The sequence below is a fragment of the Natrix helvetica genome, assembly GCF_964273705.1.
Source record: "Natrix helvetica genome assembly, chromosome: 5".
Classification (NCBI taxonomy): domain Eukaryota; kingdom Metazoa; phylum Chordata; class Lepidosauria; order Squamata; family Natricidae; genus Natrix; species Natrix helvetica.
Genome location: NC_138551.1, coordinates 134,059,422 through 134,131,510, shown reverse-complemented (window position 1 = coordinate 134,131,510; position 72,089 = coordinate 134,059,422). Strand labels below are relative to the sequence as shown.

Genomic DNA, 72,089 nt, shown 5'->3' with positions numbered 1-72,089 from the left:
CAGCCCAGTCGTGTCTTCCTCCAGTACACCTATTCTCTGTTTATTTTGTGTTGCTTGTTGTTGCATTTCTCTGAGTTGATCATTTAAGTCTGCCAGTTGTTTTTTCAGTTCGTCTTGTCCCTTCATAATAGTTTGAAACATTTGGGCAACAGATAAATCCTTTGAACTCTCTTCAGTTGTTTTAGGTTGTAGAAATGAAGCAATTTGTGTCTGTTGAGTAATCGGGCTAGACATGGAAGATGTCAGGGCCGAGGACGCCTTGCCAGGCGGTAACATTTTAGGACCCATGTTAAGTTCAGAGATAGCTATAAGTCTTACACAGAAGAAATGGCGCCTGTGGAATGCACAGCTGGGAGAGATCGTGAGGCAAACAAGCCCAGAAGTGAAAGTTAGTCTTCCTATACAGCTCCAAGCCAAAACAAATAAGAATCAAATGTTCCAAATCCAAGGGGACCACATAAAAAGAGAGGCCCCAGGAGATCTCTAGGGTGATATAAAGCCAGAAATCCGTTGGCCATCTTGGCTCCGCCTTCACAGGGGATCAGAAAGCGACATATCCATAGTTTCCAAAAAGTAGTTTAAAAGAATCAACTCAGCAGTCATCTCTTGCAATTGTTGAAAAACTCATTCTCCCATTGCTTAGTGGAAGTGAAAGTTAACTTTTAACTTTCTCTCTCTCCTCCGAGAGGGAGAGATATTCTGAATGCCGCTTTTCTGAGGGGGGGGTGGAAAATCCCCCCCTCCAATTTTAACACTTCAAAGGATTGAATCCACAAATTAAGAAGGCTGCTGTTCATCAATTAGATAGATTTAAAAGAGATTGAGGGAAACCTCCCACCTCACCGCACTTCAGCTGTAGCATCTAGTTCATTGTTTCCTTCCAGGCTCCATTCGGCGAAGGCACACAGCGATAGGAACTTTTGCTACTTCTAAGTACTTCCAAGTCCAATAAGAAATTGATTATTTTTGAGCCTCTTTATGCAGGGACAAGTGCTGATAAACCCTTCAAAGAAATGGAAACAGTGTGTGTGTGTGTGTGTGTGTGTGTGTGTTTAGGGGGATGTTCTGTTGTGTAAGATTGGAATATAATTTATTGGCCCTGGATTTTGAGGATGGAGGGAAATGTGGTTGGGACAGACTGGGGAGTCCTGTTTTCTCTCTTTTACATTTTCAGAGATTATATACAATATAAAGAGTTAACAGTTGCACAGATTGTACTTTATGCTTGCGTACACAAAACAAAGAACAGGTAGTTCAGCACATGACAGCCTGTCAATCTGAAAATACTCTGAAACAAATAGGTATTGTTTCTGGTGCACATAATTCCAAGCCCAAGGTGTTAAGAGGGTGGCCAATCCAAGTAGTTTCCCCTCTACATGCACAGTACATTGTATATTATACTCTACAAAGTGGTTTAAACAACAAAGGCAAGTGTGAGAGAGCACACTGTTCTGCAAATAATCTTACCAGCCTTTTGTATGGTGCTTATGTGTAGTGGTGTTAGTAGTTGCACAAAAGAAATTATACTTACAGACTGCATTTTCCCGTAGATTGTGATATGAATTTATTTTTTTAAGCAACAGGCCAGAACCTGTTCATATTAATAAGTAGGAAATCTGTTGGACATCAAACTTATTTTAAAAGGCTAATTGTGTAGAACTCTTTTTAGTAGTCTGGATTATGGAAGAATTGCAGGAAAATATTAGATAAGACAGAAACAAGCTAAAATAGAGGTGGTGGTGATGAATCAAGTAGATGCTGTGGGCTTTACATTCCTATATATTCAAAAACAGTGCATAGCCCTAACAAACATTATTATTTAATGAATTTAAGTTGTTGCCACTGCTTTGAAGTTAAATGCAGATGTATGGATGCCTCTTTTCTGTGTAATTTATACCTCCATCTTGACTGGGAATGCTGACATTGTCTTGGCCACTCCCTCACGGTCACATGAACTGCCAAGCCACTCCCACCCGGTCACATGGCTGGCAAGCCAGTCCCACAAAGCAAGCCACACCTACAGAAGAGGTTCTAAAAGTTTTTGAAACCCACCACTGTTAGCAACCCAAAAGGAGGGGATACTTTCCTAAGAGCTCACAATTCGGGAATAATGGGGGGGGGGAGAAACGCTGAGCTTTCCACGCCCCATTTTGGCCCTGGAAAGCCTCCTGCACCAACCTGGAAGCAAATAAACCCCCCAAAACCCTGCAACTGTTTGAAGGCTGAAGGAAGCCTCCAACTGAGCCAGGAAGCACTGGGGGGGTGGGGGTGGCCATTCACACTCACTTCCAGCCCGCCGGAGTTTCCTGCACAGTGTGAGCTCCCCCCCCCCCCACTGCATACTCACGGGTCCCCTGCCCTGGCCCTCCGCAAAGGCCCGAAAACCAGCTGGCCGTCAGGAGGTGTGCCTGCAGGTGGATGCTATTGGAGCTGGGCTGGGGCGGCTGGTATGCCTTGAGAGGACGCTCTGCATGCCACAGGTTCCCCATCATGGCTCTCATCCTTTCAATTCCTTTTTCAGATCAAATGTGGAACAGCTTCAGCGGCTCTGAGTGATAAAAGTCGATTCCCCCTTTTCCACCAGATGCTCCCCAAAGAAGGATTCCAGTATCCAGCAATTGTCCCACTGCTCCTCCACTTCAGATGGACCCTGATTGGCCTCTTTGCTTCAGACACAGAAAAGGGAGAGAATTTCATGAGGACTTTTACTCCTGTGCTTGTCAGGAATGGAATTTGTGTGGTTATATCACAACTGTTCTCAAAGACTGGATATACTGCATACCTCAGGGATTCCCTCTCTAAGTGGAGACAAGTCAACGTCTTTGTTCACTTCATGGAATATGATTCCATTTGGGACAGAATTCTTCCTTTCCATTTAACACTTATGCGTCTGCCAGGACCCTTTGAGGGGAAAGTCTGGATCCTCACTAATTTTAGAGGTTATGAAATGGACAAGCGCAGACTTCTCAAATACATCCACAGTATTTGGAAATTTGGTTATCTGGGAAAAGAAAGGCCAAAAGATTCTGCCTTTCAACCCTATTTCTTTGTGGAAGTAAAGTTTCAAGATCATTATTTTCATTGTTCTCTTTCAAAGAATGTCTTTTCTGCCAAAGGCCGCAGAAGATGCACCCAGAAAGCCCCACTGGAGACCCAGTGGAAAAGGGACAGAGAATGGATCCAAAATTTCTACCAACATTACAGTCTCACAAAGACTCTGGCCCAGGCCCTGAATGCTGCATATTCCTCCAGATTGTGGAGGGGAAGGAAGGAGGATGAAAAGAGGTTGGGGTCTCCAAGGCTGCAGCCGTGGCAGGTATGGGGGTCCCGATATGGATCCATTAATCTTAGATCCTTTGGAGAAGGAATCCAGAGGAGAACCATCTCAACAGATCTGGCCAATTTAATTACTCTGGGAATTAATGATTCCAAAGAGTAGATACCATGGCATTTTTATATTTAGCACTGCTAATTGGAAAATGCTGTATTCTTTTCAAAATAAATTCCTGTATTTGTGGGTTTGTGATTAGCCTGGTGGAATTCCACCTTTCTTCTGTCCCCATTGCACGTGGGTCTGTTGGAAGACAAAGGTTTCCAGTCCGTTCCCAGCAGGGAGTCACCAACGATGCTAAAAGAAAATTTCGTGAAGACAGCTGCCTGGAAGTTATGAGTTTTATTGAAGAAAAATGAACGGGAAGGATGAGGCGCAGCTCTATCATTCCCGGGTCTGCAGCACACTATATACAGTTTGGTTTTCCCTTTTATACAATTTTTCTTGCCCCAGGCTATTGTGTAAAATTCAGTTTTTACAAAAGTTCTTTTATTCTGGATGATTGCTCTGATCTTGATTCTCTTGTCTTCGGATTTCATTCATCCGGTATCTCGTCCTTGGGCTAATCCTATCATAAAACTCGAGGAGGATGTTTTCCTGTTTGGGGTGCTTATACAAAGGTGTCTGCTCTATGTAAATGGTCATAATGTTTGTGTTATCTTGGAATTGGATTTTGTGCTTTTGTTATTCTGACCGGTCATTGCTAGATTTGGGGATTTCCTAACTGTTACACTTTTCCTAATCCTATTATCTTATATTCCTTTTGTGACCAAGTGTAACCTCTTCCTGGCTACGTGTGTGGTTTTCTCTGCTAATGGCTCCTGGCTACATGTTTATTAATTTTTTCCTATGCATGCCGTCTCAGTTATTTCCGTTACCTTACTACAGGTCTGTGTGCAGCTGGAGAGGCAGCTAAGCCCCCGTATTCTCCTCCAATGAAAGGGAGCCTGGCGTGGATCTGGATGCTTTATTGGGAGAAGAGGGCAGGTGAAACTGAGGAGATGCAAATGGTGGAAATCAAATAGAAAGACGAGATAGGCAGTATTAACTAACAGCCAACAAAGAAGCAGCTGGAACCTCTCCAGCGATGCTCCATGTGAGGGACGGAGGCGTCTCCGGATGACCAGGGTTCTTGGTCACAATGGCTGCTTCCGTCTTCTCCAAAGGATGACAGAAAATGGAGTCTGGCTTCAGACCTTATAGTGAGGCTTATCTGCCCCAGGCCACTAGGTGGGGCTAGAGCAACAACAGCACAGCAGTTACCGTATTTTTCAGAATATAAGACTCACCTTTTTCCCTCAAAAAAGAGGCTGAAAATCTGGGTGCGTCTTAAACATCGAATACAGCATTTTTTGCCTCCCGAAGCCCAGCGCCCTTCACCAAAATAGCCATGCATACCCTTATGGAGGCTTTCAGAGAGCTCCTGGGGGCTAGGGAGGGCAGTAATGAGCAAAAAATGGGCCATTTTTGCCCCCCCCCCAGCCCCCAGCAGCACTCTATAAGACTCCATAAGGATATGCATGCAATTTCTTTGATAAAAAACGGGCTTGTTTTTGAGAAAAATGGGCCATTGTTTGCGCATTTTTGCTCCCCACAGGAGCACTCTGCAAGCCCTCCCAAGGCTATTCATGACTTTTTTTTAAAAAGGGGGGGGGGGCGTTTTCACAAAAACGGGCTGTTTTGGGAAGGTTTGCAGAGTGTAATTTTTTTTCCACCTTTTGGAAAGCTCTTTAACTGGTTGATGAGAATTAGATTGATCAAGTGCTGTGCCAGCAGAAACAAAGCCTTAGGTGCTGCAGATTGTCAGTGACTTCCTTCTCCAGCACATGGATAAATACACCTGGAAAAACCTACCTACCTACCTACTCTCTCTCTCTCTCCCTACCTACCTACTGTATTTCTCTTTCTCTCCCTCTACCTACCTACCTACTTTTAAAAAAATTGCCTCTTCAAAACTTGGTGTGTCTTATACTCAGATGCATCTTATACTCCACAAAATACAGTACATGTTGTGACATGACAACCTTTATAAATTAGGAAGAGACCCTGAGACCATCTAGCCCAACCCCTCCTCTCTGCAGGAATCCCAGTTCAAGCTTTTCTGACTGATGGCTGCTCAGTCTTTGCTCTCAGACGATCCATGAAGAGACTGAACTTCTCTGCTTTACTGGCTCAGCTCTAAAACAGCTCATCCTCTTATCATATTTTTCTCTCTCATTCAGTTAAAATCTCCTTTCTTGTAACTGAATTCACTTTTTCAATGTCTGACACGTTGGAATAAGAGTGAGCAGATCTTACACTTGTGTGTAACAGGAATCAGTTATTGGAAGAGGGTTCTATCCAGTGGTGGGATTCAAATCTTTTTACTACTGGTTCTGTGGGCATGAATTGGTGGTCTTGTGATTGGATGGGTGTGGCTTGGTGGTCATGTAACTGGGTGGGTAAGGCTTGGTGGTCATGTGATTGGGTGGGCGTGGCCAACTTGACATCACTCACGTCAAGGGGTACCTTGCCTGGCCTCTCCTTGCGTCAACAAGATACAATTTCTCTGTCTATTTATTTACAACTAATGAACATCCAAAACACACAATTTAATCCTATTTATATATGCCATTTGTGTACATCCATATTACAAGGTATAGTATATATGCGCACAAAAAGATACATTATCTACTATATACACTGTATGTGTATGTACACACACACACACTCACACACACACACACACACACACACACACACAGCTCTTCTAAAACTATACACATTCAACCTCACTTACTGCATTTGGAAAAACACACCCAGAGTCCACTTTCTGCCACACGTTTAACTATAACTTCTGCACATTAGAACATTACACAGGCCTTCAGATGCTCTTCCCTAGCTTGCACATGACTGTTAGAGCCAGGAGATGTCATGGAGTGAGTAAAATGTGACAAAACTCACTTAACAACACTTTTGCTTGGCAACCAAAATGTTGGGCTCAATTGTCATAAGTCAAAGACTCTCTGCCTTCCTTTGCATGGTAGCCTTGTCCTACTAAAATCCTTCCCTTTTCTGGCAATTTTCCAGATTGGGCTCCCCAGAACTTCTTCTTTGGGAGAAGCGTCTCTGCTTTCCTGATGGCCCCATTGCCCCGGCAGACCGCTTTGGGGGGGAGTGTGTGTGGGGTGTCCGCTCAGGGCATTTAGCTGGAGGCATCTCAGGCCAGGGGGAAGCCTCTCCCCCTCCACACACACTGCCCAGTTATGGGCCCAGCCTGATGTATTCGGGTGGGGGGTTTCTCTGTTTGGGGGTAGAATTTGGCTGCAGAAATGCAAAGGGATGGGCAGCCTTGGAGGGCCTGCTCATCCTTCCCCTTTTCCTCTCAGCCCTTCAAAACCAGAAATCTCCCCCCACCCTCCAAGCAGCAACTGAGGTGGTGCAGTTTACTGTGCAGTAAAATTTTATTCTATTTAAGAAGGTAAAATATGAGTTTTGGAAAATAAAATTATTACAAAGACAAAACAAAACTGGACAAATTATTTTGTGGGGAAAGGGAAGGAAAGGAAAGGAAAAAGGAAAGGAAAAGAGATTGGAAAGAAGGAAAGGAAAGGAAAAGAAAAAGGAAAGGATAAAGGAAAGGAAAGAGGAAAAAGGTGAAGAGTGGCCAGAACACATTACTGTTCTACTGCTGGGGTGGTCGGGAGCAGCCTGAGGAGGCCATTCAGGAGCAGACCAAGACGAGCAGGAGGCCATGGCAACGGCAGGCAAACAGGCTGGGCTGCATGGACACGTGGTTGAGGCAAGGGAGCCAAAGAGCAGCTGCAGCTATGACTCCAAGGCACCAGCCAAGGCCTGCGAGGCAAGTAGTTTGTGGAGCAGGGCATGGCCACGCAGAATTTTTACTACCGGGGAGCCTGAACTTGCTGAATCCCACCACTGGCTGTATCCTCCCTTCTCCAACCAAGAGATTGTGTCAGTTGGAAAAGGAGCTCCCAGACTCCTCCTGGTCTTCAGCTCTTCTCCTTGTTGTATTTCCTCAAGGCTAAGAACAGCTCCTTTGATCTCTTCCTTGGCTTCATTGTCCTTCCCTGAAGTTCACGTAGATTTTGTACAAATTCTCCTCCAAGCTTGGTGCCTGCAAGGGGACCTGGTCCTTGAGTTGGAGTCTCCCCAAACTGGAACTTTCACTTCCTGAGATTCTTACGGCTGCATTTGCCTTCTTTCCATGAACATCTCCCGGCTGACTCAGATTCTGTTTCCAGTTAACTACGATTTTGAGGTCCTTTTCACGTATCAAGTTTGGTATCCCTCATCTTTTTTCAAGTCCTTCATGTTCTTATTTGAGACTCTATAGTTAGTCAAGTCCTAGTTGCTAAAAATCAGATATTTTCTACTGCTTTTTACTTATGCACCCTTCTCTGTGAGCTAATCATAAATATTGTTTCTGAAAACTTGATATTCCTCTTATAAAAATTTTTATTCAAAAAGGTAAAATAAAACTATTACAATGACAAAACAAAAGTAGACAACACATTTTTTAAAAAAAATGTGCATTAAAAACAGACAAAAACATGCATATTGTCCCCCCCAGTTGAATACAATACAGCTATAATAGTTTCTCCCCCTTGCAAAACAGGCCCACTATTATAAATTACGCATCTATTTGCAACTACTTGACTTGTCATCTATCTGCTGTATATAAAAAACATAGCTAACAGGCAATCCAACAATAAAGTTAAATTTCAAAACTTCAAACTTCTGTGTTATCTGCTGTTGTATTTAACTCACAGAATATTTATAGGGGCTTCGTATCTACTACAGACCACCACAATCATTACCTCTGATCCATCCAGAATCTGTCCAGGGTTAAACATCTTTGGTTGATTCTTAATAATAATACATTTCTTTAAAATTTTAATTAGAATCTTTCCCAACAACTGCTTTCCATTCCCCAAAGTTATAGGATGTCCTGTAAATGCAAACACAACTCTTAAGACTTGTTTTCCAGTTAAATATGGCAAGTCTATTCCCCAATCTCCCCCAATCTTCTTGAAGGAATCCATTTCATCAGTCCTCCATTCTGTCCACTTTGAGTCTTCAGGGTCCATGGCCTCTCCAGCCATCTCCAAGCAGCCTGCCTTCAAACCAGACTCCTCCTTCAGGGATGCCAGCAGCAAGTTAAGTTCCAGTCCATCCATCCAATCCATCCTATTCAACAATTGTTGCTTGTTTCTGATTATTGCCTTTAAGTTGATTTAAAACCATTATTATTTTATCAAACTTTTTAAATGAAATTTAAAATAAAGTTTCAAATAAAGCTTCTAAGTTGAAAGGTTTTATATTCTTTAAATCACATCAAATTAGCTTACTCTAAGATCATATTAATTACCATATTAATAACAGAAAAATTGATGACCAATGGCAAATTATAATCCATCACCTTCAGGTTTCATAGGAAAGATTAAAAATTGTTAAAAATTATTTGAGTAACATTTTGAAGACCATTTTTATCCATTTAGTTATCATACCACCCCTCAAGTTTCCACAAAATTCACAAACATTTTTGTGAGTCCTTTATTGAAATCCAGTTCTATCACCAGAGTTCCCATAATCCATTTAGAAAGTGTAATGATATGTGAGAATGACTTTTGGGATGAGGAGAAGAGAGGCTGCCTAGGGAAGGATCAGAGAAGAGGGGAGAATCCTGCAGCTGCATAATGGGAGAGAAAGACATTCAGAAAGGATCCTCCCTAACTTTTCAGGCTGAGAAAAGAGATTTGTTCTTTCAGATTTTAAATTTTTTGTTAAAGTCACATTACACTAAAGCAGAATTAGTACATCTGGAGGTGTTTTCCATCAGGATTACAAGGGAGAAGATTAGCCTGAAAGATTTCTCCTTAATCAACCCATGCTTTCAGGGAATCAACCTGTTGTTTTCAAAGAGTTTATGGATCATCTTTTTTTTTCTCTGTTCATTTTATTGAATGTTCCCTATAATTGACCAACTGTGTGGATTATATTTTCTTTATATTTTGTCAGTATGTGACTGACAAATTTTTCTCAAACTTTTTCATTCACTTATGAAGATATTGGCAGTATTTGTACCCTATTTAACCATATTTGGAGATTGGACAATTGTAGAAGAAAGTTTCAATGTGGGATTAGAAACAAAGTATTCTGTTTTTCAAATTCCTGGATGTTCCCATTCTAGTTTCATCCCTTTCTGGAGAAGAATGAATTTTGGAATATTTCTGATAAAAAACTGTACTTGGACCAAAATGGAGAGATAACAGCAGATGTTGGCATTGGTAGCTCCTTGGTTCTCCCCAATGAGCATCCCAGGAAAGAGATTCTGGCGTATTTTAAAGGACAGAGACTTTCTATCAAAGAAGATGCTCTTTCACAGCTAAAGTTGCTCAATAAGGTGAGAGAAATTTTGGTGTCTTTTCTCTGTTTCCCAAACCCTGAGGTCCCATTTCAAGTGGGCAAAGCCTAGAGTCTCCAGGGTGGTTGGCCTTCCATGCCAGTTGGTGTCATCTAATGGAAGTTCTTCAACAGACGGGACCTAAGTGGAGGGGCTTTGCCATGTTTTATGGAAATCTTTCAAGATTTTACTTGTCAGAGGTTTCTTTCCTCATCAGTTTTATTCTATATTAAAAAATCTAAAGGAATAAAAGTTTCCTAAATCTTTTACATATATCATCATAGTTAATTTTTTTCAGTTCAATCCGTTAATAAAGTTTAAAGTAGAAAAGTACTTTATTGTAATATTAAATACCAAAATCAAAAGGGAGGAAGTAAATGAAGAATCTTCCAGTTGTTATCCCTCCTGCATCTGTTTAGAAGTAGTCAGAGATTTCATATTTACCTCAGTGAAGCCCAGAGCCTACTTGTCTCCATCCATTTCTCCCTCCATTTTCCATGAACGGATAGTCCTAACATTTTTTCTTCGGCATTCCTTGTTTTTCTGCTCAGTCTCTGCCTCAGTCCAGATGTGTGGAAAGTTGTCGTCCTGGATTTGTCAAGAGGACTCGAGAAGGAGAGCCAGTTTGCTGCTATGACTGCGTTCCTTGTCCGGAGGGGACCTTCTCCACTCAGGAAGGTGGGTGAGACTGGAGGAAAGGAAGTGGAACTGATTCATTACATACATGAAATAATAAAGTTTGGTTCTGAACATCACACAGGATATTATTCAGGTCCAAATTCTTCTCTCACTTTCATAGACGATTAAACAAAAAATGATTTTTTAAAAAAGGTCTTATACTTCTTACTGTCACTCACTAGAGGTACTAATAAATGTGTTATAGAAAATATCTCCTGGTATCACTTGTTGTCCAAATAAGGTATTTCCTGAAAGGTAAAAGGAGAGAATAGTAAGGGAATATGGTTTATTTTCTCAGATGCAGGAAAATGCACCAAGTGTCCGGATGACAAATATCCAAATGAGGACAGAATCCAATGTATCCCCAAAGTTATAACCTTCCTGTCTTATGAAGAACATCTGGGCATCATCCTGGTCTCTTTTGCCCTACTCTTGTTCCTAACTACAGGCCGTGTTTTAATCATCTTCACTAAATACCGAGAAACTCCCATTGTCAAAGCCAACAACCGGGATCTCTCCTACATCCTCCTGGTCTCCCTCCTGCTTTGCTTCTTTTCTTCTACTCTCTTCATTGGTCAACCAAGGAAAGCCACCTGCCTTCTCCGACAAACAGTCTTCAGCATCATCTTCTCAGTTGCCATTTCTTCTCTCTTGGCCAAAACCATCACGGTGGTGCTGGCTTTCCTGGCCACTAAACCAGGAAACCGAATGAAGAGATGGTTGGGGAAGAGCTTGGCCAACTCCATCATCCTGTCTTCTTCTGCTCTCCAAATTATCATCTGCTCCATCTGGCTGGGAGTTTCTCCCCCCTTCCCTGACTCTGACCTCCACTCCCAGCCTGGAGAGATCATCCTGCAATGCAACGAAGGGGCTGTTGTCATGTTCTACGTCACCCTCAGCTACATGGGCTTCCTGGCTGCCATCTGCTTCACGGTGGCTTTCCTGGCCAGGAATCTGCCTGGGGCCTTCAACGAAGCCAAGCTGATCACCTTCAGCATGCTGGTCTTCTGCAGTGTCTGGGTGACTTTTGTGCCCACCTACCTGAGCACCAAAGGGAAATACATGGTGGCTGTGCAGGTCTTCTCCATCCTGGCCTCCAGTGCTGGGCTGCTGGGCTGCATCTTCATCCCCAAGTGCTACATTATCCTTCTGAGGCCAGACCTGAACACAAAGGAGCATCTCACAGCCAGAACAAATGTAAAAATATTAGAAAAAAAAAGAAATTTAAGAATGGTATAATGTCCATTTATTTGAACGAATACCTGAATTATTTCCACTTAGATAGTATGCAGGAATCAAAGAACATATCTACATGTTTCCAAATGGGAAATTGTTGAAGAATTTTAATTCTTATAACTGCCTTCCGTTTCACCTCAATAAATCTTGCTAAAGAGAACTCTGTGAAAGTCATTCAGAGGAATTTGTTGTTCACCAACTGCCAATGAATCTGACATCTTTTAAAAAATGTTTTTTTTTTAAAAATGATTCCTATGGACAGCACTAAAAGTGTATGTGTGGGAGAATGAATAGGAAAAGTGGTAAGATAGATTCTATGGGAGCCAAGCTCCAACTACCATGTTATTTGACAATCTCCATGAGAACCATTGGCCATCCCACCAAGCCAGAGAAGGTGGGGGCCTCCAGGTCCTCTTGCTTAGATGTTCTCACCCAAGGAGACCTACTTAGCTCACCTTTTCCATAGCTGCTCCTGCCCTGTGAAAGAGGCTTTTCCATGAGATCCACCATCCTGTCTCCATCCTGTTTTTTGGGTTATAAGGACATCACAAACAGCCAATTCCCCCCCCCCCCCCCAATGCATAGGCCAGGTTGAGACTGGAGTCCAGAAGATGTGGGTGGAGAAAACCCACAGGAGAGTCAGACTGCATCCTGAGGAGATTGGGCTCCTTGTAGCTGCACCAGGTGAATAGTTGCAAGCAGGAGACTTGGCTGTTTCTCAAACTCCATCAGAGGAAAGAAAGAGGGTCTCTCTCTCTCTCTCTCCAATGTGGGAAGCCCAGCAGTGCAACCCTTGAAGGCCTGATCTGGCGGGTTCCCGTCAATCATCTCAGGCTGCTTCCAGCCCCAGAAGCCCCAGAAATGAGCCCTTCAGAAGGACTTTGCTCCCAGGACTTTGCTCCCAGGACTTTGCTCAGGAGGACTTTGCTTCAGAAGGACTTTGCTCCCAGAAAGCGAGCAGAAGGGAGAAGAAAGGGAAAGTTCTAATTATGGGATCCTGAACGTCTCTGAATATAAATTAGAATGGACTATGGAGCAATAAAGGTAGTCCTCCACTTATGACCACAATTTCTGTTGCTAAGTAAGTTCTGTCTCATTTTACAACCTTTTAGCCACAGTTGCTAAGCAAATGAGTGCAGTCGTTAAGTAAATCAAGTGTCGTTAAGCAAATCTTATAATGATCCCATGGCCCTAAGGTACGGCAACTGTCATAAATACATGCCAGTTCCCAAGTGCCTACGTTTTGATCACGTGACCAGGGGGTGTTGCAGCGGTCGTAGGTGTGAAAATTGGTCCTGAGTCATTTTTCTCAGTGTTGTTGTAACTTCCGTCACTAAATAAATCACTGTAAGTTGAGCACGAGCTGTTGTCCTCAGGGCAGTTTTTGACAATGAGGCTCCTACCCTTAAGATTCAATCAGAATAGAGCTGGAAGGGACCTTGGAGGTCATCACCAGGACCGGATGGATTACACCCCAGAGTTCTGAAGGAACTAGCAGACGAGATCTCAGAACCACTGAATTATATCTTTCAGAGATCCTGGAACACCGGGGAACTACCAGAGGACTGGAAAAGAGCTGATGTGGTTCCCATCTTCAAAAAAGGGAAAAAATTAGATCCAGGAAACTACAGACCTATCAGCCTAACCTCAATACCAGGAAAGATTCTGGAAAAAATAATCAAGCAACGAATTTGCGAACACCTAGAAGCAAACAAAGTAATAGCCAAAAGCCAACATGGATTTGTCAAAAACAGATCATGCCAGACTAATCTTATTGCATTCTTTGATAATGTGACAAAATTAGTGGACCAGAGGAATGCCGTTGATATAGTTTACTTGGACTTCAGTAAGGCTTTTGATAAGGTAGACCATAACCTACTACTAGATAAAGTAGAAGAATGTGGGTTAGACAGCATCACCACCAGATGGATTGGTAACTGGCTGACCAACCGCACTCAACGTGTAGTTCTCAATGGAACTGCATCTACATGGAGGGAAGTATGCAGTGGAGTACCCCAAGGCTCTGTTTTAGGCCCAGTACTCTTCAACATCTTCATCAATGATTTGGATGAGGGAATAAATGGGGAACTCATCAAATTTGCAGATGATACCAAGCTGGCAGGAATAGCCAACACTCCAGAAGATAGGCTTAAGATACAGAAGGATCTTGACAAACTTGAACATTGGGCACTATCTAATAAAATGAAATTCAATGGTGAAAAGAGTAAGGTTCTACATTTAGGCAACAAAAACGGAATGCACAGGTACAGTATAGGTGATACCTTACTCAGCAGTAGTAACTGTGAGAGGGATCTTGGAGTTCTAGTGGACAACCATTTAAATATGAGCCAGCAGTGTGCAGCAGCTGCCAAAAAAGCCAACACAGTTCTAGGCTGCATCAACAGAGGGATAGAATCAAGATCACGTGAAGTGTTAATACCACTTTATAATGCCTTGGTAAGGCCACACTTGGAATACTGCATTCAGTTCTGGTCGCCACGATGTAAAAAAGATGTGGAGACTCTAGAAAGAGTGCAGAGAAGAGCAACAAAGATGATTAGGGGACTGGAGACTAAAACATATGAAGAACGGTTGCAGGAACTGGGTATGTTTAGCTTAAGAGAAAGAAGGACTAGGGGAGACATGATAGCATTATTCCAATATCTCAGAGGTTGCCACAAAGAAGAGGGAGTCAAACTATTCTCCAAAGCACCTGAGGGTAGAACAAGAAGCAATGGGTGGAAACTAATCAAGGAGAGAAGCAACTTAGAACTGAGGAGAAATTTCCTGACAGTGAGAACAATTAATCAGTGGAACAGCTTGCCTCCAGAAGTTGTGAATGCCCCAACACTGGAAGTCTTTAAGAAGATGTTGGATAGCTATTTGTCTGAAACGGTATAGGGTTTCCTGCCTAGGCAGGGGGTTGGACTAGAAGACCTCCAAGGTCCCTTCCAACTCTACTATTGTATTGTATTGTATTGTATTGTATTATTGTATCTAGTCCAACCCGCTGCTCAAGCAGGAGACCCCAGACCATTCCATCCAAAGGACTGTCCTTCAGTGAATCACAGCCAATTTTCCGACCTCTTGTGCCCCAGATAGTAAAGAAACCACTGCAGTTGCGGAAGGAACCCCGAGATCCTTAAGGGAAACCGGCTTCTCCATTTGTTGGGAGCCAGCTGGGAAAGTGGCCAATGGAGGCCACACGACCGAAAGATGGCAACCGTGGCAAATACATGCTGGCTGCCAAAGGCCCAAAGGTTGATCATGGGACTGTGAGAAGGTTGTGACGGCCGTAACTGTGAGGACCTTTTTCAGGTTGTGATGATGGTTGGGGGGGATCCGGTTCTAGCATCATCTGTTTTATTAATTGAAGACCTGCCATCTGGTCCTATTTTGGCATCGGAGATTTCTGCACACTCCGCCAAGGACCATGTCATCGCCCAAGTGCTCAACTGGGTGTGGAGGGGGTGGCCGAAGGGGTCAGTCAGCACAGAGATCCTTCCCTTCCACACCCAGCAACATGAGTGTCTGCTCAAGGGGGCTGCCTACTCTGGGGGAGACGTGTGGTGGTACCCCAGAGGCTGTGGGGGGCCAGTTTTGGCAGCTCTTCCTCTATGCCAGCCAGGCATCATGCGGATGAAGGCACTTGCCCGCAGTTATGCCTGGTGGCCCAACTTAGACAAGGGCATCACCAATTGGGTCGCATCTTGTCAGCCTTGCCAAGAGTCAAGCAACCAAGAAAGAAAACACTTAGCTCCATTTTTCAGAATGAAAAGTACTTTTACTGGTTATGGAAAGATAGCAGCAAAGTAAGGCGAGGTCTGAGGCAGAAGGGCGCCGAATCTTACATATCAATATTTCTTCAACCCCCTCCCCCCGACAACCCCCATCCCATTGCCCAATCTGCAAATCCCTCAGGTGTCCTCTCTGTGGTGATCTTCCCTGTCTTTCTCCAAACACCTGTTCTGCAGCTCTAATTCCTGGATGGCCATTCTGACAAGGATCAATCCTTCTCTGTTGTCCTCCAGAGTTTTCTGCAGGTTTTCTGCAGGTCTTCCATTCTATCCTGGTAAACACAGGTCTGCTGCTGCTGCAGATGGTTGAGGTGCTTCTTCTCAATTCCCCTCACATTCTGAGGAATGACTTTCTGCTTCAGTGGCTTTTCTCCACAAAGTGGAACTTTGGTCCATCTCAGCCAGTTCATGCTGCAGACTTTAGAGGTGCTTCCTGAGTTCTTAAGAAGGTTCCAGACCTCTTTGAGGAGCTTCTCAGAGGTTCTAAGGCAGCCTTCTCAAGTTTGAGGAAGGCCACTTGGCTAGGGACCTCAGACATTTCTTTCTGGAGTTCTTCAGTGTGTTTCACCAAAGATTCTTTCTCTAGCTCTAACTGGTGTGTCATCATGTTGGCATGGTCCAAGCTTCTTTTGTTGTCCAACCTGGTTTTCCTGCACCTCCCCAGGTGCTTTGGAAAATAGTTTGACTCCCTCTTCTTTGTGGCAACCCCTGAGATATTGGAACACTGCTATCATGTCTCCCATAGTCCTTCTTTCTATTAAACTAGACATGCCCAGTTCCTGCAACCGTTCTTCATATGTTTTACTCTCCAGTCCCCTAATCATCTTTCTTGCTCTTCTCTGCACTCTTTCTAGAGTCTCCACATCTTTTCTACATGGTGGCGACCAGAACTGAATGCAGTATTCCAAGTGCAGCCTTACCAAGCCATTATAAAGTGGTATTAACACTTCACGTGATCTTGATTCTATCCCTCTGTTGATGCAGCCTAGAACTGTGTTGGCTTTTTTGGCAGCTGCTGCACACTGCTGGCTCATATTTAAATGGTTGTCCACTAGGACTCCAAGATCCCTTTCACAGTTACTACTGTTGAGCAAGGTACCACCTATACTGTACCTGTGCATTTCGTGTTTGTTGCCTAAATGTAGAACCTTACTCTTTTCACCATTGAATTTCATTTTATTAGATAGTGCCCAATGTTCAAGTTTGTCAAGATATACATTCTCTAAGTATCCTACACATAGTCCTCAATTTACATGCATTCATTTAGCAACTGTTCCAAGTTCCACAGCCATTGAAAAAAGCACTTTATGATGGGTCCTCATACTTACGACGAGTGCAGCACATAGTCGCCACTTGGGTGCCTGGCAATCAACATGGGCTTAGAACAAGTAAAATCAGTGGGCGAAATGGTGTTTGTTTCATGACTGCAGGATTCACTCAAAAACTGCAGTGATTCGTTTAACAACGGTGGCAATAAACATTGTAAAATTCAACACAACTCACTTAATGACTGCCTAGCTTAGCGATGGCATTTTTGGTCCCAATTCTTGTTGTAAGTCGAGGACTACCCCTAGGATGCAGCAGCAGGCTGGTTTGGAGAAGCTTAAGAGGGGCTGTATTTAAGCAGGGTTGGGAGACCACCAGGAAATGCCAGGGGTAGGTTGAGAGGAAGGCGGTGGCCACCCTATCTTGCTATGTAGAAAAGTAGATGGGGCCCCTTGGTGACTTTGTCCCAATCAATAAGTGACTCTGAGTTCTAGTCCCGCCTTAGGCATCAAAGGCAGCTGGGGACTTTGAGCCAATCACCAGGAGACTCTGATTTGAATTCCCAGGGCTAAGCTAGGAATTCAGGGCCAGACTCTATGCTGCCCCCTACAGGCAGTGAGTTCCAGCTGAACACTAGCAAGAGGGAGGGGCTGTGACTGGGGGAGGGAGGGGCTCTCTGTGTCCAGGAGTTTCTCTCCTTTGCTCTTGGATGGGGCTGCTCTACCCCAGAAGGACCCAGGGGGAAACTTGGGGTCCTGCTGGACTCCCGGCTCCTGCTGGAAGACAAGGCGGCAGTGGTGATCAGCAGGGCCTTTGCCCAAAATCCACCTTGCTTTAACATTGACAAGCAGACTAGGAAGCAGGAGATCCTGAGTTCGAGTCCTGCCTTAGCCCTGAAAGCCTGTTTGCTGACCTCAGGACAGATGCTCTCTTTCAGACAAGCCCACCTCAAAGGGTGATTGTTGTGGGGAAAAGGGGAGGAAGTGGAAGACGAGTTGGACATGTTCACCTCCTTTAGTTAGTTGAAAAAATAATAAAACAGTGGGAAAAAGTCTAACAAAAATAAAAATGGACTTTCCTGCTTCTGTTTGCATGGAATCTGTCCTGGCCTTGTGCAGATCCAGGAATTTCTCTTCTCACCAGGGAGGTAGAGGTTTTTTTTAAAAAAATCATCCCTTCCATTTTCACTTCTTGTGGAGGCCCCAGTGAGGACCCTGGACCCCCTCCCAGCCCTGGAACACAGCCAGTTTCTCTGTTTCTTTGGGAAACGCTCCTTCCCCAAGCAGAGTCTGCCACAGGCCCATCATCCACGTCCCTCCCTGCCCAGGATCAGCTCAGGCAATTCCTCCATTCACACAATAGGAAAAGGGGGGTTTGGACAGAGTCTCTGGGTGAGTCTCCGTTCTTCCACATGGAAAGTTCACACTGATCCTGTCCCCAAAGCGAAATTCCCCCTCGGTTCCTGGACACCTCCGGCCGTTGCTCAGCTGAGATTGCAGCAGGGCCAGAGTGGCTGCGAATTGGGATGGAAGGGACCACAAACCCTCTTCAATCCTCCCCAGCCACAATGGACTCTGAGACACAGACTGTGGCCTCCCAGAAGCTCCTCAATGGGGCCTTTAAGGGGCATCAGGAAGGGTCATATGGGATCAATCTCACCACAGTCCCCCTATAGGGGTTTCCCATCTGCTGTCCCTGGTGGCAGATCTAAGACTGTGAATCCCACTGCTGACACCAGTTTCTGTGGAATCAAACGCAGGACCCAAAAACCCAATAATCCAAGCTCAGTGGATTTATTTATTCAGTCTCCAATGGAGGAATTCCCCTCCATAAAATAGTGAGAGGAAATCTTACAGACAATAGCATGCATACAAATTATACATTCCTGGAAAGGAGGAGAAAATGACAATCATACAGGTGCATAGTTTATTTAATAGATGTAAGCATGAATATTCATAATTAGTGAGAGTTCAAGTTACCTTCCCACCCTTGTATTGTTGCTACCCTCAAGAAAGAGTTATTGTGTAAATAAAAGCAGTTTGGGCAAAATGTCCTGAGAAATGAGGGCATCAACGTTGCTCCTTACATTCCTTCTATATTTCTATCTTGCCAACATGCCCCCATTTCTCCAAAAAAATTGTCTCCTCACAATCTTCCACGCACCCTTTCTTTATTTGAAGAAAAAGAGTTGGCCCACTCCTGCATGCAGAACAGCTTGGACCATTGTCTATGTTGAGACCAGTGGTTCCCAACGTGGGGCCCATGCTTCACAGGGGGGCAATTTGATTTTTAATGGGGGCAATTTGAACCTTGTTTAAACCAATTTAATGGCCTTTTAGGCTTCCTCCGCGTGAGTAGAGTTCACTCTTTGAGTAAAGTAAGAATTATATGTCACAGGAGGGGGGGGCACCAGGATTTTAAAGATGCTTAGGTAGGGCATGGACAAAAAAAAGATTGAGAATTACTGGTTTAGACTGTGGAACATGTTAAAAGTTGAAATTTCTCAGTCTCACATTTACACATTTGTTCTGGCTGTGAGATGCTCCTTTGTGTTCAGGTCTGGCCTCAGAAGGATAATGTAGCACTTGGGGATGAAGATGCAGCCCAGCAGACCAGCACTGGAGGCCAGGATGGAGAAGACCTGAACAGCCACCATGTATTTCCCTTTGGTGCTCAGGTAGGTGGGCACAAAAGTCACCCAGACGCTGCAGAAGACCAGCATGCTGAAGGTGATCAGCTTGGCTTCGTTGAAGGCCCCAGGCAGATTCCTGGCCAGGAAAGCCACCGTGAAGCAGATGGCAGCCAGGAAGCCCATGTAGCTGAGGGTGACGTAGAACATGACAACAGCCCCTTCGTTGCATTGCAGGATGATCTCTCCAGGCTGGGAGTGGAGGTCAGAGTCAGGAAAGGGGGGAGAAACTCCCAGCCAGATGGAGCAGATGATTATTTGGAGAGCAGAAGAAGAAAGGATGATGGAGTTGGCCAAGCTCTTCCCCAACCATCTCTTCACCCGGTTTCCTGGTTTTGTGGCCAGGAAAGCCAGCACCACCGTGATGGTTTTGGCCAAGAGAGAAGAAACGGCAACTGAGAAGATGATGCTGAAAACCGTTTGTCGGAGAAGGCAGGTGGTTTTCCTTGGTTGACCAATGAAGAGAGAAGGAGACAAGAAGCAAAGCAGGAGGGAGACCAGGAGGATGTAGGAGAGATCCCGGTTGTTGGCTTTGACAATGGGAGTTTCTCGGTATTTAGTGAAGATGATTAAAACAAGTCCTGTACTTAGGAACAAGAGTAGGGCAAAAGAGACCAGGATGATGCCCGGATGTTCTTCATAAGACAGGAAGGTTACAACTTTGGGGATACATTGGACTCTGTCCTCATTTGGATATTTATCATCTGGACAATTGGTGCATTTTTCTGCATCTGAGAAACCAAAAATTAATTTTCTTTAAAATTCTGTCCCTTTATTTTTTGTTAAAACTAGCATAAGAAGGATGTAATCTTTTTAAAAAGTAGCTAGGTATAAGAAGTTGAGGAAAGTCGTAGGGTGTTAATTATTTCTGGTGTAACGTGTAAAGTAACTCATAGGAAGCTACATTATTAGAGGTTAATAATGAATCATATAATCTTTTTAGCCAAACATGTTGTGTCCTGCCACATGGCAGTTAATATACTGGACTCAGAGGAAATCTACAGTATCTTGTAACATCTGGAAGTAAGCTGGAATTCAGGAGAAATTTCCTAACAGTGAGAACAAATAACCAGTGGAACAGCTGGCCTCCAGAAGCTGTGGATGCCTCCAGAACCTGGGGAGTGGTTGCATGCGCATGCAAGGGGGTCACCTGCAGATGCGCAGGGGTGGGAAATTGAGTGGGCACGCGGGTCCATGCAATAGCGCACATGCGTGCAATTCTGGCATGCCGTTAAAAAAAGGTTCGCCATCACTGTCCTAGGGTGTGAATTATTTCTGGTGTAATGTGTAATGTAATTCATAGGAAGCTACATTATTACAGATTAATAATGAATCATATAATCTTTTCATACAAATATTTAGAGTCCTGCCACATGGCAATTAATATACTGGACTTAGAGGATACCTACAGTATCTTTTAACATCTGGAAGCTATATGGAATTCAGGAGAAATTTCCTAACAGTGAGAACAATTAACCAGTGGAACAGCTGGCCTCCAGAAGTTGTGGGTGCTTCAACATTGGATGTTTTTAAGAAGAGACTGGACAGTCACTTGTCTGAAATGGTGTCAGGTCTCCTGCTTGAGCAGGGGGTAGCACTAGAAGACCTCCAAGGTCCTTTCCAGCTCTACTCTCATTGTGTAATGAGTTCCCCCCATAACTATCCACAGCACCACATTATGGACCAGTGACACCTTCTCAGTGATCCTCAAGGGGAGAATCCAATATACATTGAATTGCAAGGTCTTTCAGAAGGTGGACCTAAAACAATTCATCAAGTTTCAAAGAATTCAGATCTTCCTAGAAAGGTGAACTTAGCAGCACGTATCCAGACTAAAAAGCAGGGTGTAGGAATGGAGGAAAGGTTACGTACAGACATGCGCAGCACACTGCCATGATATCAGTAGCTGGTTACCTCAGATTCCTATGAGCTCACCTAATTAGCAGTGCCAGACATCATCTAGATATGTAAGACTCTATCCGGGCTGGGATGTTCTTAGAGATTGACAAGGAGAATGCACCAATAAGATGCTGAGGCTATATGCTCTTTGCTTTGCTTGTGAAAACTGTATAAAAAGAATAAACTCTGTAAGAGGCAGACAGAGAACTTGGAATGAACCCTGTGATGTCTGGACTCTGAATCCATCAGCAGGGGAGATGTTTCCTCTGTTGTTAGTAAAGCTTGCTCAGTCTGACACCCCCTCCTCCCATCTCCTCCGAGCCCCTCCTTCAAAGACTTTTTGATTTACTTCCTTTTAGATAAGAAATTGTGCAGGTTAAAAATAATAAAAAAAATCCAGGTGAGCTTCAATCTGTCCTTTAATTTGCACTTTCATGAAAATGTTCTGACCCACCTTCCTGAGTGGAGAAGGTCCCCTCCGGACAAGGAACGCAGTTATAGCAGCAAACTGGCTCTCCTTCTCGAGCCCTCTTGACAAATCCAGGATGACAATTTTTTGCACAGTTGGACTGAAGCAGGGACTGAGCAGAAAAACAAGGAACGCCAAAGAAAATGTGTTAGTAGTCAACATTTATGAAAATAGAGATAGACACTGACTTTAGCCAAATAGCCTCTGGTCTTCATGTAAGTAAATATGAAATATTTGACTTCTTCTAAGAAGATGCAGGAGGTATAACTAACTACTGGCAGATTCTTCATTTAGTTCCTCCCTTTTGCTTTTGGCATTTAACATTACAATAAAGTACTTTTCTACTAATAAAGTCTAGTAAAGTCAGGAGGGATGGAATTGAAAAATGATGTACATATGATGATATATTCATATTAAAACTGAGAATAAAATTTATTGTAAAAGATTTAGGAAACATTTATTCCATTAGATTTTTATTATGAAATTAATATGATGAAAAAAGAAACTTCTGACCAGTAAGATCTTGAAAGATTTCCATAAAACATGGCAAAGCCCCTCCACTTAGGTCCTGTCTGTTGAAGAACTTCCATTAGATGTCACCAACTGGCATGGGAGGCCAACCACCCTGGAGACTATAGGCTTTGCCCACTTGAAGTGGGACCTCAGGCTTTGGGAAACAGAGAAAGGACACCAATATTTCTCCCACCTTATTGAGCAACTTTAGCCGTGAGAGAGCATCTTGTCTGATAGAAAGTCTCTGTCTTATAAAATACGCCAAAATCTGTCTCCTGGGATCCTCCTTGGGGAGAACCAAGAAGCCAACAATATAAAGATCTGCTGTTTTCTCTCCATTTTGGTCCAAGTACAGTTTAAAGTGAGAAATATTCCAAAATTCATTCTTCTTCAGAAACGGATGAAACTAGATTAGGAAAATCCAGGAATTTGAAAAACAGAAAACTTTGTTTCTTATCCCACATTTAATCTTTCTTCTACAATTGTCTTATCTCCAAATATGGTTAAATAGGAAACAAATACTGCCATTATCTTAATTAGTTTGAAAAAGTTTGAGAAAAAAATGTCAATCACATACTGACAAAATATAGAGAAAATATAATTGACACAGTTGGTCAATTATAGGGAACATTCTAGAGCAGATGACAAATAAAATGAACATAGAAAAAAAGATGATCCATAAACCTTTTGAAAACAACAGGTAGATTCCCAGAAAGCATGGGTTGATCAAGAAGAAAGCTGTCAGGCTAATCTTCACCCTGGTCATCCTGATGGAAAACATCTCCAGATGTACTAATTCTAATTAATTGTGATGCGACATTAACAAAATTTTGACAATTTGAAAGAACAAATCTCCCACCAACACTTTTCTCAGCTTGAAAAGTTGGTGAGGATCCTTTCTGAGTTTCTTTCTCTCCCATTATGCAGCTGCAGGATTCTCCCCTCTTCTCTGATCTTTCCCTAGGCAGCCTCCCTTCCCCTCATCCCAAAAGTCATTCTCACATATCATCACACTTCCTACATAGATTATGGGAACTCTGGGGATAGAACTGGATTTCAGTAAAGGACTCACAAACAATTTTTGTGATGTGATTGGAAGCCTGAGGGGTGGTATGAAAGTGGATAAAAACTGTCTTCAAAATGAAACTCAAATAATGTTTAACCCTTTTTAATATTTCCATAAAACCTGAATGTGATGGATAACAATTTGCCATTGGTCATCAATTTTTCTATATTGTCATTAATATGGTCATTAATACTATCTTAAAGTAACGGATTTGATGTGATTTAAAGAATATAAAGTCTTTCAACCTAGGAGCCTTATTTGAAACTTCATTTAAAAAGTTTTCCAAAACTTGCATTTCACCTTTTGGAATAAAATAAAATTTTATAAAGGAATATCAAGTTTCCCGAAACAATATTTATGATTAGCACACAGTAGAAAAATATCTGATTTTTAGCTACTAGGACTTGACTAACAATAGAGTCTCATATAAGAAGATGAATGATGGACTAGAAGAAAGATGAGGGATACCAAATTGTATATGTATGTTTGTGAAAATGATCTCAAAATCGTAGTTAACTGGAGACAGAATCTGAGTCAGCTGGGAGATGTTCATGGAAAGAAGGCAAATGCAGCCATAAGAATCTCAGGAAGTGAACGTTCTAGTTTGGGGAGACCCCAACTCAAGGACCAGGTCCCCTTGCAGACAACAAGCTTGGAGGAGAATTTGTACAAAATCTACGTGAACTTCAGGGAAGGACAATGAAGCCAAGGAAGAGATCAAAGGAGCTGTTCTTAGCCTTGAGGAAAGACAACAAGGAGAAGAGCTGAAGATCAAGAGGAGTCTTGGAGCCCCCTTTCCAATTGAAACAATCTCTCCGCTGGAGAAGGGAAGATATAGCCAGTGGTGGGATTCAGCCGGTCTGGCACAGTTTGTGTGAACTGGTAATAAAAATTCTGCCTGGCCATGCCCTGCCCCACCACTACTTGCCTCGAAGGCCTTGGCTGGTGCCTTAGAGTCATAGCTGCAGCTGCTCTTTGGCTCCCTTGCCTCAACCACGTGCCCATGCAGCCCAGCCTGTTTGCCTGTCTTTGCCGTGGCCTTCTGCTCGTCTTGGCCTGCTCCTGAATGCCCATCTCAGGCTGCTCCCGAGCACTCCAGCAGCGGCCATTATTCAACTTTTCCCTCTTTCCTTTCCTTTCTCTTTTCCTTTTTCCTTCCCTTCCCATTCCCTCTGTTTTTCATCCTTTCCTTCTTTCCCATTTCCTTTCCCTTCCCTTCCCTTCCCTTCCCTTCCCCTTCCTTCCTTCCTTCCTTCCTTCCTTCCTTCCTTCCTTCCTTCCTTCCTTCCTTCCTTCCTTCCTTCCTTCCTTGGGGTCTGAGGGAGAGTCAGGGGACCCCTTTCCTCCTTGACCCCCTCCCCAACATCTGCTCTGATGGCAATTATGGCTAAAAGGCCTTTGGAAGCTGAGGCTACCCCCTCCCCCTCCCCCTCCCCATTGCAGAAACACATCTTGATGCAGAATTGGGATCTGTCAGATCTTCTTCTCCTGCCCCCCCCCTGCACAGTCTCAGTTGCTGCTTGGAGGGGGGGAGATTTCTGGTTTTGCAGGGCTGAGAGGAAAAGGGGAAGGGTGAACAGGCCCTCCAAGGCTGCCCACCCCTTTGCGTTTCTGCAGCCAAATTCTACACCCAAACAGAGGGAAACCCCCCCACCCGAATACTGCAGGGAAGAACAAGCTGGGCCCATAACTGGGCAGTGTGTTGTGGAAGAGGCTGCAGCAGCTCCACAGTGACCGGAGGGAGGGAGGACGGTTCGGCCAGGTCCAAACAGGGGGAGGGGGGGATTGACCAGCTCAGTCAACAGATTTCAATCGTCCCTCCTGGCTCACCCGAGCCACTCCAATTTCCCCCCTGGCCAGAGGCACCTCCACCTAAAAGCCCCTCAGTGGACACCCCACGCACACGCCCCCCCAACGCGGAGTTCAGAATGACGCTTCTCCCAAAGAAGTTCTGGGGACCCCCCCCCTGCTGCCCCTTCCAGAGCCCAGAAAACTCCCAGGCAAAGCAGCGCCGCCTTGCTCTCAGGAGAGGGGGAGAGAATGGATGGGAGGAAAGAAAAACTTGGGGAAGAGGGAGGAAGATGCAGAGGAAACGGGGAGAGGCCCTCGCCCTGTTTCCACCTCCTCCCAGGCGGCCCACAAGGTTGAAAAGGTTCTGATTCCTCACTCTCACTCTCTTTTTCTTTTATCTTCCCCCCCTCTCTCGCTTTTACACTCTCTCTCTCTCTCTCTCTCTCTCTCTCTCTCTCTCTCTCACACACACACACACACACACACACACACACACACACAAACTCACAATCTTATCCCTGCAAGTCCCCCTTCTCTGCCTGCTCCAGAGAGAGAAGCTTGCCTGCACAGAAGAGACACTGATCAAAGCGCGTCCCAGTAAGTTAATCAGCCGGGCTTTCCTGGGATGCGAGCGATGCTGCCGGGCGCTTGGAAAGGACTTCGGCCACCAGCCCACCACTAAAATCAAACAATGAGGCGAGGCGCAGAGCTGGTTGGAAGGGTGTGTACGTGTGTGTGTGTGTGTGTGTGTGTGTGTGTGTAAAATGGACGGTTTCATCCAAAGGAATTTTTGTTTCAGGTGGATCTCCTAGCTTTGGAAGGAGGAAAGGAAGGGGTAGAAAGAGAGAGAAAGAGAGAGACAAAAGAAAAGGAAGAAGAAAGGAAAGGAAAAGAAAGGAAAGGAGAGAGAGAAAGAAAGAGGGAGTTATGGAAGGAAGGGAAAGAAAGAGAGAGGGAGGGAGGAGGAAGTGAATGAGATATAGTTGGATGGATGGGTCAATAGATACATGGAGGGAGGGAAAGAGAGAAAATGAAAGGAAGGAAGGACACAAACCATGGCTTCAGAAGACTCTTTCAAACTGCACAACAATGTTTGAAAGGGCTGGAAGGGATCTTGGAGGTCATTTTCTAGTCCAACCCCTGCTCTAGTAGGGTCAGAAGGGACCTTGGAAGCCATTTAGTCCAAACCCTGCTCCAGCAGGAGACGTGATATCCTCTGGATTATTTTGGTGCCTCTAACAGAGAGGAAAATTGCCAGAAAAGGGAAGGAGTTTACTAGGACAAAGCTGCCATGCAGAGGAAGGCAGAGACAGTCCTTGACTTATGACAATTCAGCCCAACATTTTGGTTGTTAAGCAAGAGCGTTGTTAAGTGAGTTTGCCACATTCTACTCAATCCATGACATCTCCTGGCTCTAACAGTCATGTGCAGGCTAGGGAAGAACATCTGAAGGCCTGTGTAATGTTCTAATGTGCAGAAGTGATATTTAAATGTGTGCCAGAAAGTGGGCTCTGGGGGTGTTTTTTCTAAACGCAGTAAGTGAGTTTGAATGTGTACAGTTTAGAAGTTTTGCAGTTTTGCAAGGAGAGGCCAGGCAAGGTACCCCTTGACATGAGTGATGTCAAGTTGGCTATACCCACCCAATCATATGACCACCAAGCCACACCCACCCAGTCACAAGACCAAGCCATGCCCACAGAACCAGTAGTAAAAAGATTTGAATCCCACCACTGGATACAACCCTCTTCCAATAACTGACTCCTGCTACACACGTGTGTAAGATCCGCTCACTCTTATTCCAGAGTGTCAGACATGGAAAAAGTGAACTCAGTTACAAGAGAGGAGATTGTAACTGAATGAGAGAAAAAAATATATGATAAAAGGATGAGCTGTTTTAGAGCTGAGCCAGTAAAGCAGAGAAGTTCAGTCTCTTCATGGATCGTCTGAGAGCAAAGACTGAGTAGCCATCAGTCAGAGAAGCTTGAACTGGGATTCCTGCAGAGAGGAGGGGGTTGGGCTAGATGGTCTCAGGGTCTCCTCCAAATTTATAAAGGTTGTCATGCCACAACATGTACCGTATTTTTCGGAGTATAAGATGCACCGGAGTATAAGATGCACCAAGGTTTTGAAGAGGCAATTTTTTTAAAAAAGTAGGTAGGTAGGTAGAGGGAGAGAAAGAGGAAGAAATACAGTAGGTAGGGAGGGAGGTAGGGAGGTAGATAATGGGATAAAGAGAGAGAGAAATGGAGAGAGATATACAGATAGAGAAATACATTAGGTAGGTAGGGAGAGAGAGAGAGTAGGTAGATAGGTAGATGTTTCCAGGTGTATTTATCGATGTGCTGGAGAAGGAAATCGCTGATAATCTGCAGCACCTAAGACTTTGTTTCTGCTGGCAAAGCACTTGATCAATGTAATTCTCATCAACCAGTTAAAGAGCTTTCCAAGAGGGGAAAAAAAGTTTATACACTCTCCAAACCTCCCCAAAACAGCCCATTTTTGTAAAAACGCACCCCCTTTTTTAAAAAAGTCATGAATAGACTTGGGGGGGGGCTTGCAGAGAGGGGGGGCAAAAATGAGCAAAAAATGGCCCGTTTTTCGAAAAAACAAGCCCGTTTTTTGTCAAAAAATTGCATGCGTAGCCTTATGGAGGCTTATAGAGTGCTGCTGGGGGTTTGGGGGGGGGGCAAAATGGTCCATTTTTTGCTGATTACTACCCTGCCCAGCCCCCAGGAGCTCTCTGAAAGCCTCCATAAGGGTATGCACGGCCATTTTGGCAAAGGGGGCGGGGCTTCGGGAGGGAAAAATGTTGTATTAGATGTATAAGACTCACCCAGATTTTCAGCCTCTTTTTTGAGGGGAAAAGGTGCGTCTTATATTCTGAAAAATACGGTAACTGTTGTGCTGTTGTTGCTCTAGCCCCACCTAGTGGCCGGGGACAGATAAACCTCACTATAAGGTCTGAAGCCAGACTCTATTTTCTGTCAGTCTTTGGAGAAGACGGAAGCAGCTGTTGTGACCGAGACCCCTGGTCATCTGGAAACGCCTCCGTCCCTCACACGGAGCATCGCTGGAAAGGTTCCAGCTGCTTCTTTGCTGTCTGTTAGTTAATGCTGCCTATCTCATCTTTCTATTTGGTTTCCACTCTTTGCATCTCCTCAGTTTCACCTGTCCTCTTCTCCTAATGAAGCATCCAGATCCACGCCAGGCTCCCTTTCATTGGAGGAGAATAGGGGGGCTTAGCTGCCTGTCCAGCTGCACACAGACCCACCTGCAATGGGGACGGAAGAAAGGTGGAATTCCACCAGGCTAATCACAAAGCCACAAATACGGGGTTTTATTTTAAAAAGAAAACAGCATTTTCCAATTAGCAGTGCTAAATATTAAAATGCCATGGTATCTACTCTTTGGAACCATTAATTCCCTGAGTAATTAAATTGGTCAGATCTGTTGAGATGGTTCCCCTCCTTCTCCTCTGGATTCCTCCTCCAAAGGATCTAAGATTAATGGATCCATATCGGGACCCCCATACCTGCCATGGCTGCAGCCTTGGAGACCCCAAGATCTTTTCTCCCTCCTTCCTTCCCCTCCTCGATCTGGAGGAATATGCATCATTCATGGCCTTGGCCAGAGTCTTTATGAGACTGTAATGGTGGTAGTCACTTTGGGCCCTTAATCTGTCCCATTTCCCCTGAGTCTCCAGTGGGGCTTTCTGGGTGCATCTTCTGCGGCCTTTGATAGAAAAGACATTCTTTGAAAGAGAACAATGAAAATAATGATCTTGAAACTTTACTTCCACAAAGAAAAAGGGTTTAAAGGCAGAATCTTTTGGCCTTTCTTTGAACAGATAACCAAAGTTCCAAATACTATGGATGTATTTGAGAAGTCTGCGCTTGTTTATTTTGTACTCTGCAAAATTTGTGAGGATCCAGACTTTCCCCTCAATGGGTCCTGGCAGACGCATTAGTGTTAAATGGAAAGGAAGAATTCTGTCCCAAAAGGTTTCAAATTCCATGAAGTGAACAAATACGTTGACTTGTCTCCACTTAGAGAGGGAATTCCTGAGGTATGAAGTATATCCAGTCTTTGAGAACAGTTGTGATATAACCACACAAAATCCATTCCTGACAAGCACAGGAGTAAAAATCCTCATGAAATTCTCTCCCTTTTCTGTGTCTGAAGCAAAGAGGCCAATCAGGGTCCATCTGAAGTGGAGGAGCAGCTGGACAATTGCTGGGTACTGGATTCCTTCTTTGGGGAACATGTGGTGGAAAAAGGGGAATTTGCTTTTATCACTCAGAGCCTCTGAAGCTGTTAAATAATTGATCTGGAAAAGGAATTGAAAGGATTAGAGCCGTGATGGGGAACCTGTGGCATGAAGAGCGTCCTCTCCCTGCCTGCCAGCTCGTTTTCGGGCCTTTGTGGAGGGCCAAGGGGGGGGGGGGAGACATATGAGTATGTAGGGAAGGCACTCACATTGCTGAGGAAACTCCGGCTGGCTGGAAGTGAGTGTGGATGACCTCCCCCGCCCCCAGTGTTTCCTGGCTCAGTTGGAGGCTTCCTTCAGCCTTCAAACAGTTGCAGGGGTTTTATTTTTTATTTTTTGCTTCCAGGTTGGTGCAGGAGGCTTTCCAGGGCCAAAATGGGGTGCAGAAAGCACAGGGTTCCCCCCCCCCCATTTTGGCCCTGGAAAGCCTCCTGCACCAACCTGGAAGCAAAAAACCCCAAACAAGCCCTGCAACTCTTTGAAGGCTGAAGGAAGCCTCCAACTGACCCAGGAAGCACTGGAGAGCCAGGCCATTCACACTCACTTCCAGCCCACCAGAGTTTTCTGCCCCAGGGCAGAAATAAAAACCTGTCCTGTGGAGCCCACTGCCATTTGGGCGGAGGAGGACGAGGACACGAAGAAGAAGAAGAGAAGGAGGAGGAGAATGGCGAGGCTTTGCAGGAGCCAGCAGGGAGCAGGTCAGGTGGGGCTGGCTGGCTGGCTGGGGAGGGGGCAATCATGGTGCTTAGGTGGCAGCAGCCTTCATGCCCCAACTGTGCTGGGGAGGAAATAAGAGGCCCTGCTTGAATGGGGATGAAAGTACACAAACACCCTGCCTCCCTGCTCAGGTGTCGGCCACACCAGTTTGGGTGCCATGGCTGAAGCATGCTTTCTCTGACACACACACACAAACACACACACACAAACACACACACGCGCAAACACAGATTACTCTCTTACCCTCCCTGTCTCTGTCTGGCCCCATTTGCATGCTCAGCTGTCGCCCACACCATTGGCAGCAGTTTGGGTGCCTTGGCTGAAGTATGCTTTCTCTGCCAAACACACTTGGATTGCCTGTCTCTGTCTGGCCCCATTTGCTGCTCCTTGAGACAAAGAAGCCTCATTAAGTCGCTGTGGAAAGTAGTTGGGGGGAGGGGAGGAGCAGGAGACCTGCAGGTAACCACTTTCCCCACCCAATCCGAGAATGAAAGTTTCTGGGTCCCTGACTCTGCAAAAGAAGATGGGTGCCTGAATCTGCACAATATTATAGCACCCAGGAGCGTCCATTCTCGGCACAAAAAGCATTTCCCAGCCAACTCTCCTCTCCCTTCTTCAAAGGCGAAGAAGCCAAGAAACAAGAGAGGAGACAGAGGTTTGGAAAGTAAGTGAGTCCTTCTTGCAGGAAGGGAGGGAGAAGCAGGAGGTATCTTAGTGAGTTGGGGAGGCCTTGAGGGTCTCTTCTATCACTAGGACCACCATGGCCTTCCCCATCCGGAGATACAATACAATAGCAGAGTTGGAAGGGACCTTGGAGGTCTTCTACTCCAACCCCCTGCCCAGGCAGGAAACCCTATACTGTTTCAGACAAATGGCTACCCAACATCTTCTTAAAGACTTCCAGTGTTGGGGCATTCACAACTTCTGGAGGCAAGCTGTTCCGCTGATTAATTGTTCTAACTGTCAGGAAGTTTCTCCTCAGTTCTAAGTTGCTTCTCTCCTTGATTAGTTTCCACCCATTGCTTCTTGTTCTACCCTCAGGTGCCTTGGAAAATAGTTCGACTCCCTCTTCTTTGTGGCAACCCCTGAGATATTAGAACACTGCTATCATGTCTCCCCTAGTCCTTCTTTCTATTAAACTAGACATGCCCAGTTCCTGCAACCGTTCTTCATATGTTTTAGTCTCCAGTCCCCTAATCATCTTTGTTGCTCTTCTCTGCACTCTTTCTAGAGTCTCCACATCTTTTTTACATCGTGGCGACCAAAACTGAATGCAGTATTCCAAGTGTGGCCTTACCAAGGCATTATAAAGTGGTATTAACACTTCACGTGATCTTGATTCTATCCCTCTGTTGATGCAGCCTAGAACTGTGTTGTCTTTTTTGGCAGCTGCTGCACACTGCTGGCTCATATTTAAATGGTTGTCCACTGGGACTCCAAGATCCCTTTCACAGTTACTACTGTTGAGCAAGGTACCATCTATACTGTACCTGTGCATTTCATTTTTGTTGCCTAAATCTAGAACCTTACACTTTTCACCATTGAATTTCATTTTATTAGATAGTGCCCAATGTTCAAGTTTGTCAAGATCCTACTGTATCTTTAGCCCATCTTCTGGAGTGTTGGCTATTCCTGCCAGCTTGGTGTCATCTGCAAATTTGATGAGTTCCCCATTTATTCCCTCATCCAAATCATTGATGAAGATGTTGAAGAGTACTGGGCCCAAAACAGAGCCTTGGGGTACTCCACTGCATACCTCCCTCCATGTAGATGCAGTTCCATTGAGGACTACACGTTGAGTGCGGTTGGTCAGCCAGTTACGAATCCATTGGTGGTGGTCATGGGCACATTAGTATCCTTGAATTCTGAGCTCTTAGGAAAGTATCCCCTTCTTGTGGGTTGCAAACAGCTGTCTCCAGTGGGGAAAAAAGGACAAAGCAATTAGGGAAATAATTTCCTTTGCTACATTTCCAGTCTGAATTAGACCATGGCAGGGTCCCTACAGAAGAGAACTTTCAAGGATCATTATGTATGAATAGCAAAGCAACTAACTTAGCTCTGTTCTTAAATGCTAAAGCTGTTGCACATAAAAAACAGAGGAGCTCTGGTCAACTACCAGAGCCATCATTTTGACAGTTTTGCTGTCCTGTAGTCTGTCCCCATGAAATGCAAGCATGGAATAAACTGAGCCTGGTTTGTTCTCAGTCTTTTCAGTGGCCACAAACTACTAGCAAAAGTGGCATTTGATCACAAGGCAATGAATGCTTCCCCTTTTGCATTGGAGCATCCAAGAAGAAACAGGAAAGACAATGAAAAAGACGGAAAGAGGAGAAGAGAGCAAGGAAGCAAAAAGAAGGAAAGAGTGGAAGAAAGAATGAAGAAGGAAGGAAAAAGAAAGGAAGGAAGGAGATTATAATGAGAGAGGGTAAGGGTGTGAGATAAATCCTGCCTTAGCACAATCACCAACAGCCCTGTTGCCTTTTACCATCTCCTTGTCCCATCCTCCTGCTGGTCTCCCATCCTATCATTGAGGATGCTTTGTTACAAAGCTATGTCTCGTAAGGAGAGGTAGTGGGCCTCACTCTGACCCACATACTTTGACCTCCTGCACACACCACGGCAACCAAGGAGAGTGAGCACAGTAGCAGTGGGAGCTGGCCATGCGTTGCGGTTTGGGCATTCGGTCTCTAAAAGGTTTGCCATCACTGCATTAGAGCATACACAGAGTGTAACTTAATTCAGCTTTTGTTAAATTGCTGTTGAGAGAAGCTCCATTGTAATCTAACGTGCCAACTACATAGATAAAACTTCTAGGCGAATTGCCAAGCTTAGCTTTGCAAAGTAACCTCTTGTGAAAAGTAAAATGTGGAATCTGCCAAGTAGCCTTGCTTGTACCTTAAAATGTGTGTTCAGCATTCCCTAACAAAGCTATGAGTTATACTCCAAAAAATGGATTTCTTTTCCCTTCTACAGTCTATGGTTTTCAGAGCGCTGACAAAAACAATGAAATTTGCATGATTTCAAATTATGTTTCTATAGCAATGACGTTCTGTGCAAGCTATAAGATGTTTGGAAAAGTTTTTGGCACATGCCTGTTTTTCTCTCTCTGCCTACTCTGTTAAGGTGGGAGACAAAAAGGTCATCCAGTCTTTTGCTTTCTGCAGAAATAAAATTTGATAATCCATAGCTTCATCTTCAGAGTTTCATTGGACTTATCAGATTATGAGCTTTATTCCAAAACCTTGCACAATGAAGAATGCTGTGTTATATTTGGGGTCAAATCAAGTCCAAACTATTATATTTTAATAAATCCAATCTTGTTCTCATGAAGGCATTAGAATAAGTTGTTAATTAGACATTGTTTAAAATATTAAAGACAGAATATTAGCAAGATTGTATTATAAAAGTGGAAAATAATAAATAAAGTTAAAAACTATAAACAATGTAAATCTTATTACTGTATCTCACCACTACAATTTATTGCAATTAGATTAACATGTGCAAATGCCAACTGAAGTATTCTATTCCAATAAAGGGCCTACTATATTTTTTGAGGATTGCTGCATATTTTAATGCTTCTAAGGCACAGATTCTTTGTGGAGGAATCTTTTTAGCTTCTCCAGTTGTACAAGAAACAGGGAGACCTCAGTTCCTCATACAATTTGTCAGTAGTAGAATCCAAGATTGGTCTTTAATTGAAGTTTTGTCTGTTTTGCGTCCACAGATAATCGCCCAGCCACCCTGTTTAGGGTGACCCGCTCCTTACTTAACCAAGGAACTGATGAAGACCCCTTGCAGGGTAGGGCTGAAGAATTTGTTCAGTATCTGCAGGATAAAATCGCTGAGATCCGGACAGGCTTGGACTCTGACTGGGTAGATTCGGGCGAGCCGACGGGGATGAATCTTGAGGAGACAATCTGGGATGGGTTTGACCCTGTGACCCCCGAAGGCATGAACAGGATTATGGGGAGACTCAGTGCGGCCACTTGTGTGCTGGACCCGTGTCCCTCTTGGTTAGTTTTGGATTCCCGGGAGGTGACACGAGGCTGGCTCCAGGCGATTACCAATGCTTCATTGAGAGAGGGGTTCTTTCCCACCGCCTTGAACAGTAAGTAGTAGCAACAGTAGTAACAGTTAGACAGCAGTTATCATACATCAAGCAAGAGAGAGAGAGAGAGAGAACATCAGCTGCAATTTATATGCTGTAATCTACTAATTAGCAGATCTCCTCTCTTAAAGATACATAACATGCCTTGTGCAATATATTGTCTACCCAACTTGTTGGTTACACCCTAACATTCTCCCCTTTGGGTAGATCAATATATCCACTCACAATGTAAGATGATAACCTTTACATGATGAGGTATGTTTCACTGAACTTTGTGCCTTAGTGAAGTTGTCTGCTAAATTGTCTTCAGTTGAACAATATTCCAACTTTATCAGGCCATCCTTAATGCTTTGTCGAACATTAAGATACCTCAAATCAGTATACTTCGATCTCGTCTTAATAGCTAAACTAGTCGCCATTTTTATTGCTGCCTGATTATCTTCATAAACAGTAAAAGGTTCATTGATACTTAATCCCATATCTATAAGCAACTGCTTATAATATATCAGCTCAGTACATGTCAACGACAAACATGAAAACTCAGCTTCCATTGTGGATAAGCTTATGTGTTTCTGTCGTATCGACCTCCATCCAATCAGTACACCACCTAGCATAAAGGCTATGCCGGAAGTTGACTTCCTATTATCTATAGCAGCTGCAAAATTCGCATCAGCATAAACAGTCAAAACTAAATCCCTATTCGGTTCTAAATACAATGCATAGTGGATAGTTTTCTTCAAATAACGCAGCACACGCTTTGCTGCTTGCCAATGCCTCTCTGAAGGACTATCATTGAATCTAGCCAGTTGGTTCACACTAAATGATATATCTGGTCTAGACCAATTACTTAGGTACATTAGGCTACCTATCAAAGATTGATAGATTCCTTTATCAAAACCAGTACCCTCAGTTACCTCAGGTTTAAACTCCAATGCCATTGGTGTCTTTGCAGTCTTACATAGCTCCATGCTATATTTCTTAAGCAAATGATTAATTTTACCAGCCTGTGACAGCTTAAAACCTTTACTGGTTCTAACCACGTCTAAGCCCAGATAATGCTTAATTTCACCCAAATTCCGGATTTTAAATTTACTCTCTAATTGTGAAACAATGTCAATAGCTTCCTGTTCAGACCTAGTAATAATAGCTATATCATCCGTGAACAAAAGCAACAACGAGATCAAACCATTTTTCACCCGTCTAAACAAACAAGGATCAGCCAAACCTGGAATAAATCCCATAGCTTTTAATTCATTTACTATGCATCTGTTCCACTCAAAACCGGACTGTTTTAAACCATAAAGGCTTTTTTTAAGTCTCCAACAACCAGTCTGGCCATTAGAATCCACACCTGGTGGCATCTTCATATAAATGGTATGCTGCAATGGAGCATGCAGATACGCTGTTTCAACATCAATATGGGTAACATTACACTGATACTTAGCAGCCCACACCAATGATGCCCTCAACGTAGAGGCTTTCAAGCTCGGAGCAAAAACCTCATCGTAATCCCTCTCAGTTTGGGAAAACCCTTGAGCAACTAAACGAGCCTTATAAATAGCATTGCCAGCAGCATCATTTTTAATTTTAAACACCCATCTACAGCCAATTGCACTCTCCCCTGAAGGGAGCTTAGCTTCTTCATAAACTTTCAATTCCTGTAAGGATTTCAACTCCTTCTCCATAGCTGTCTTCCACAATTTCTTTTCCTTTTCAGGATACAGCCTTAACTCTGCAAAACTAGAAGGTTCTATGCTAACTTGCAATACTACACTGGCTTGGTATCTGTCGGGTGGATGCCTGTCCCTAGTAGACCTCCTAGGCAATACAGGACTTGCAGGATCATCCTGTTCCACCTCACGAGTAGATTCTACATCTACATCTTCCTCCCCTTTCAGAGTAATAGATGGACCATCCTGATTCTCTAACTGCTCATTTGGTGTATCGTGATTAACCAAACGATCAATATCTATATCATCACAAACCTTGTGAAACTCTTGTTCTAGCTTCTCCCAACCAACATGTTCTGAAAATTTAGCACTAGCACTGTGCATAATTCTCCGAGTTCCAGGTTCCCAGAACCTAAACGATCTATGATTGGAATTGTACCCAACAAAAACCATCTTCCTAGCTCTGCTTTGATCCTTCCGTCTAGTCTGTGAGGGAATATGCACCCAAGCAGGGACACCAAATGTGTGTAAATAACTCAAATCAGGCTTCCTACCATGCCAAAGAGTATAAGGAATCTTACCAGTAGTTGAGTTAACTACTATGTTCAGAATATGGTTTGCACACATTATAGCCTCACCCCAAAGCTTTTCTGACAAACCAGAATCAACTAGCATAGTTCTGGTCATTGCCTGCAATGATTGACCACGTCTTTCAATAAATGAATTATGTTCTGGCCTGTAGGGGGCAGAACGCCTATGTTCTATACCAGCATTCTCCAACATTGATGTAAACCTATGATTAGTGAATTCAGACCAATTATCAGTGACTAGGCAAAGTACTTTTTTATCCATCTTACGTTCAACAAACTTTAACCATTTAGTAAAATGTTGGAAAGTTTCTGCCTTTGATTTCATTACATAACAGAAACCATACCTAGAATAATGGTCCATAATGCTGAGTATATAGCAGGCACCTCCTAAGCTAGGTTTCTTAGGGCCAATTAGGTCTGCAAACACTACATCCAGTGGTTTAGATGTCTTAAATCCTTGAAACCGGTTTGCAGGAGTAACCTTACTTTTAACCTGGTTACAGGCATTACAGTTAAGATATTTTGAACAAGGTTTCAAATTGATTCCATTAGATAGAATAACAGTTTGACGTACCATTTTAAAATTTACATGGTCTAAACGTCTATGAAGTAGATGTATACAGTTATCATGGGGCTTTTTATTCTTATAATCAGGTTCAGAACTCACAATATTTAAAGAGTTCTCATGTAGAATAAATAAATTATTCTCCAAATTGGCAATAACACTATTACCTTCTTTTTCAATAATGCATCTATCATTCTTAAATGTTACTGTAAACCCACATTTCACAAGGTCTTTTACAGATAATAGGTTAAATTTCATTTTAGGTACATATAACATTTCCAATTTTTCATTAATACATGGACAATAAGCTGTACCTTCAGCTGAAGCCTTGATTTTCCAACCATTTGCTAAGGAAATATGCTGTTTGCTAGCCTTCATAGTAACAAACCTTTCTTTAACCTTAGTTATAGAATGGGATGCGCCACTGTCAACCACCCAGAAACTATGGTTTACAGCCTTATCAACCTTAGCAACAGTTACAGTAACATTGTTGCTTTTTCTTTTACTATTAGCAACACTCCTTTTCTTGCTATTTTTACAGTTCTTAGCAATATGCCCCTTACCACCACAAGAATAACATTTCTTAACAAAATTTACAGTTGAAAACTGTGTTTCTTCTTGTGATTGATTGTCTCTGAACTGAACTCTATCCTCTCTTCGTCTGGACTCTTCAAGCAATCTCCCGGTAACCTCAGATAATGTCAGTTCATCACGTGAAAGAACTTCCAATGAGGAAACAAAAGAGTCGTAGCTTTCATCAAGCGATGATAGAATAATATACACCTGTTGAAGCTCAGAAAAAATTAACTCTTTTTCTTGCAAATCCTGCAAAGTTTTCTTCATGAAGTCTAAATGAGACAACATATCACCACCTTTTTGCAAACAGGCTCTAAACAGTTTCCGTGTGAGATGAATATGAGCACCCACACTGTCCCGAACATAAATTCTCCGCAATGTGTTCCAACACCTAGCAGCAGACTCTTCGCCACGAATATGGACCAGTTGCTGGTCATTCAGTGTTAGTCCAATAATGCAGAGAGCTCTCTCATTGTCCCTGTTAAACTGCGCAATCTTCTTCGCATCCTCATCATCAGCAGGATCCCAACCTGTAACATCCGGTGGGTTCTGAACCACAGACCACAGTCCTTCTCTACGCAGAAGTAGGGAACACTTCAAGGACCAGGAAACATAGTTGGTTCCATCAAACCGGGTAATCATGGAGAGTGCAGCAGACTGTTCATGTGCCATATTCACAAAAATAAACTATCCAAAAAGTGGTGCATAAAAATAAAAAAAAATTATGATTAAGGCAGGGTGTCTGGGCCCATAACCAATGTTAGTGGTACTAGTGCGATTAAGCACTAGCAATGAACCCCAGGTCGAGGTTATAACAGAGCAACCCTGTAAAGTATACGCAGCGTGCGATATATAAAGCAACCACACTGAATAATGGATAGTAAAGTAACAAAAATAAACTTTACTTTCTGAAGAATATAGCAAAATGCATAAACACAGCCAAAAAGTCATACACAGAGAAAAACAGTCCAATAACTTACACACAGTAAGTAGTAGCAACAGTAGTAACAGTTAGACAGCAGTTATCATACATCAAGCAAGAGAGAGAGAGAGAGAGAACATCAGCTGCAATTTATATGCTGTAATCTACTAATTAGCAGATCTCCTCTCTTAAAGATACATAACATGCCTTGTGCAATATATTGTCTACCCAACTTGTTGGTTACACCCTAACAGAGGGAAGGGAAGGGAGGGAGAGGGAAAGGAAAGGAATTGGGAAAGAAGAAAAAGAAAGGAAAAGAGAAGAAAGGAAAAAGGAAAGGAAATGGAAAAGAAGGAAAAGAAAAAGGAAAGGAAATTGGAAAGAAGAAAGGAAAGGAAAAGAGAAAGGAAAGGAAAAAAGAAAGGAAAGGAAAAAGTGAAATTAGTGAATTAGCTAATTACATAGTGAAATTAACACCAACAGTAGCATCTCTGTCTAGTTGTATTTATCTTTAAGAAACAAAAAGAATCAAGCAGGGTGATAGATTGCAGAACGGCTTTCAGAAGTGAGTGTCTTATCTGAGCAATATGAAGACGTGTTCTTGAGCTTTACTTCAGGAAATCAGAAGAAAGAAAAATCACTATGTAGTGAGCAGACTAACCCGATTAGTTCACTTCCAAAAACTACAGGAAAAACATGACATTATAAAAAAACAGAAAAAAGTTCTGGTTTTTTGGCAGCAATCTGCTGTGCAAGTCACTCAGTACTGATTCATTAGCACTTCCTCAATTATCCTGCATTAAAAAAAAAGCTAGCAGAAAGCCCTAACATTAGCTGACTTAGACTAGCAACATCAAAAGGCTCTGAAAAAAAAATCCAAAGAGATGAGGATTCTGCTTCCATCATTAAAGAGAGCTGTCAATTTGTAATTATCAAAAACAAGATACCATTTATTTGGCCTCTGCACCAATCCATCCTCAAACGTTTGCCCCATATTCATGAGAAGTAGAAATCACAGGATGAAAGGTATGGGACTTGAGTTTATTTATTAGATTTTTATCCCACCTTTATTACTTCATAGGTAACTCAAGAAAGTGAACATACATAATACTTGGGTATGGAGAAAGGAAGGGAAATGGAAAAGAAAGAAAGGAAAAAGGAAAGGAAAGGAGAAAGGAAAGCAAAAGAGGAAGGAAAGGAGAAGATAAAGGAAAGGAAAAGGAAAAGCAAAGGAGGATAGAAGAAGGACAGAAAGGGAAAAGGAAAGAGTGGAATGGTCTCTGCTCAAAAACCAAGTCTCAAGATCCTGTGGACCCCTTTGGCTCAGGCAGTCCAGTTCCCCGCTGCTTCCCTCTCTCTGCAAAGCGAAGGGATCTCAGAACGGCTGCCTAGCCCAGAACGGGGCTTCAGATGCAATGCCTGAGAAGCCCCGGATGTGCAGGGAAACACAGGCTACAACCAGCAAATCGCGTTTTCCCAGGAACCAATGAAGCCCCAGAGGACCAATGAGAATTCTCCATTCTGCAACGTCATCGGTCTCCGGGTAGAGTCTTCCTTGATTTGACCAATCACCAGATGAAGGAGAGAGTTCGGTGCAGAGAGAGGGGAGGGGGGATATTTTCAGTAATGTTTTAAGACATTAAAAAACACTGCACGCAGTTTGAAACTTCTGCATGGTGCTTTCTTGTTATATGCGCGGGCGCACAGGCGCGCAGCTTAGAGGGAACAGTGGTTGGGAGTGGGGGGCACCGTTTTATGGTGGTTCTCCTCCTACCTGTTGGATCGGTCGCAGTTTGTGTTGATTGGAGGGCAGAGATCGACCCCCAGGCGCGTCACTTTTGAGGTGCCCCAGGGGTCGGTTCTCTCACCCCTCCTGTTCAATATATACATGAAATCGCTGGGCGTGATCATCCGTGGTTTTGGGATACGGTAACATCAATATGCTGATGATACCCAACTTTTCATCTCTACCCCAAACCACCCAAATGATGCCCTCGACGTGATGTCCTGATGCCTGGAGGCTGTGCGGATCTGGATGGGGAGGAACAGGCTCAAGCTCAATCCCTCCAAGACTGAGTGGCTGTGGTTTCCGTCATCCCGATTTGTGCATCTTGTTCCATCTTTGGTGATAGGGGGAGAAATTTTAGCTCCCTCAGAGAAGGCTCGCAATCTGGGAGTCCTCCTGGATATGCGGTTTAGTTTAGAAGAACACCTGATGGCCGTGAGCAGGGGGGGCTTTTACCAGGTTCGCCTGGTACGTCAGTTGCGCCCCTTCCTGGATCGGGATGCTCTGTGCACAGTCACTCATGCCCTCGTCCTTTCTCACCTGGACTATTGCAATGCTCTCTACATGGGGCTGCCCTTGAAGAGCACCCGGAGACTTCAGCTGGTCCAGAATGCAGCCGCGCGGGTTGTCATGGGGGTACCTAGGTGCTCCCATGTTACACCCTTTTTAGGTGGCCTGCACTGGTTGCCGGTTGTTTTCCGGGTGCGATTCAAGATATTAATTATGACCTTTAAAGCGCTCCATGGCTTAGGCCCAGGGTACTTGCGAGACCACCTACTGCCACCAGTAGCCTCCCACTATCCAGTACGATCCCACAGAGTTGGCCTCTTCAGGGTGCCGTCGGCCAGACAGTGTCGGCTGGTGACCCCCAGGGGGAGAGCCTTCTCTGTGGGAGCGCCTTCCCTCTGGAATGAGCTGCCCCCAGAACTTCGCATAATCCCTGAAGTCCGGTCCTTCCGACACGCCCTAAAAAATTGGCTTTTCCAGCAAGCCAGCCTGGCGTGTTAATTTTAACTTATTTTAAATGTATTGTCTTTTAAATTCGGTTTGTTTTTTGGATATGGATTTAATTTTTTTAAAACTTTTGGGATGTGTGTTTTTTAATGTTGTACGCCGCCCTGAGTCCTTTTGGAGAAGGGCGGCATATAAATCCAAACAAACAAACAAACAAACAAACAAACACTTGGTGCCACAAGGCTTCGCCATCAATGCCCTATTCCAAGGGTGGTTTTATCAAGGCATTATAAAGTGGTACCAATACTTCACGTGATTTTGATTCTATCCTTCTGTTGATGCAGCCTAGGATTGCAGTGGATTTTTTTGGCTGCTGCCACACATTGTTGGCTCACATTTGAGAGATTGTCCACTAAGATTCCAAGATCCCTCTCACAGTTCCTGCTATTGAGCCAGGTTTCACCTAATCTGTACCTGTACATTTGGTTTTTCTAGCCTCAGTGTAAGACTCAGGGGTTGCCACAAAGAAGAGGGAGTCAAACTATTTTCCAAGGCACCTGAGGGTAGAACAAGAAGCAATGGGTGGAAACTAATCAAGGAAAGAAGCAATTTAGAACTGAGGAAAATTTCCTGACAGTTAGAACAATTAATCAGTGGAACAGCTTGCCTCCAGAAGTTGTGGAAATCTTTAAGAAGATGTTGGATAGCCATTTGTCTGAAATGGTATAGGGTTTCCTGCCTAGGCAGGGGGTTGGACTAGAAGACCTCCAAGGTCCCTTCCAACTTCCAGCTATTGTATTACTTTACTTTTCTCTATACTGAATTTCCTTTTGTTAGATAGGTCCAGGGTTCAAGTCTATCTAGATCCATCTGGATCTTGAGCCTATCTTCTGGGCTGTTGGCTATTCCGGTCAGTTTAGTGTCATCTGTAAATTTGATGAGTTCCCCATCTATCCCTCATCCAAACCATTGATGAAGATGTTGAAGAGTACTGGGCCTAAAATGGAACCTTGGGGTCTCCCACTGCTTGTTTCCCTCATGTAGATGTAGTTCCACTGAGGACCACAGGCTGAATCCATCAGGGGGTGATGCTGTCTATCCCACATATTTTTAGCTTACCAAGAAGTAGATGGTGGTTTACTTTGTCAAAGCCTTTCTAAAGTCCAAGTACTGGAAACTATGTGCACTGCATTTCACTGGTCCACTAATTTATTAATTTTTGTCAAAGAAAGAAATAACATTTATTTATGATGTGTTTTTGGATCCTTCATTCGTTGAATTAATTGTCAATATGAAGAGAGAATAACAAGGGTTCAAATATGCATCCTTCCCTTCCTCCTTGGTAAGTATCAATCCTTCTTCTCATTGCTCCATTGAGCCCCAACCTCCCTCTCAAACAAGGACCTGGAGAAAGAGCCTGGATCAGGACTAACAGATGGAGCTTCATTTTGAGGGCAATCAATTTCCGATATAATATTTCTCTGTTAATTATGACAAATGCACTAACATCTAGAAAGCCAGCAAAACCGTGTTTTACTTCGCTGATATAGATTAGATATTTCAAGACAAATTTGTTACCAATATTAGATTATTGACATGCAATATTTATTATAAAATCTATATAGCTATTCACTACCTAAAACCTTCTGTTTCTTCTGCAAGGAATGCCTTTTTCTCAAGTTTAACTAAGAGGATCCAGGTATACATTTCAGCCACAATATCTGCTAGTCTATTTGGCCTATAATTGGTAGAGTCCTTTTTATTCCACTTTTTAAATAGATAAAATGTTACTATTTCTATCAATCTGAGTAGATATTATTTATATGTGGAAATGAAGATGGCAATAGAGGCCCCAACAACCAGGGATATTTTTTGATCAGTTAAATAGTTGGTAGAATGTCTTCTCCAGGGAATGTATTGCTTGCATTTCAGGCCTTTTGTGATTAATCTCAACATGAACGTAATGGGGTAAAATATTGTCATTTTTGCTAATATGTAGAAAAGTAGCTCTTGAATTCCATGGAGAAGACATGATTGCATCTATTGCTCACCCACCACCACCCACCCCTCACTTTACCAGAGAGAGAAAAACACACACAAACCTGTGGGACTTTGTAGGTGCCTCCTAATGTTGACATCTGGATGGAGATCTCCCTGGTAGCTACATCAAGAAGAACCAGAAGGTTGTCCTTCCTTCCACAGCCGTAGTTGGGGACATTGGCTTCTCCAGTGGAGAGAATGTCCAGCAAGGCATCTGAAGTGCGGAAAGTGCTCAAATAGTTGTCATGGACGTTGTAGCCAAGTGTGAGATTGTGCAGGAGCTGGGAATTCTTGTTGACCATCTGAATGGCGAAAATGAATATTAGGGCATCTGTAAAACCATAAACATCCCTATTGTAAAAACAAAATGTTATTATAATGGGCAGCAACAAATACATTAAAAAAAAGCTTCCAAAAACCTACTGAGCCTTAAGGCAACCTTGATCCAAAAGCAATGATCAGTTATACAAATATGGAAATGGGCTGAGGTACATCAACTACAACTGGTTCCACCACTACTTTAAATAAAATTCATTATTCAAGTGATAAATTAGGGATTGAACTGAGAGAGGAAAATAATCTGCAGCACTTTCAGCTTTTTTTCAGGCCTATTTTTCGATTTGAGTTTCTTTCACAAAATCAAACAAAAGAGAGAAGCCATGGAAATCAAAATCATTCAGGAAATTAGACATAATCTCCAATATAGGAATAAATGAAAAATAAAAACAGAAAAGAAGGAGAGTGTTAGAATGGAGGGAGTGCAACTTCATCACCCTGAATGACTTACAGATCATGGAAAACAAACTGAAGAGAAGGAGCCACGTTGAAAAGCAAGTTTGTATGCAATATTTCATTTCCAGTGAGGACTGAACCAATGAGATGGTCTCCTGGACTGTAAAAACTCTGTGGTTGTTTTCCATCCTGGTGCTCCAAACTCTGCGGGCATTTCATTCTCAGCTTCCCAGAGACTGGATGGGACACCAGCAGCATCAGAAGCAGAAGCAGGAGGTCCATCATTCATGGGGCGAATCAATCAATCTTCTTCCTGTTTCTCAAGAAGAATTAGAAGAATTCAAAGGACTCTCACAAGATAGAATATGATCCAGTGTCTTTCCTGATTGAAACACAGAGAAACACTCAGCTTCATCTGGAAAGGAGAGAGACGGACATTCAAGAGCACAGACCCTGCCTGTCCCAAAACTCCCTATTTCTCTGCCCAAAGTCTCCCCTGGAGGATTCAGCCAAAGAGCAGAGCTGAAACTTTTATCATAATTCTCCCTCTCAGGAGGGATCCCTGGAGAATTCAACCAGTTCTTGGACTCAAAGGTTGTTGGGAAATTCTCTGGAGGGAAATAATCCCCATGTGATTCATAATAACAGGGACAGAGATTGAATTAAATCCATCATCTAGAATTGAGAGGTTTGGGAACTCCATGCTTGAAACTGGCCCCAGAGGGAATACACAGCACTTGTGGCTGAAGAAACAAATAAATCTGATATTTGTCTGCATTGTGGTTAAAGAGAAACGCACTCCGGGTTGGGGGGGGGGCAGTTAATGTTGGAACATGTCACAGAGGAACAAGAACAAGAACAGAACAGAATAGAATAGTGTGTAATTAATTGTGTATAATAGAATAGGAGTGTATAACTCTGAATTCAGCATTCAAAATTCGAAATGTCAAAAAATGAGTTAGGAACTCCACATTCTGAATTCCACATTCCAAATTCTGGATTCTGCATTCTGCATTTCGCATTCTTCATTCCAAATAACAAATTCTGAATTCCATATTTCACATATCACATACTGCATACTGCATTCCACATTCGGAATTCCCAATTTGGAATTCCAAATTCTGCATTCAGAATTCCAAATTTCCACATTTCACATTCCACATTCTAAATTCTGAATTCTGCATTTTGAATCCCAAATTCTGCATTCCGAACTCCACGTCCTGCATTCCAAATTCCACATTCTAAATTTGAATCTTGGATCACAGAATGTGGAAGTCGGAACTTAGAATTCAGAATTTACAATATAGAATTCAGACTGTGGAATTTATTCTTCGTTATTCGTAAGTCAGAATTTGCAACTTGGAATTTCAAACTTCAAATGCTGAATTAAGAATGATACACTCTGTATTCCGCAGTCTGCATTCCACATTCCATTTTCCGCATTCCATTTTCCACATTGTGCAATCTGCATACAGTATTCCAAATTCCGCATTCCAATTTTCTGAGTTCGCAATTCCACATTCTGAATTCCCAATGCCACATTCTGGATTTTGGATTATGGACTCTGGATTCCATATTCCATATTCCGCATTCCGCATTCCAAATTCTGAATTCCATTCAATATTCTGAATTCCAAATTCCTAGTTCTCAATTTCAAATAGATCTGAATTCTGCTTTCCAAATTCTATATTTCGTATTCCACAATCTGCATTCTGAATTCCTAGTTTTGAATTCCACATTCTAATTTTCAAATTTTGAATTTTGCATTCTGCATTCTGCATTCTGTATTCTGAATTGCAAATTCCAAATAATGAGTCCCAAATCTCAAATTCCATTCTTCCACATTCCAAATTCCTAGTTCCGAATTCCAAATTCCACATTCAACATTCCATTCTGCATTCCAAAATTTGCATTCTGAGTTCCATATTCTGAAATCCACATTCCAAATTCCGTATTCCTAGTTCTGTTTTCCAAATAATGAATTTTGAATTTCACATTCTAAAATCCACATTCTAAATTTCAAATTTGGAATTCCAAATTCCGCATTCCAAATTCTGTGTTACAAATTCCAGATTCTTAATTCCAAATTCTTAATTTTGTATTCTGCTTTTTGCATTCTGCATTTGTGGTTCTAAGTTCTGAGTTCCACATTCCAAATTGTAGGTTCTGAATAACAAATTCCAAATTTTATATTCCACATTCTGGATTTTGAATCCTGAGTTCCTCATTACACATTCTAAATTCTGCATTCTGGATTTTGAATTCTGAATTCCATATTTTGAATTCTGAATCCCATATTTTTAATTCTGAATTCCATATTTTTAATTCTGAATTCCATATTTTTAATTCCAAATTCTACATTCCCAATTCCACATTCCCAATTCTGAATTCTGCATTCTGAATCCGAATTTCACATTCTGTTCCACATTCTATATTCCGCATTCCATTCCCCATTCTGCATTTTGCATTTTGCATTCTACATTTTGCATTCTGCATTTTGCTTTCTGCATTTTGCTTTCTACATTGGAATGGAATGCAATATTATGGAATGAAAGTACCTTTTCGGCACTGAAAAGGGAGCATGCGCGTGCCCATCAGGGCCTCAACCCAGAAGAGGAGCTATCCAAGGGGCATGCACGTGCCGGGAAATGAACTTCTGGTTTCCTGCATGCACATGTGCACCGGCCACCTGGTCTTCTAATTTCTGGCACACATGACTATCTGGCGTGCGTGACTATCAGCTGACCGGTATGCACGTGCACGCCGGAAACTGGAAGACCAGCTCTTCTGGTTTCCAGCACTGCCGTGCGTGTGAAGACAGCTGATCACCACGTGCGCAGGTGTGCCAGAAACCTGGAAAAGGAACGGGTGCCATGGAGCATACATGCAACATAGCTCCATGTGCCACTTTGGACACGTGTGCCATAGGTTTGCCATCACAGGAATAGAGTGTTGTTGAATGGAATGGAATGGGACTGGATGAAACATTATCAAATGCAAAATTATGGAATGGAATACTGTGGTATGGAATGGAGTGGAAATTTATGGAATGGCACATTATGAAATGGAATGTTATGAACTGGAATGGAGTAGAATGGTATGGAATGGAATGGAATGGAATAAAATGTTGTGGAATGGAATGGAACTAAATAGGATTTAATGGAATTGAATGTTTTGGACTGGAATGATATGAAATAGAGTGGAATGTGATGGAAAGGAGTGGAATAGAATGGAACAGAATGAATCCATTTGATCATGGAGTGTTATTAAATGGAGAGTTATTGAAAGTTTGGGAAAGGAATGTTACAGAATGGAATAATATTTTGGAATGTTAGTTTGTAAGTTTATTTTATTGATTAACCCATGGTGCATATCAAGGTGCTGAGTTCCAAGCACAAATTATGACTACTAGGATCCAATAAGAATAATTTAAAATGAAACTGGAATAAAATACAATTTAAAATGAAACTGGAATAAAATACAATTTAAAATGAAATTGGAATGTAATGCAAAACTAGAATAATATAGTTGTATTGATTTCAGCTACAACTTAAGTCCATGAAAATTTCCCCCTCTGTTATGAAATGCTGAGCATTTCTAATCTATCGGATAAATGGTTGCACATTGTTTCCTGTAAGGTGAAACCACTGATTTATTAACAAAAATAGCACAATTGGATTTTTATACACACACACACACACACACACGAAGTTATTTTTAATATATTTTTTTTTAATTTAGGAAAGAGTTTCAAGTGAAACAATACGATGGAGGCTAATTTCTCTCTGTTCTTCGTAATTGACAGGAACGCAACAGAAATTTCAAGGCTGCTGCTGGGAAAAGAAAAGCTCCAGATGAAGAACAAGGAGGTCAGGCAGAAAAATCTCCAACTAATTGCAGAAAAGGAGGAGCTCTGCAAAGATTTGGAAGAGAGACTGAGAACTTTTAGATAGCAACCTCGGCTTTTCTTCAATTCAATTCTCTCCAGCTCCCTCAATCGGAACAAATGTTCTACAATGTTCTGGGTTGAATTCAGCTGCCTGGAACAAAGTGGCCAGAAATTGGAAGTGACTCTTTTCACCTTGTTCCCAACATAGCAACACTAAATGAATTAAAATGTAAGGCTATGTATAAAAAACAAAATTACTGTTTATTGTAAACAAGTTTGATAATTCAAGTAAAAACCCAAGGGGCTAATTTTATTCTAATTTTATTCCTTTTATTCATAAAAAAAATAATTTTATGCCTTGATGTTTTAGAGAGAAAATATGTCAAATGCAGCTTTGCAGATAGAAAACCCTTGAAGAGAGAATAATTGTCTCCTTTTCTTGGTTCTAAAAATGGCAGAACTCTAGAAAGAAAACAAGGATCTGAAAGAAGAACTTAACAGCTAAGAAATATTTAGATTGCAATCCTGACTTTCAGATTTATTTATTAGAGCCCTGAGGCCAGATATAAATAAGAAATGGAATAAAAGATGTATTACAACTTTGGCCATCTTTGGGGTCTCTGTGTCGGTTGCCCTCTGCGTTTCTCTGCTCCTCATCAAGGAAGTGGCATCACCCCAACTGGGGAGCCCAGGCCATGGAAACCCCCTGGAAAAATTGGAGCTAATTTTGGTGGAACTAACATCCACTTACTTTATCAGAAGCAAGCATAGAATCCCATAAGGCTGGATGGGACCTTGGAGGTCTTCTAGTCCAACCCCCTGCCCAAGGAGTCCTTATAACGTCCTGGAATAATGGTTTTCCAATCTTTTCTTGAAAACCTCCAGGGATGGAGGACCCCCCCCCCCCCCAAGAATAAACCTTATTATTAAAGTTAAGAAAATAACATATCACTGAATTATATTTTATTCTCTCTTTCTTCTTCCATCCCCAGAAAAAAGTCTTTGCGAGTGTTACCGGAGCAGCCAACTGAGAACAGCCAGTCAGAAGGTGTTGAGGCGACCCCCATCCCTGCTGAATCCTTCAATCCAAACATCCCCATCATGGATGAGAGAAGAAGGATGTGGGACGTCCTTCCCTGATCTACAATGTGATGGTTGGTAAGTGTTTGAACTAATTTGGTTGCCAGCTTTTTCTTTATTTTCCCATTATAATGATATTATTGCTATTGTTATTTCATTCTTAGGTGGATTCCATTCAAGAGGCAGAAAAACCTAGGTAGCTGCAATCAGTGGACAACTTGGAGGCCGCAAAAAGTGAGTGGACCAAGGACTTGTGCAAGAGAAGGAAGAAAGAAAAGAAGGTCCTAGTTGAAGGGAGATCTACTTGAGGTCATCTGCTGTCTTTTGTTCCTTTGCATTTCCTGCTTTGGGTTTTTGGGTGGGGATGTTGGCTTTGGAAGCTAAAAAGAAAGAAGAGTGAGAGTCTGGAAATATTTAATATTAATTTGGTTGCTACATTTAATTTATCTTTTGTTTCTTCCTTATGTATTACTTCCTTATTATCAAAATAGTAAATTGGTGCTTCTTTTGGCCCAGGACTAACCAGTGGCTGGGGAGAAATCCCAAAACAATTGGAGCCCCATTTGGACACTCATGGCATTGACAACCTCACCATTGGTCAATTGCCAAAGGCAGCTTTCCTTGGTACAGCTGACATCCAGTTCAAACATCTGGCTGACTGTGTGAAGAACCAGAATCCCCCCGTGAGGCAGACCTTGACATGGTTGTGACTCAGACTTCAGAGGATAATCAGAGCTGCATAAAAAACAATTACTGCCAACCTGCCTTCCATTGAGGACCTTATACACTGCACGAGTCAAAAAGAGGGAAGGTGTTACTTGCTCTACTGGATTACCATCAAATAGGCATCTATGGTTATGATGTTGTTTTCCAAAGACCATAACTTTTGAACATGATTTATTAATTATCAGATAATTATTATGACAAAAGAATCCAAGTCTTCTTCACAGGGCATACAACCCAATGTCTAAGTGTGATAATATCACATTATCAGTGTAAATCAGTGTGTTCCAATAAGTATTTAGCATGGTAAACATGTGTACCTGTAACGGAACTTATAACAGAGTAAAAGGGTTGGAAGGGACCTTGGAGGTCTTCTAGTCCAACCTCCTGCAGTATTCCAGACAAATGGCTGTCCAGTTTCTTCTTAAAAGCCTCCAGTGATGGATCACCCACAATTTCTGAAGGCGAGACGTTCCATTCCTCACCATTAGGAAATTTCTCCTTAGTTCTAAGATGTTCCTCTCATTGCTTCTTTCCATCCATTGTTTCTTGTCTTGATTTCAGGTTGCTTTGGAAAATAGGTTGACTCCCTCTTCTTTGTGGCAGCCCCTTAAATATTGGTACTGTAAAGTCCTACAGACTGCCTGTGGTGTGTGTGGGGGGGGCACTGCCAGTCCTGGGCGGAAGGGAGGTGGCAGGACAGGTGCTTGAGTGACATCTATCTATTTGCGCAAGGGGGAAGGGGAGAAGGGAGGTGGAGCAGCAGAAGGAGCCTTTTGTGCTGGGGGGAAGTGGGGCAAGGAGTGCCTGGGAAGGGTGCGGGGAAATCAAAGACACCCAAGGAACTTTGCTCCACTCACTAAAGTTTTAAAACCAGCTTTAAAATAAAAGCCAATGGGGAGACTTTGAGACAATCATCAGGAGATTGTGAGTTCTAGTTCTGCCTTAGGCATGAAAGCCTGCTGGGTGAGTTTCAGCCAATTCTAATCCTCCCATAAGAATGAAAACTTCCTGGGGGACTTTGGGCCAATCATCAGGAGACTCGTGAGTTCCAGTCCCACCTTAATTCTTACTGAATGGGGTTGTGGAACTAGGAAATGTTTAGATTAATGTGTGATACCAGAATTAGAGATTCCTAGAGTGTGAGATGGCTGAGTGTCCAATATTGTGTGGTGTGATGGAGGAAAATGAAATTGTGGGAAAATGCCTGTTCCATGTTGGGCAAAGCCATCAGTCTCTGCCTTCTTCTGCTTGTGGGAGAACCAGAAGCCTCTGTGTGGTCACTGTGAATCTTAGATTGACCTTGGTCTGATCCATCACATCTTTTCTTATCTCCTTAAAATGGAATTTGCAAAGGGATTCCATTCCCAATTAGGAGCCATTCAGAAACCTAAACATTGATTCCCAATTGATCTGCAATCTCTGTGGTTGGAGAGCAGAGCAGCTTCCATGGGTGCCTCTTCCTAGAAACCTCAAAGTCCCTCCTCTCTTATTCTCCCCCTTCTTGAACCTGGATGAACATTATGCAGCATTGAAGGTTTGTGACCTGGTCAATGATGCGGCTGCCTTTAGACAGGATACCTTCAACCTCCTCCTGGGGAGAGTCTCAAGGTCCCCTTTCTCTGGACATCTTCTCCAGCCCTTCACAGACAAGACAAGCTTGGAAGAGGAGCAGAGAAAATGCTGTAGGTAGAAATTGTGGAAAAATTAAAGGGTCTGAAAACTGCTATTTTATTTCTCTGGTTAATGTGGACATTTGTTTACACACTTAATTTTTTATTTACTTTTTTGGGTGTGAAGTACAGACCAAAATAAAAACAATTCCAAACTGAAATCCCAAATAGCTGTTCTGCTGGACACGTTCTGCAAAGGAGGTTTTATCAGGAAATCAAGAAAGAATTACATAAGAGGGATGAAGATTTCCCTCCCCAATTGACAGCCAGTCAAACATGGCATTTCACATCATTCCGGCATTCTCAGGGAGAGGATCAGGCAACCAGGCTGGTGCTTGGTTCCCACAGCTTCCTCCTGACCTCTTTTTCCTGCTCACTCTCTCTCTCACACACACACTTTTAGTTGCTGTCAGTAGGAACAAGTGTCCACGTTATTTATTTTCTAAAGTGTCGTGTTCAGTAGCTGTTGCCGAACAGCAAATTCCTCTAAATGACTTTTACAGAGATTTATTGAACTGAAAGGGAAGGGAGCTACAAGAATGCAAGTCATTCAACAATTTCCCATTTTGAAACATATAGAAATGATTTTCTTTGACTCCTGCATACTATCTAAATGGAAATAATTAATTTCTCATTTCAAATAAAAGCAACATTAACAATTCGTCCAATGTCATAATGGTGTTATGTTTTTACATTAGTTCTGGCTGTGAGATGCTCCTTTGTGTTCAGGTCTGGCCTCAGAAGGAGAATGTAGGACTTGGGGATGAAGATGCAGCCCAGCAGACCAGCACTGGAGGCCAGGATGGAGAAGACCTGAACAGCCACCATGTATTTCCCTTTGGTGCTCAGGTAGGTGGGCACAAAAGTCACCCAGACACTGCAGAAGACCAGCATGCTGAAGGTGATCAGCTTGGCTTCGTTGAAGGCCCCAGGCAGATTCCTGGCCAGGAAAGCCACCGTGAAGCAGATGGCAGCCAGGAAGCCCATGTAGCTGAGGGTGACATAGAACATGACAACAGCCCCTTCGTTGCATTGCAGGATGATCTCTCCAGGCTGGGAGTGGAGGTCAGAGTCAGGGAAGGGGGGAGAAACTCCCAGCCAGATGGAGCAGATGATAATTTGGAGAGCAGAAGAAGAAAGGATGATGGAGTTGGCCAAACTCTTCCCCAGCCATCTCTTCACTCGGTTTCCTGGTTTTGTGGCCAGGAAAGCCAGCACCACCATGATGGTTTTGGCCAAGAGAGAAGAAATGGCAACTGAGAAGATGATGCTGAAAACCGTTTGTCAGAGAAGGCAGGTGGCTTTCCTGGGTTGACCAATGAAGAGAGAAGGAGACAAGAAGCAAAGCAGGAGGGAGACCAGGAGGATGTAGGAGAGGTCCCGATTGTTGGCTTTGACAATGGGAGTTTCTCCATATTTAATGAAGATAATTAAAACAAGGACTGTAGTTAGGAACAAGAGCAGGGCAAAAGAGACCAGGATGATGCCCAGATGTTCCTCATATGATAGGAAGGTTATAACTTTGGGGATACATTGGACTCTGGCCTCATTTGGATATTTGTCATCTGGACACTTGGTGCATTTTTCTGCATCTGAGAAACCAAAAATCAATTTTCTTTAATATTTCGTTCCTTTTATTTTTCATTAAAAATAGCATAAGAAGGATATAATTTTTTTTTAAGTGGCTAGGTATATGAAGTTGAGGAAAGTCCTAGGGTGTTAATTATTTCTGGTGTAATGTGTAATGTAATTCATAGGAAGCTACATTATTACACGTTAATAATGAATCATATAATCTTTTTACACAAATATTTAGAGTCCTGACACATGGCAATTAATATACTGGACTTAGAGGATACCTACAGTATCTTGTAACATCTGGAAGCTATATGGAATTCAGGAGAAATTTCCTAACAGTGACAACAATTAACCAGTGGAACAACTGGCCTCCAGACGTTGTGGGTGCTTCAACATTGGATGTTTTTAAGAAGAGACTGGACAGTCACTTGTCTGAAATGGTATCAGGTCTCCTGCTTGAGCAGGGGGTAGCACTAGAAGACCTCCAAGGTCCTTTCCAGCTCTACTCTGATTGATTGATTGATTGATTGATCTACATGACTGGCAGAATATTTGTGCAATGAGTTGCCCCCATAACTATCCACAGTGACACCTTTTCAGTGATCCTCAGGGGGAGGTTCAAATATACAGTGAATTGCAAGGTCTTTCAGAAGGTGGACCTAAAACAATTCATCAAGTTTCAAAGAACTCAGATCCTCCTAGAAAGGTGAATTTAGCAGCACATATCCAGACTAGAAAGCAGGAGAGATGTTTCCTCTGCTATTAGTAAAGCTTGCCCAGTCTGCCACCCCCTCCTCCCATCTCCTCCCAGCCCCTCCTTCAAAGACTTTTTGATTTACTTCCTTTTAGATAAGAAATTGTGCATTTTAAAAATTAAGAAAGGTGAGCTTGTGTCTTTTAACTTGCACTTTCATGAAAATGTTCTGGATGGATCCAGTTCCACAAAGCCTCCCATTTTCCTCAGTGTGACCCACCTTCCTGAGTGGAGAAGGTCCCGTCCGGACAAGGAATGCAGTCATAGCAGCAAACTGGCTCTCCTTCTCGAGCCCTCTTGACAAATCCAGGATGACAATTTTCCGCACAGTTGGACTGAGGCAGGGACTGAGCAGAAAAATGAAGAATGCCAATGAAAATGTGTTAGTAGTCAACATTCATGGAAAAGAGAGATAGACACTGACATTAGCCAAATAGCCTCTGGTCTTCATGTAAGTAAATATGAAATACCTGACTACTACTAAGAAGATGGAGGTATGACTAACTACTGGCAGATTCTTCATTTAGTTCCTCCCTTTTCCTTTTGGCATTTAACATTACAATAAATTACTTTTCTACTTAATAAAGTCAGCAGAGATGGAACTGAAAAAGATTTACATATGATGATATATTCATATTAAAACTGAGAATAAAATTAATTGTAAAAGATTTAGGAAATTTCTATTCCATTAGATTTTTCAATAAAGAATACAACTGTGATGAAGAAAGAAACCTCTGTCCAGTAAGATCTTGAAAGATTTCCATAAAACATGGCAAAGCCCCTCCACTTACTGTAGGTCCTGTCTGTTGAAGAACTTCCATTAGATGACACCAACTGGCATGGGATGCCAACCACCCTGGAGACTCTAGGCTTTGCCCACTTGAAATGGGACCTCAGACTTTGGAAAACAGAGAAAAGACACCAAAATTTATCTCACCTTATCGAGCAACTTTAGCCCTGAAAGAGCATCTTGTCTGATAGAAAGTCTCTGTTTTTGAAAATATGCCAGAATCTCTCTCCTGGGATCCTCCTTGGGGAGAACCAAGAAGCTGCCAATGGTCAGATCTGCTGTTATCTCTCCATTTTGGTCCAAGTACAGATTAATGTCAGAAATATTCCAAAATTCATTCTTCTTCAGAAAGGGATGAAACTAGAATGGGAACATCCAGGAATTTGAAAAGCAGAAAACTTTGTTTCTTATCCCACATTGAATCTTTCTTCTACAATTGTCTCATCTCCAAATATGATTAAATAGGATACAAATACTGCCATTATCTTCATAAGTGAATGAAAAAGTTTGAGAAAAAATTGTCAATCTTTAGTGACAAAATATAAAGAAAATATAATCAACACAATTGATCAATTATAGGGAACATTCTAGAGCAAATGGCAAATAAAATGAACAGAGAAATAAAAGATGATCCATAAACTCTTTGAAAACAACAGGTTTCCCAGAAAGCATGGGTTGATCAAGAAGAAAGTTGTCAGGCTAATCTTCTCCCTGGTCATCCTGATGGAAAACATCTCTAAATGTGCTAATTCTACTTGATTGTAATACGATATTAATTTTTTTTTGCAGATCTGAAAGAATAAATCTCCCACTAGCTCTTTTCTCAGTCTGAAAAGTTAGTGAGGATCCTGAGTTTCTTTCTCTCCCATTATGCAGCTGCAGGATACTCCCCTCTTATCTGATCCTTCCCTAGGCAGCCTCTCTTCCCCTCATCCCAAAAATCATTCTCACACATCATTACACTTCCTAAATAGATTATGGGAACTCTGGTGATAGAACTGGATTTCAGTAAAGGCCTCAGAAATAATTTTGCGATAGGATTAGAAACCTGAGGGGTGGATGGTATGATAACTAAGTGGATAAAAACTGTCTTCAAAATGATACTCAAATAATTTTTAACCCTTTTAAATCTTTCTTATGAAACCTAAAAGTGATGGATACAAATTTGCCTTTGGTCATCAATTATTCTATGTTGTCATTAATACGGTAATTAATAGGATCTTAGAGTAAGCTATTTGATGTGATTTAAAGAATATAAAGTCTTTCAACTTAGAAGCCTTATTTGAAACTTCATTTTAAAAAGTTTCATAAAATAACAATGGTTTTAAATCAACTTAAAGGAGATAATCAGAAGCAAGCAACAATTGTTGAATAGGATGGATTGGATGGATGGACTGGAACTTAACTTGCTGCTGGCATCCCTGAAGGAGGAGTCTGGTTTGAAGGCAGGCTGCTTGGAGATGGCTGGAGAGGCCATGGACCCTGAAGACTCAAAGTGGACAGAACGGATGACCGATGAAATGGATTCTTTCAAGAAGATTGAGGGAGATTGGGGGATGGAGTTGCCATATTTAACTGGAAAACAAGTCTTAAGAGTTGTGTTTGCATTTACAGGACACCCTATAACTTTGGGGAATGGAAAGCAGTTGTTGGGAAAGATTCTAATTAAATTTTTAAGGAAATGTATTTTTATTATAAGAATCAAACAAAGATGTTGAACCCTGGACAGATTATGGACGAATCAGAGGTAATGATTGTGTTGGTCTGTGGTAGAAATTTTCTGTGAGTTAAATACAATAGCAGATAACAGACAATTTTGAAGTTTTGAAATTTAACTTTATTGTTGGATTGCCTGTTAACTATGTTTTTTATATACAGCAGATAGATGGCAAGTCCAGTAGATATATAGTTTATAATTGTGGGCCTATTTTGCAAGTGGGAGAAACTATTATTGCTGTATTGTATTCGATTGGGGAGACAAGATGCATGTCTTTGTCTGTTTTTAATGTTTTATCTAGTTTTGTTTTGTCTTTGTAATAGTTTTATTTTCCAAAACTTGTATTTTACCTTTTTGAATAAAATAAAACTTTATAAGAGGAAAATCAAGTTTCCAGAAACAATATTTATGATTAGCACACAGAGAAGGGTTCATAAGTAAAAAGCAGTAGAAAAGTATCTGATTTTTATCTACTAGGACTTGACTAACAAAAGAGTCTCATATAAGAACATGAATGATGGCCTGGAAGAAACATGAAGGATACCAAATTTGATATGTATGTTTGTGAAAATGATCTCAAAATCGTAGTTAACTGGAAATAGAATCTGAGTCAGCCGGGAGATGTCCATGGAAAGAAGTAAATGCAGCCATAAGAATCTCAGGAAGTGAACGTTTTGGTTTGGGGAGACCCCAACTCAAGGACCAGGTCCCCTTGCAGGCATCACACGTGGAGGAGAATTTGCACAAAATCTACATGAACTTCAGGGAAGGACAATGAAGCCAAGGAAGAGATCAAAGGAGCTGCTCTTAGCCTTGAGGAAAGACAACAAGGAGAAGAGCTGAAGATCAAGAGGAGTCTGGGAGCCCCCTTTCCAACTGAAACAATCTCTTGGTTGGGGAAGGGGGGATACAGCCAGTGGTGGGATTCAGACGGTCAGGCCCGGTTTGAGTGAACTGGTAGTAAAAATTCTGCCTGGCCATGTCTCTCCCCACCACTACTTGCCTCGCAGTCCTTGGCTGGGGCCTTAGAGTCATAGCTACAGCTGCTGTTTGGCTCCTTTGCCTCTACCATGTGGCCACGCAACCCAGCATGTTTGCCTGTCTTTGCCGTGGCCTCCTGCCCGTCTTGGTCTGCTCCCAAATGCCCACTTCATGCTGATCCCGACCACTCCACCAGCGGTCATTCTTCACGTTTTCACTCTTTCCTTTCCCTGAGTAATTAAATTGACCAGATCTGTTGAGATGGTTCCCCTCCTTCTCCTCTGGATTCCTCCTCCAAAGGATCTAAGATTAATGGATCCATATTGGGAGCCCCATACCTGCCATGGCTGCAGCCTTGGAGACCCCAAGATCTTTTCATTCTCCTTCCTTCCCCTCCTCGATCTGGAGGAATATGCAGCATTCATGGCTTGGGCCAGAGTCTTCATGAGACTGTAATGTTGGTAGTGATTTTGGATCCTTCCTCTGTCCCTTTTCCTCTGGGTCTCCAGTGGGGCTTTCTGGGTGCATCTTCTGCGACCTTTGATAGAAAAGACATTCTTTGAAAGAGAACAATGAAAATAATGATCTTGAAACTTTACTTCCACAAAGAAATAGGGTTTAAAGGCATCATTCCTTGGCCTTTCTTTTATCAGATAACCAAAGCTCCAAATACTATGGATGTATTTGAGAAGTCTGGTCTTGTTTATTTTATATGCTTTAAAACTTGTGAGGATCCAGACTTTCCCCTCAATGGGTCCTGGCAGACGCATAAGTGTTAAATGGAAAGGAAGAATTCTGTCCCAAATAAAATCAAATTCTCTGAAGTGAACAAAGACGTTGACTTGTCTCCACTTAGAGAGAGAATCCCTGAGGGCTGCCGTATGTCCAGTTGTTGAGAACAGTTGTGATATAACCACACAAATTCCATTTCTGACAAGTATAGGCGTAAAAGTCCTCATGAAAGTCTCTCCATTCTCTGTGTCTGAAGCAAAGAGGCCAATCAGGGTCCATCTGAAGTGGAGGAGCAGCTGGACAATTGCTGGGTACTGGAATCCTTATTTGGGGAGAATGTGGTGGAAAAAGGGGAATCGATTTTTATCACTCAGAGCCTCTGAAGCTGTTAAATGATTGATCTGGAAAAGGAATTGAAAGGATTAGAGCCATTGATGGGGAACCTGTGGCATGCAGAGCGTCCTCTCCTGGCACACCAGCCACCCCAGCCCAGCTCCACTAGCATCCACATGCAGGCGCACCTCCTGCTGGCCAGCTGGTTTTCGGGCCTTTGTGGAGGGCCAGGGTGGGGGACGTGTGAGTATGCGGGGGGGGGCACTCACATTGCGCAGGAAACTCTGGTGGACTGGAAGTGAGTGTGAATGGCCTCCCCTCCCCCCCAATGCTTCCTGGGTCAGTTGGAGGCTTCCTTCAGCTTTCAAACAGTTGCAGGGCTTGTTTGGGGTTTTTTGCTTCCAGGTTGGTGCTGGAGGCTTTCCAGGGCCAAAATGGGGTGCAGAAAGCACAGGGTTTTTTTTCCCCCCATCTTGGCCCTGGAAAGCCTCCTGCACCAACCTGGAAGCAAAAAAAACCCCAACCTGCAACTGTTTGAAGGAAGCCTCCAACTGACCCAGGAAGCACTGGAGAGCCAGGCCATTCCCACTCACTTCCAGCCCACCAGAGTTTTCTGCCCCAGGGAAGAAATGAAAACCTGTCCTGTGGAGCCCACTGCCACTTGGGCGGAGGAGGACAACCACACGAAGAAGAAGAGGAGGAGGAGAATGGCGAGGCTTTGCAGGAGCCGGCAGGGAGCAGGTCAGGTGGGGCTGGCTGGCTGGCTGAGGAGGGGGCAATCATGGTGCTTAGGTGGCAGCAGCCTGCATGCCCCAACTGTGCTGGGGGGGGGGAAATAAGAGGCCCTGCTTGAATGGGGATGAAAGTCCACACATACACCCTGCCTCCCTGCTCAGGTGTTGGCCACACCAGTTTGGGTGCCCTGGCTGAAGCACGCTTTCCCTCACACACACACACACACACACACACACACACTTAGATTACTCTCTTACCCTCCCTGTCTCTGTCTGGCCCCATTTGCCTGCTCAGCTGTCTCCCACATCATTGGCAGCAGTTTGGGAGCCTTGGCTGAAGTGTGCTTTCTCTGCCAAACACACTTGGATTGCCTGTCTCTGTCTGGCCCCATTTGCTGCTCCTTGAGTCAAAGAAGCCTCATTAAGTAGCTAAGTGGAAAGTAGTTGGGGGGAGGGGAGGAGCAGGAGACCTGCAGGTAACCACTTTCCCCACCCACCCACCCCCGAGAATGAAAGTTTCTGGATCCCTGACTCTGCAAAAGAAGATGGGTGCCTGAATCTGCACAATATTATAGCACCCAGGAGCGTCTATTCTCGGCACAAAAAGCATTTCCCAGCCAACTCTCCTCTCCCTTCCTCAAAGGCAAAGAAGCCGAGAAACAAGAGAGGAGACAGAGTTTTGGAAAGTAAGTGAGTCCTTGTTGCAGGAAGGGAGGGAGAAGCAGGAGGCATTTTAATGGGTTGGGGATGCCTTGAGGGTCTCTTCTATCACTAGGACCCCTATGGCCTTCCCCACCCTGAGATACAATACAATAGCAGAGTTGGAAGGGACCTTGGAGGTCTTCTAGTCCAACCCCCTGCCCAGGCAGGAAACCCTATACCGTTTCAGACAAATGGCTATCCAACATCTTCTTAAAGACTTCCAGTGTTGGGGCATTCACAACTTCTGGAGGCAAGCTGTTCCACTGATTAATTGTTCTAACTGTCAGGAAGTTTCTCCTCAGTTCTAAGTTGCTTCTCTCCTTGATTAGTTTCCACCCATTGCTTCTTGTTCTACCCTCAGGTGCCTTGGAAAATAGTTTGACTCCCTCTTCTTTGTGGCAACCCCTGAGATATTGGAACACTGCTATCATGTCTCCCCTAGTCCTTCTTTCTATTAAACTAGACATACCCAGTTCCTGCAACCGTTCTTCATATGTTTTAGTCTCCAGTCCCCTAATCATCTTTGTTGCTCTTCTCTGCACTCTTTCTAGAGTCTCCACATCTTTTTTACATCGTGGCAACCAAAACTGAGTGCAGTATTCCAAGTGTGGCCTTACCATGGCATTATAAAGTGGTATTAACACTTCACGTGATTTTGATTCTACCCCTCTGTTGACGCAGACTAGAACTGTGTTGGCTTTTTTGGCAGCTGCTGCACACTGCTGGCTCATATTTAAATGGTTGTCCACTAGGACTTCAAGATCCCTTTCACAGTTACTACTGTTGAGCATTTCGTTTTTGTTGCCTAAATGTAGAACCTTATTCTTTTCACCATTGAATTTCATTTTATTAGATAGTGCCCAATGTTCAAGTTTGTCAAGATCCTTCTGTATCTTTAGACTATCTTCTGGAGTGTTGGCTATTCCTGCCAGCTTGGTGTCATCTGCAAATTTGATGAGTTCCCCATTTATTCCCTCATCCAAATCATTGATGAAGATGTTGAAGAGTACTGGGCCCAAAACAGAGCCTTGGGGTACTCCACTGCATACCTCCCTCCATGTACATGCAGTTCCTTTGAGGACTACACGTTGAGTGCGATTGGTCAGCAGTTATGAATCCATCTGGTGGTGGTCATGGGCACATTGGTATCCTTGAATTCTGAGCTCTTAGGAAAGTATCCCCTCCTTGTGGGTTACAAACAGCAGTTTCCAGTGGGGGGGAAAGGACAAAGCAATTGGGGAAATAGTTTCCTTTGCTATATTTCCAGTATGAATTAGACCATGGCAGGGTCCCTATGGAAGAGCTCTTTCAAGGATCATTATGTATTCATAGAAAAACAACTAACTTAGCTCTGTTCTTAAATGCTAAAGCTGTTGCACATAAAAAACAGAGGAGCTCTGATCAACTACCAGAGCCATCATTTTGACAGTTTTGCTGTCCTGTAGTCTGTCCCCATGAAATGCCAGCATGGAATAAACTGAGCCTGGTTTGTTCTCGGTCTTTTCAATGGCCACAAACTATTAGCAAAAGTGGCATTTGATCACAAGGCAATGAATGTTTCCCTTTTTGCATTGGAGCATCCAAGAAGGGACAGGAAAGAAAAAGAAAAAGACGGAAAGAGGAGAAGAGAGCAAGGAGGCAAAAAGAAGGAAAGAGGGGAAGAAAGAATGAAGAGGGATGGAAAAAGAAGGGAAGGAAGGAGATTATAATGAGAGAGTGTGAGGGTGTGAGCTAAATCCTGCCTTAGCACTTGATCACCAACAGCCCTGTTGGCTTTTAGCATCTCCTTGTCCCATCCTCCTGACCTCTACTGGTGGTCTCCCATCCTATCATTGAGGATGATTTGGTTACAAAGCTAGGTCTCGTAAGGAGAGGGAGTGGGCTGGAGGAATATGCAGCATTCATGGCCTGGGCCAGAGTCTTCATGAGACTGTAATGTTGGTAGTGATTTTGGATCCTTCCTCTGTCCCTTTTCCTCTGGGTCTCCAGTGGGGCTTTCTGGGTGCATCTTCTGCGACCTTTGATAGAAAAGACATTCTTTGAAAGAGAACAATGAAAATAATGATCTTGAAACTTTACTTCCACAAAGAAATAGGGTTTAAAGGCATCATTCCTTGGCCTTTCTTTATCAGATAACCAAAGCTCCAAATACTATGGATGTATTTGAGAAGTCTGCTCTTGTTTATTTTATATGCTTTAAAACTTGTGAGGATCCAGACTTTCCCCTCAATGGGTCCTGGCAGACGCATAAGTGTTAAATGGAAAGGAAGAATTCTGTCCCAAAGGGAATCAAGTTCCATGAAGTGAACAAAGACGTTGACTTGTCTCCACTTAGAGAGGGAATCCCTGAGGGCTACTGTATGTCCAGTCTTTGAGAACAGTTGTGATATACCACACAAATTCCATTCCTGACAAGCACAGGAGGGAAAATCCTCATGAAATTCTCTCCCTTTTCTGTGTCTGAAGGAAAGAGGCCAATCAGGGTCCATCTGAAGTGGAGGAGCAGCTGGACAATTGCTGAGTATTGGATTCCTTCTTTGGGGAGCATCTGGTGGAAAAGGGGGAATTTGCTTTTATCATTCAGAGCCTCTGAAGCTCTTACATATCTGATCTGAAAAAGGAATTGAAAGGATTAGAGCCGTGATGGGGAACCTGTGGCATGCAGAGCCTTCTCTCCCGTCACTCCAGCCGCCCCAGCCCAGCTCCACTAGCATCCACATGCAGGCTCACCTCCTGTCAGCCAGCTGGTTTTCGGGCCTATGTTGAGGGCCAGGGTGGGGGATGCATGAGTATGCAGTGTGTGTGTGTGTGTGTGTGTGTGTGTGTGTGTGTGTGTGTGTACAAGAACAACAAAAAGATCATTACAAAGAATCTCACCAAAAAACAAGAGCAAGAATTAGAGGAAAACATGGGAATGCAGATAGTAGAAAAGGTAAACTATTTTGGAATTTGGCTGACAGGGAAATGCTCAACTATTAAGGAAGACAATTATGATAAAATGATTCAGAAAATTAAGAAAGATTTGGAAAATTGGAGGAAACTGCAAATATCCCTAAAGGGAAGAATTGCCATTGTTAAAATGAACATCCTACCAAAAAATTTATTTTTATTTCAAATGGAACCGATTAGTCTAAGGAAAAACTTTTTTATAGATTTAAACAAATTAATTGCACAGTTTATTTGGTCAGGAAAAAAAACCAAGAATTAAATTAAAATTGTTACAGCACAGTAGAGAAAATGGAGGATTTGGACTTCCTGATTGGGAGCTTTATTATCACGCAGCAGCTCTCACGTGGATAAGGGACTGGATCAATCTAAAAAACACAAGATTACTAACAATAGAAGGTTATAATTTGGAACTGGGTTGGCATGCCTTTATCTGGGATGGGAAAGACAAAACCCATAGCTATTTCCAAAAATATTTAATTAGAAAAGCTGTGCTTCAAATATGGTTAGAAATCAAAACAAAACCTTACAACAAAATCCCAATCTGGCTATCCATCATGGAAGCTCTGATATACCCAAACATATTGGACATAAATAAGATAATAAGATATAAAGACATATTAGACAACCAAGAAAAACTAAAAACAAGGCAAGAATTGAAAGACAAGGGAATAGATATAGGCTGGTGGCCCTATTTACAAATACAGGCAAGGTCTAAAAAAGACAGGGAAAAGGATGGATTTCATAAGAAGCCACGAGAGCTGGATAAAATTCTACAGGGAACCAAAGAAAAATTGATTTAAAATATGTCATTATTTATTAAAATTTAAAATGGAAGAAGAAACTGTGAAAGGAATGATGATAACATGGGCGACAAATTTTGGGTATACTATAGAATTGGCGGAATGGGAAAAAAATTGGGCAAAAAATTACAAATTAACGATGGCAATGGCATATAGAGAGAACATGTACAAGATGTTCTACAGATGGCATCTCCCACCAGTGAGAATTGTGAAAATGTTCCCGGAGTGCTCACCTATCTGTTGGAAATGCAACCAACAACAAGAAACATACTACCATATGTGGTGGACCTTTACATCTACGAAAAAGTATTGGAAAAAAAAAAGATTGGCTGGAGGAGATTACCACGCACCAAATTGAAGTAAAACCGGAATTATAAAAGGAAATTATGAAAAAAATATATCAGATACTTAATTCTACACATAATCATGGCAGCGAGTATTGCATTCGCACAAAACTGGAAAAATAATTACAAACCAACAGAAGAAACGTAAAAAAAAAGTATTGGCATGTGCAGAGATAGGCTCACGAAAGAATTAGAAGAGAAAGAAGAATCTGAATATTACTCCGTATGGGATTTATGGTATAATTGGCTAGAGGAAAGGAGGGGGGACAGGAAAGCAAAAAAGAAAGGAAGAAAGATCAACAAATCAATAGACAACTACAAAACTGGAAAATGATTAAAAGATAGAAATATGAAATAGCCTGTAGCCAATAAATAATAGGAAATAAATGCAAAACGATTCAAATGTAATAAATGTTGTTACACATAGAATATATAGAATGTTATATATAGTATGAAGAAAAAAGATGTATGAAATAATATAAATGCACATTTATATAAAGTTATAGTTGTACAAGACTTATATGTACAGATAAAAGAATCACAACAGATATGTAAAAGAAGTTTAATGTGTTGCAAAGATGTGAAGTTTGCATAAACAAAATAAAAAGGTTAAAAAAAAGACCAACAAAGCCAGCAAATGGCGGTTTATCTGACTGACATATTTTGTGATTGGATATTTCAAGACAATTTTTTTTGCCAATATTAGATTACTAATTTATGCATTATTTCTTATAAAATCTATACAGCTTTTAACTCCACCTAAAACATTGGTTCTTCTGCAAGGAATGCATTTTTCTCAAGTTTAAATAAGAGGATCATGGCATAAAGTTTAGCCACAATATCTGCTAGTCTATTGAACCTATAATTGCTAGGTTCCTTTTTATTCCACTCTTTAGATAGATAAAATGCTACTATTGCCAACTTCAATCCGACTGGATAGGGCAGGTCCAATGGCGGTATTCAAACATTTTTATCACCGGTTCTGTGGGCATGGCTTGTTTGGTGATCGTGGCTTGTTGGTCATGTGACGGTGGGCGTGGCTTGTTGGCCATGTGACTTGGTGGTTGTGACTGGTTGGTCATGTAACTGGGTGGGCGTGGCCAACTTGAATTCACTCACATCAAGGGGCGACTTGCTTTGCCTCTCCTTGCCTCAAAGGCCTCAACGAGACACAATTTCCCTGTCTATTTATTTACTACTACTGAACATCCAAAATACACAATTTAATCCTATGTATATATGCCATATGTGTACATACATATTACGTAGTATAGCGGGTGTATAGGCACACAAAAAGATACATTATCTACTTTATACACTGTATGTACACACACCCACACACACACACACACACAGAGCTCTTCTAAAACTATACACATTCAACCTCACTTACTGCATTTAAACTCACGCAGAGTCCACTTTCTGCCACACATTTAACTAAAACGTCTGCCCATTAGAACATTATACATGCCTTCAGATGTTCTTCCCTAGCCTGCACATGACTGTTGGAGCCAGGAGATGTCATGGATTGAGTAAAATGTGGCAAAACTCATCAACAATGCTCTTGCTTAACAACCAAAATGTTGGGCTCAATTGTCATAAGTCAAGGACTATCTCTGCCTTCCTCTGCATGGCAGTCTTGTCCTAGTAAACTCCTTCTCCTTTTCTGGCAATTCTCCTCTCTGTTAGAGGCACCAAAATAATCCAGAGGATATCAGTTCTCCTGCTGGAGCAGGGGGTTGGACTAGATGACCTCTGAGATCCTTTCCAGCCCTAAATTGCTCTGCTGTTTCAAAGCATCTTCTGAAGCCATATCTGGTGCCAGGGTTTATGGTGCTTCCTTCCTCTTCTCTCCCTTTCTCTCTCTTCCTCTTTCTTTCTTTTTCTTTTTCTTTCTTTCTCTCTCTCTCTCTTTGTTTGTCTCTTTCTTTCCCCTCTCTTTCTTTTCTCTCTCTCTCTCTCTCTTCCCCTTTCTTTCTCTTTTCTCTCTCTTTCTCTTTCTTTCTTTGTCTCTTTATTTCTTTCCTTTTTCCCTCTTCCTTTTCTCTCTCTCTTGCTCTTTCTTTCTCTTTTTTCTCTCCTTTATTTCTTTCTTTCTTTCTTTCTTTCTCTTTCTTTGTCTCTTTTTTCTTTCTTTCTTTTCTCTCTCTCTTCCTCTTTCTTCCTCTTTCTTTCTGGGAGCTTCAGGAGAGGCTAGTCCAGTGGGGAGGGGGAGGGGTGGCCCAGCAAGCTTTATAGCCATGCAAAGCGCTGCCAGTAGGCACGGGAAGGCCTTCTGGGATGCCCCGCCACTCTTGAAGCTGCCGAGCCACAGAGGCTGCTCGAATAGAATGTGCCCAGAGGAGGAAGCTCTCTGCCCCAGTTGCCTCCTTGGCAGGGACCCCTGTGCTCCTTGCTCCCCTACGGAGGCCCATAGCAGTCATGGTTGGCCTCTCGGCAGACAGCGCACTAATATGGAGCAGCGGTAGCAGATGGGATGCTCATCATGGCCCAAGGCCTCCACCTCAAGCTCACTGCAGCACAGGATGCAGCTGCCCAGCCCTCTACACCGCTCCCCATCCCTGAAACGGCTGCAACTCTGGCAGCTTTGAGAGACACTAGCCCAGCAGGGACAGGGGCAGCAGCCCAACAAGCTTCACAGCCACACTGCTGCTAAGCTTGCTGGGCTGCCCTCCCATGTCCCCACTGGGCTAGCGTCTCCCAAAGCCACTGATGTTACGAAGGTGAGACGGGACAAGTGTTGGGTGGGAGGGGTGAGCAACCAGCAACAGGGGGACCAGTTCAGAGGCATGGCCAGACAGGCATCACTAACGGTTAGCCAAACTGGGCAAAATTTCCACCAACAGTTCAGGTGAACCGATACAAACTGGTTGAATACCACCTCTAGGCAGGTCTTATTTAAGTGTGGAAATGAAGATGCCAATAGAGGCCCCAACAATCAGGGATGTTTTTGATCAGTTAAATAGTTGGTAGAATGTCTTCTCCAGGGAATGTATTGCTTGCATTTCAGGCCTTTTATGATTAATTTCAACATGAAAGTAATGGAGCAAAATATTGATATTTTTGCTAATATGGAGAAAAGCAGCTCTTGGATTCCAGGGAGAAGACATGATTGCATCTATTGCTCACCCACCATCACCCACCACTCACTTTGCCAGATGGAGAAAAACACACACAAACCTGTGGGACTTTGTAGGTGCCTCCTAATGTTGACATCTGGATGGAGATGTCCCTTGTAGCTGCATCAAGAAGAGCCAGAAGGTTCTCCTTCCTTCCACAGCCATAGTTGGGGACATTGGCTTCTCCCGTGGAGAGAATGTCCAGCAAAGCATCTGAAGTGCGGAAAGTGCTCCAATAGTTGGCATGGATGTTGTAGCCCAGTGTGAGATTGTGCAGGAGCTGGGAATTCTTGTTGACCGTTTGAATGTTGAAAATCGGTAATAAGCCAAAATAAAAACTAAAAATAACCCTATTGTAAAAAAAATTTTTATTATAATCAACAGCAACAGCAAATACTTTAAAAAAATATATAATCCTCCAGAAGCCAACTGAGCCTTAAGTCAACATTGATCCAAAATGAAAGATCAGTTACAGAAATATAGAAATGGACTGAGGTATGGCAACTACAACTGATTCCACCCCTACTTTAAATAAAATTCATTATTCAAGTGACAAATTAAGGATTGAACTGAGAGAGGAAAATAATCTGCAGCCGTTTCAGCTTTTTTTCAGACCCCTTTTTGAGTCTCTTTCACAAAATCAGACAAAAGAGAGAATCCATGGAAATCAAAATCATTCAGGAAATTAGACATATCCCCCAATATAGGAATAAATGAAAAATAAGAAACAGAAAAGAAGGAGAGTGTTAGAATGGAGGAAAACTCACTGGAGAAGAGCCTAATTCTGGGGAAGATTGAGGGCAAAAGAAGGGGACTGCAGAGAATGAGGTGGCTGCATGGAGTCACTGAAAAAGTAGGTGTGAGCTTAAATGTACTTCGGGGGGGGGGGGTCCAGGAAGGCCTGGAGGAACATTGTCCATGGGGTCGCAATGGGTTGGACACAACTTTGCAACTAACAATGGAAGGAGTGCAACTCCATTACTCTCAATGACTTACGGATCATGGAAAACAAACTGAACAGAAGGAGCCACGTTGAAAAGCAACTTTGCATGCAATATTTCATCTCCAGTGGTGATTATACCAATGAGATGGTCTCCTGAGCTATAAAAGCTCTGTGGTTGTTTCCTATCCTGCTGCTCCGAACTCTGTGGGCACTTAATTCTCAGATTCCCAGAGACTGGATGGGACAAAAGCAGCATCAGAAGCAGAAGCAGGAGGTCCATCATTCATGGGGTGAATCAATCCACTTCCTGTTTCTAAGACAAACAACAGGAATAGTGGAAAATTGCAAAGACTCGCAGAAGAGGCTTTCCTGATACAAACAGAGAACCACTCAGTTTCATCTGGACAGGAGAGAAAGATGCAATCAAGAGCAGAGCCTCTGCCTGTAACAAAAACTTGTTCCCAGAGAGTTTGACCCAAGGAATTTATCCTTTTCTGATACAAGGTCCTTTGCATGTGGCTTCAGTCTGATGTCTACATCAAAGTCAAAAACTGGAGAAATAACATCATAGGTCTCAAAGGTCCAGATGGTCATAATTATATAGAGAAGCAACTTTTCCTCTTGGGATCCCTAACTTCTTCTGGGCTCCATGTGCAGAGGAGAGGCTGGAGAAAAGCATGTTATGGTGGAAAATTACAGATACACCCCTGGGGTCATTGTTATGTTGTGATTGTGGTCCTTCCTGTCAGGACAGAAAGTGATGCTGGAGAAAGATAGTTCAACACCCAGGGAATTGACTTCTGCTGTCCTTCAACATGGTCTCTTGTCTCCAGAGATTGGTGGGGAAGGTCACCCAGCGTTATGGAGTTTGTTTCCACTCTAATGCCATTGAACTCTAGTGTTGCCTGTCTTCTAATGACAAGGAGGCCATCAATACACTGGAACTCTGCCCAATGTTAAGAGTAGCCGCTGTTTGGAATTTTGTTTTATATACCGTATATTGACCCTAATTGCAGCTGGTTTTAAAACTGCTTATGCCTGAAGTGATGTTTCATCTGCCATCTTTTCTAGCAATATTACATTTTGGATAAGAACTCATTAAAAAGCAGGAAAGTGACATCTTGTGGACTACATCATTGAGTAAAAAGGGAGAAAATTATAGAGTGGATGAATGTTTTCATTTTTTTCTTCTGTATCGTTTCTAAGTTGTCTTTCCATGTTCATATAATACACTAAGATTCTTTATATTTTGACCTTTCTTAGTTTATTAAATAAAGAACGGACTGTCAGGTCTACAGCTGAGATCTATCTATCTATCTGCCATCCATCCATCCATCCATCCACCCACCCACCCACCCACCCACCCATCATCTCTCTCTCTCTCTCTTTCTCTCTCCATCCACCCACCCACCCACCCACCAACCCATCATCTCTCTCTCTCTCTCTCTCTCTCTCTAACTCTCTCTCTCTCTAACTCTCTCTCTCTCTCTCCATCCATCCATCCACCCACACACCCATCCACCCATCATATCTATCTATCTATCTATCTATCTATCTATCTATCTATCTATCTATCTATCTATCCATCCATCCATCCATCCATCCATCCATCCATCCATCCATCCACCCACCACCCATCATCTCTCTCTCTCTCTCTCCATCCATCCATCCACCCACCTATCTACCTTTGTATCTAATCATTGCATTTATTGGCTACCCATCTTATCACAGGGAACTCTTCAAAGATGGTGGAGATGCCACAGTGTGGTGGATGATGCGACCTGATTTCCAGAGATTTGTTGGCCCTTCCTCTGTTTTGGGGATGCACTTGGAGGGGGGGACCCTTCCCATCTCTGAGGCTGAGGGGTTTGAAGGTGATGTTGAAAACTCCTTTGTTCCTGGTTTATTTGGATCCATTGTTCAGGGATTGTGTCTCTTCGCTGGGGGTGGGAGACATTAATATGGACTTCTTGGTCCAGAAGGGGGAACTGGGTTGGGGCTGAGTGAGGAGGGGGGGAGAACTGAGGGGACAGGAAGGTCCATCCTGACAGGGAGAAACAGAGGATGGTCCATATCCCAGGTCCACCACTTGGAAGTTCTCCCACTCAACGTCCTTCAGATTCTGCTCTCAGGGCCTGGAGATCAGATCCTGGGTGGCTCTGGGTTCAAGCTGTGGCTTCTCAATACCAGGTTGATGTGGGATTAGACTCTGTTCTCCTCTAGGGGGTTCACAGCCGTGTCTTACCAAAGCCGGGTTCTACCCAGAGAGGAGGAAGCCCCTTCTTGGCCAGGAATGAGCTCACCCCAATGTATGAGTTTGTTCCAGGGGAGACACCAGAGGAGAGGAGGAGGAGGGGGGATGTGGTCATTCATGATTTCTTACGGGCTTTGAGGAGGCTCCACATGGACCTCTGGTTTGTCTGAGGGGGGGCTGCGAGGACCCCGGCCTGGTCAAGTATGTTATGTGAATGTGGTCCTTGCAAGAAGAAAAGTGTCCCCAATACAGGTAGTCCTCGACTTATGACCACAATTGAGCCCAATATTTCTGTTGTTAAGTGAGACATCCATCAAGTGAGTTTTGCCGCATTTTATGACCTTTCTTGCCACAGTCGTTAAGTGAATCACTGCAGTTCTTAAATTAATAACACTGTTGTTAAGTGAATCTGGCTTCCCCATTGACTTTGCTTGTCAGAAGGTCGCAAAAGGGGAACACGTGACCTTGGGACACAGCCAGAACGGCCATAAACATGAATCAGTGGCCAAACATCTGAATTCTGACCACGTGACCCTGGGGAGGCTGCAAAGGTCGTAACTCTGAAAAACGGTAATAAGTCACATTTTTCAGTGCTGTTGTAACTTTGAATGGTCACTAAACAAACTGTCATAAGTCGAGGACTGCCTGTGTATCCCATAGTTCAGCTTCTCTGCAATGAATTGATCCACTTCGGAGTTCCCATCATCCACTGACTCCTCGGCCAACAGTTTCAACCTCAGGAAACAAACCACGGTTAAAAGTGGCACATGGAAATGCGGCCATTGGTGAAGTGACCGGGTTCAGTGGGTTGTGTGGATCTCAGCAGAGTCAGTCGGGTGTGGTGGTTGTGAAATCCCAGGTGACCCTGAGTTCTAGTCCTGCCCTGGGCACTAAGCCAGCTAGGAGACTCTGGGCCAGCCACTCTCTCAGAGCCCTGGGAAAGAGGCAATGGCAACCTCTTCTGAACAGCCTTGCCGAGATCTCTGGGTCAGCTTCACCTGGGGGCTTCCTGACCACCTTCACACCCAGATGGCTGAGGCTGGGCCTGGCTTCCTCCTTGCCGGTCAAGCAGGGATTGGCTGGGAGGGGGAGCGGCTCTGACGTCACAGGTTGGGACAGGTAGGGCTCCCAGGTGAGTCCTGGGCACCTGCAGGCCAGGTGGGGCTGGTGGGGTCCGGGGTGGGGGTGGGGGAGGAGAGGTCAGCCTGGGCCTCTTTGCCAATTTCCCCCTGGGGCAGCTGGGTGCTTCTTCCTCCTGATCTGGGAAGTAGGGTGCCACATGGAGAGGTGAGGGGATCTGCCCCGTGGTGGCCAAGGGCAGAGGGAGGGAAACGGGGTGGGGCAGCACCAGGCTGCCTCTGTGGCCAAGACCCCAGACCATAGCTAGCTTGCTTGGGACCCAGAGGGTGGGTGCTGCTGTTCCCCCAGGGGTCAGGGGTTGTGTGAAGCCCACCAGCTCCTGATCTGGCCAGAATGAAGGGCTGAAGCAGGAAGAGAGTTTCATTGCTCCAACCTCCAGGAGGGCCGGTTTTCCCTACATGGATCAGGCTGAACCCCACTCCAGCCTATCCTTCTCCCCCAGAGCTCTGGGTCCATCCCATAATATCCCCCTCCGCCTGAGCTCCTTAAAGAGGCTTTAAGGCCGTTTCTTTCCCAGGGAGACGCAGGAGGGAGGAGGGAGGGAGAGGAGGACGGAGGAGAATTGGGCCTCTTTTCTTCTGGGTGGATTGAGGGGAGGAGGAGGAGGAGGAAGAGGAAGAGGAGGAGGAAGAGGAGGAGGAGGAGGAGGAGGAAGAGGAGGAGGAGGAGGAGGAAGAGGCTGGGAGAAACTTCCCTGCAGTTCCACCAGGACTTAAAAAAGGCTCCTCCTCTGTCTTCCCTCTTGTGACAGTTTCCCTCTTTATTGGACAGAGAGTCCTCGACTTA

The 72,089-nt window shown here is 43.2% G+C and overlaps 1 protein-coding gene across 1 annotated transcript; it reads right to left on the bottom strand.

Annotated features, from left to right (window-relative positions):
• Positions 1–19,229: 19,229 nt before the first annotated feature.
• On the bottom strand, positions 19,230–44,350 carry LOC309392604 (vomeronasal type-2 receptor 26-like; the record flags this gene model as incomplete). Its single annotated transcript, XM_081954031.1, has 6 exons — positions 19,230–20,134; positions 21,757–21,883; positions 22,478–22,690; positions 28,674–29,468; positions 43,399–43,687; positions 44,124–44,350. 6 exons carry the CDS (start codon positions 44,348–44,350, stop codon positions 19,230–19,232), a joined length of 2,556 nt encoding a protein of 851 aa, XP_081810157.1.
• Positions 44,351–72,089: the final 27,739 nt, after the last annotated feature.